Raw genomic sequence first — 64,303 nt, 5'->3', positions numbered from 1 at the left:
CAGCTCCAGCCCCTGCAAATGGCATTTTCAGCGTTTTTAGCACTCGCAGCACAGCCACCCTGCCAGGGCACAGCTGTGACCTCAATCCTCCCAGATCTCTCGCTCCTGGTGCTCTCGGCACCAGGGAAATACAGCAGGCTAAAAGCTACAGGGTTTTTCACACACCACAGTAGAAACAGTTACCGAGTTATATTTGTCAGAGTCACAGTAGTTGATGCATATTTGCTATTCACAGACTGCAGAATGTTGCCAATAACCTCACTGTGGGACTGACGACACGGATACATGCATTCAGGTGAGACCATTAGAGGATGTCTATACTGTAGTAAGCACATTCATTTTGTTAAACACCTTCCAGTAAAATCGATTCCTTTAAATTTGTAATTAAAACTTTTTTTTTTTTTTTTTTTTTTCTCCACGATTACGCACAAGAGAACCTGTAAACAGTTTGACATTACACTTATGTACAAGTGAACCACGTTGGAAAGTCGAGAGGTAATTCAGTGGGTGCCACTTAATCTACACCATTGTGCAACAGGCTGACTCAGCGAAGTCATCAGTGCGGAATGAGGTCTGGAGACGGGACGAGAGCGGGGGCAGCGCAGCCCCGGGACCCCCGGGACCCCCCGGGCTGCAAATATTGCACGGGCAGCACCTCAGACCCGCCCGGGGCCGGGACAGCCCGAGGGGACCGGGACTGGGGACATGCCCGCACCTGGAGCCCCTCCCTGCCTCACCTGCAGCCCCACCTGCAGCCCCACCTGCAGCCCCTGCCCCTCCCTGCCTCACCTGCAGCCCCTCCCTGCCCCACCCTGCCTCACCTGCAGCCCCTGCCCCTCCCCTGCCTCACCTGCAGCCCCTCCCTGCCTCACCTGCAGCCCCACCCCTGCCTCACCTGCAGCCCCTGCTCCCCCCCTGCCTCACCTGCAGCCCCTCCCTGCCCCACCCCTGCCTCACCTGCAGCCCCTCCCTGCCTCACCTGCAGCCCCTGCCCCTCCCCTGCCTCACCTGCAGCCCCTCCCTGCCTCACCCCTGCCTCACCTGCAGCCCCTGCCCCTCCCCTGCCTCACCTGCAGCCCCTCCCTGCCCCCCCCTGCCTCACCTGCAGCCCCTCCCTGCCTCACCTGCAGCCCCACCCCTGCCTCACCTGCAGCCCCTGCTCCCCCCCTGCCTGACCTGCAGCCCCTCCCTGCCCCACCCCTGCCTCCCCTCGCTCTTTGCCCTGTGGAACTCTGGATTCCTGTTTGTTAACAGGATTCAGCTTCAGCATTGCTCTAGTTTAAAATCTGCAATCTCCTATTTAGAAACGGATTGTTTTAGCTAAAGTGACACCAATGCCAAGAAAAAATAAGAATGTCTTTTTATAATATAAATAATTTAAAAGTGCTTTTGCATTTTTTTTACTTTTTTTTTTTTTTTTATTCTTTTACTATTAATCTACAAAAGCCCCTTGGGGCATAAACTATCCATAAGACAGGACAGTGATTCTGTACCATGATACACATGGGGCCTTGTGCATAAAGTGCTCTGAGAGTCACCTTGGGCTGGGGGGGGGCAGGGCTGAGGGGCTCGGGCAGGACGTGGCCACAATAAACCCCAGCCCTGTGCAGCTCCCAGCCCACAGAAAAAATGAAATTAGTGAATGGGCTGAGCCCAAATCCCACCCAGAGCTCTGTGTGGGGTGTGCAGGGACAGAGCCAAACCCTGGGAGGGACCCTGTCTGTGTGTCCATGGCAGTGACCCTGTCTGTGTGTCCATGACAGTGACCCTGTCTGTGTGTCCCTGTGACAGTGACCCTGTCTGTGTGTCCCTGTGACAGTGACCCTGTCTGTGTGTCCATGACAGTGATCCTGTCTGTGTGTCCATGGCAGTGACCCGTCTGTGTGTCCCTGTGACAGTGACCCTGTCTGTGGTGCCATGTGACATTGACCCTGTCTGTGTGTCCATGGCAGTGACCCTGTCTGGTGTCCCTGTGACAGTGACCCGGTCTGTGGTTCCCTGTGACAGTGACCCTGTCTGTGTGTCCAATGACAGTGATCCTGTCTGTGTGGCCATGGCACTGACCTGTCTGTGTGTCCATGTGACAGTGACCCTGTCTGTGTGTCCATGGCAGTGACCCTGTCTGTGTGTCCCTGTGACAGGTGATCCTGTCTGTGTGTCCCTGTGACAGTGACCCTGTCTGTGTGTCCATGGCAGTGACCCTGTCTGTGTGTCCATGGCAGTGACCCCTGTCTGTGTGTCCCTGTGACAGTGACCCTGTCTGTGTGTCCGTGTGACAGTGACCCGTCTGTGTGTCCATGGAAGTGCACCCCTGTCCTGTGTGTCCCTGTGACAGTGACCCTGTCTGTGTGTCCATGTGACAGTGACCCTGTCGGTGTGTCCATGTGGCAGTGACCCTGTCTGTGTGTCCATGTGACAGTGACCCTGTCCGGTGTGTCCATGGCAGTGGACCCTGTCTGTGTGTCCATGACAGTGACCCTGTCTGGTGTTCCCTGTGACAGTGACCCTGTCTGTGTTCCATGGCAGTGACCCTGTCTGTGTGTCCCATGTGACGTGACCCTGTCTGTGTGTCCATGTGACAGTGATCCTGTCTGTGTGTCCATGGCAGTGACCCTGTCTGTGTGTCCATGTGACAGTGACCCTGTCTGTGTGTCCATGGCAGTGACCCTGTCTGTGTGTCCCTGTGACAGTGACCCTGTCTGTGTGTCCATGTCCAGCCCAGGTGTCCCAGACAGTCTCCATTGCACTTTCCTTTCTGCCCAGCCCTGGCCACGTCCCCCTGCCCAGGTGGGCCTGGCTCTGCAGGGTGTCCTGCCCTGGGACAGGGACAGGTGGCCATGGAGGTGCCACCTCCTGCGGAGAGGGAGCAGGCTTGCCAGGACCTGCCAGGTGAGCCTGAACAGGTGAGTCTGAACAGGTGAGTCTGTCCCCATCAGTGCAGAATTCACAGCCCCAGGTGATTCTGTCCAGGTGAGTCTGTCCCCCTGTGTGTCCCCCAGGTGAGTCTGTACAGGTGAGTCTGTCCAGGTGAGTCTGTCCCCATGTGTGTCCCCCAGGTGAGTCTGTCCCCCAGTGTGTCCCAGTTGTGCATCTCTGTTCTGGCACTGGAGCTGGGAGGGGTCTCTCTCCAGGTGACTCTCCTGCCCTGTGCAGGTGCTGCAGGTTTGGCTGCTCCTTCCTGCCCCACACCTGAGCCAGGGGCTGCCATGGGCAGCCTGTGCCAGGGAGGGGCCCCAAGGCTGCAGGGTGCTGCAGAGAGCACGAGACAGGAGAGAAGGGCAGCTCTGGGCAGGGCTGCTGACCCCTCTGAGAGCCCCCAGCTCCTCTGAGAGCCCCCAGCCCCTCTGGGAGCCCCCAGCTCCTCTGAGCAGCCCCCAGCCCCTTTGGGAGCCCCCAGCCCCTCTGGGCAGCCCCCAGCCCCTCTGGGAGCCCCCAGCCCCTCTGGGCAGCCCCCAGTCCCTCTGGGCAGCCCCCAGCCCCTCTGGGAGCCCCCAGCCCCTCTGGGAGCCCCCAGCCCAGCACAGAGCACTGTGAAGCAGCTGCCCTGAACCCCCAGAGGTGCAGCAGGAGCCCCACAAACACAGGCAGGAGCCCATGCCTGGCACTGCCTGTGGTTACTGAGGTTTTAGACCCCCATTCCTGTAGCTCTGGGGAGCAATAACCATTCCATCTCAGGCTGGGGACACGAAGGCCACATAAATCAAGCCCACTTGGGCACATTTCATTTGGTCTAATGTCTGCCCAGTTATTAATCATGGAGCAGCCCTGGCAGTCCCTGGGAACACACGGACAGACACACAGACACACACACAGACACACAGACACACACACACAGTGCTGGAAATGCAGATATCTGTTCCCCAGCTCTTGCTTGGTGCCAGAGCAAGTGAGCAGCAGTCCCAGATGCAGGAAATGTTGAGAAGGGAGAGAAAAATGCAATAAACTAACCATGAAATAACTAAGCAGGGCCAAATCTGTGGAGCTGGCACCAAACATTGATTTCTGTGGCCTTTTGAGCCTGGGGGTAGAGGGTGGCACAAGAATTCCAGTGGGAGGGAATGTCCTGAGCCCTGAGCTGGCTCTAAAGCACAATCCCAGCAGGGCTGAGTGTCTTACTGAGCCTTTCCCAGGCAGAGCCTCCTGTGGCACCAACAGAGGGAACAGCTCTGCCAGGGACAGCTCCCCCTGCACCCACAGCACCCAGAGTGACCCCAGAGTGACCCCAGAGCGACCCCAGAGCGACCCCAGAGCGACCCCAGAGTGACCCCAGAGTGACCCCAGAGTGACCCCAGAGCGACCCCAGAGTGACCCCAGAGTGACCCTGGCACTGCCCTGCTCCTCCAGCAGAGCCCCAGCTGGGCTGGGGGTGGTTTCTGGGGCACAGTGCCCAGCACTTGTGGCACACACACCTGGCACCTGCAGCCCCCCCAGAGAAGCCAGAGCATCCCTGCAGCCCTGGGAGCAGCAGTCCTTCAAGCCACGGACACAGAGAGCCTGGGGAAGCACAGGAGCTGCAGGGGACACCGAGGGACAGGAGCATCCCCGACAAACAGAGAAATTCCTGCTGGCAGCACAACCACAGGGGCAGCCTGCTCTGCACTGGGACACTCACAGTGCCCCAGGAGGGGAAGGGCTGGCAGGGGAGCAGGAGGGGCACAGGGAGATGGATTTCTACTGCTCAGCCCTCAAAGGCCTGGAGAGGAAACGGGACACCCACAGACTAAAAAAATTGCTCTTTTCTGAGAAAGTGCAGTTATAAGGAGAGAGCCAGAAAATCTTTAAGCAATATATATTGATATATATATACATATATATATATACACAGAGATATATATACACACATATATATATGCACATATATAAATACACATGCTTAAACTGCTGGGGCAGAGCTGGGGCTTTGTGCTGTGCTCCTCCCTGCGAGCAGGAGGCAGGGGCACAGACCCTGCCATCCCCCTGCCTGCTCCAGGCCACACTAATGTCCCTCGGGGTGACCCGGCCGCGCCCTTAAGGTTTTCAGCTTGTGTAAGACTCCAAGTTTACAAACAAAAGCGTTTGTCATTGTGCTTCCAGGACTGCAAAAATCTCCTTCCCCTAGGACTAGAAACGTTAAGGTGAAAGAGGCAAGTTAGGCAGTACTAGAGATGGATTTTGGTTCTGGTGCCCTAGCCGATAGCCGTGGTGGGGAATTGCCGCGGTGTCTGGGCGCGGCTCCAGTTTACCAGGTGTGCTCTCCCCACGAAAACCTACAGGTGGTACTTGCGCAGCAGCTCCGACTGCCAGGGGTGCTTCCTCTCGGGAAACCCTCTCCGGGATTTTGATCTGAGGAAATCCTGGATGCATTTCTCCAGCTCCTCCTCCACGGAGAGCTTCTCCTTGGCCGCCTTCTTCTTGCAGGCGTTGGACTCCCGGGAGCCGGAGGTGAGGGTCCGCAGCAGGTCGCTCTTCCTGCGGCTCTCGGCGTGTTGCAGCAGCTGCAGCGGCCCCTTCCTGGCCCGGTCCAGCGTCTGGATGTGCGGCTGCCGGCTGACGGGCCCGCAGATGACGGGTCTCCCTGCGGGAGCTGGCCTCCGACTGGCTGTCGCAGCTGGACGTGGACAGCTCGTTGCAGGAGGTGCCGCTCTCGCCCTCCTTGGCGCCCTTGCCGTCCTTGCAGCAGCACTCGCAGTGCGACGGGGACCAGCGGGACGGCTCGCCTGCGGGCACGGACAGGGGTTAGGGCGGCTGGGACCCCCGGGCTGCTGAGACCCCCCCCGGGCAGCTGAGACCCCCGGGGTGCTGAGACCCCCCCGGGGTGCTGAGACCCCCCCCGGGCAGCTGAGACACCCCCGGGCAGCTGGGACCCCCCGGGCAGCTGGGACCCCCCCGGGCAGCTGGGACCCCCGGGCAGCTGGGACCCCCCGGGCTGCTGAGACCCCCGGGCTGCTGGGACCCCCACCCCCGGGCTGCTGAGACCCCCCCGGGCAGCTGGGACCCCCCCGGGCTGCTGAGACCCCCCGGGCTGCTGGGACCCCCGGGCAGCTGAGACACCCCCCCCTGGCTGCTGAGACCCCCGGGCTGCTGAGACCCCCGGGGTGCTGGGACCCCCCCCATGGCTGCTGAGACCCCCGGGGTGCTGGGACCCCCACATGGCTGCTGAGACCCCCCCCTGGGCTGCTGAGACCCCCGGGGTGCTGAGACCCCAGCTCCCCCCGGGCTGCCAACACTGCCAGAGCTGCCAGAATTACCAGAATTGACAGAATTGGCAGAACTGCCAGAATTACCAGAACGGCCAACATTGCCAGCCTTGGCAGCACTGCCAGCATTTCCAGCATTGCCAGCATTGCCAGCATTTCCAGCCTTTCCCCCACCCTGGTGGGCATCACCCCCAGCACCCCATTCCCTCCCCACGCCCTGGGCTGGCACAGCCCCAGCAGAGGCAGTGGGGACACGGTCCAGTGGCAGCTGCTGATCCTGCAGGGCTGAGCTTTGTGCTGCACTGAGCCCTGCCCAGCCCAGCAATGCATGACCGAGGGCAGAGCTGGCACATGGTGGGCACATGGGTGAGCACAGCCTGTCCCCAGTGTCCCCAGTGTCCCCAGCCAGGCTGGGGGTCCATCCCAGGGGCTGCAGGGGGGCAGAGAACAGGGCTGGGCTGAGCTGGTTGGAGCTGTGGGGCCACTGTGGAACTTCCTCTCACCGTGGGCTGAGGTGACTTTTTGCTGCTCTGCCCCTGCTCCAGACCCCACTGAAAAATGGGGAAAAGGAAAGAAAAGGAGAACTAGACCCTGTGCCAATTCAGAGCCCCTGAGCCCCAGGACAGGGCTGGGAGCCCTGGCAGAGCCCCTGCCTGGCACTGCTCTGCTCTCCTGGGCCCCCATCCTTCCCCACAGTGCGCAGCATTTACAGGAACAGGCAGAAAAACAGAGGTCAGGAAACCTCCTCATCTCCTCCTTCCTCTTCCTTGTCAATGGTGAAGGAGTCTCTCAGTCTGGGAGTGCAGGGCTCCTCTCATTTACAGACTCACTTCAAAGCTGCCCTGTGTCTGCTCTGGGAACAGTCAATAATGGCTAAATTGAAATTTTTATCAATTTCTAGCCTTGCACAAAGGCAGTGTGAGCAGTGACACCCTGCCCCAGTGCCCTGAGAGCACTGCCAGCAGCTGTGTGGGCTCCAGCTCCTCACCCACAGCCCTGCAGGGCTCTGCTGGCACCATCAGGGGAGCTCTGCACATGTGTGACCCAGGCTGTTTGGGGCTGGAGGGATGGGAATCCCTGCATCCCATCCCCTGCATGGAGGGACACCATGAGGCTGCTCGGGGCTCCCCAGGGATGGGGCAGGCACATCTCCAAGGGCTGGGGGGAAGGAAGGGGCTGAGCCCAGTGGAGCTGGGCCAGAGGGACCCACCAGCTACAGCAAGGATTTCATTAGCACAAAACAAGGCTTTCACAAGCCAATTAAAACCCATTAGATGCTAATTTCACTTAATGAATATTCACCAACAACGGGTACAGCAGGAAACAGAGAGGACTTTGCCCTGAATGAAGAGTTTGTGGGAGCCCAGGGCTGGTGTCAGAGGCACAGGTGGGAGCTGGGCTGGGGTCAGCAGGGATCAGCAGGGACCCCTGTGTCCATTGCTGGGGTCAGCAGGGACCCCTGTGCCAGGGCAGGGGTCAGCAGGGACCCCTGTGCCAGGGCAGGGGTCAGCAGGGACCCCTGTGCCAGGGCTGGGGTCAGCAGGATCCCTGTGTCCAGGGCTGGGGTCAGCAGGGATCCCTGTGCCCATTGCTGGGGTCAGCAGTGATCCCTGTGCCAGGGCTGGGGTCAGCAGGGACGCCTGTGCCCATTGCTGGGGTCAGCAGGATCCCTGTGCCCATTGCTGGGGTCAGCAGGATCCCTGCGCCCATTGCTGGGGTCAGCAGGGACCCCTGTGCCCATTGCTGGGGTCAGCAGGATCCCTGCACCCATTGCTGGGGTCAGCAGGGACCCCTGTGCCCATTGCTGGGGTCAGCAGGATCCCTGCACCCATTGCTGGGGTCAGCAGGGACCCCTGTGCCCATTGCTGGGGTCAGCAGGATCCCTGTGCCAGGGCAGGGGTCAGCAGGATCCCTGTGTCCATTGCTGGGGTCAGCAGGATCCCTGCGCCCATTGCTGGGGTCAGCAGGATCCCTGCGCCCATTGCTGGGGTCAGCAGGGACCCCTGTGCCCATTGCTGGGGTCAGCAGGATCCCTGCACCCATTGCTGGGGTCAGCAGGATCCCTGTGCCAGGGCAGGGGTCAGCAGGATCCCTGTGCCAGGGCTGGGATCAGCAGGATCCCTGTGCCAGGGCTGGGGTCAGCAGGATCCCTGTGTCCATTGCTGGGGTCAGCAGGATCCCTGCGCCCATTGCTGGGGTCAGCAGGGACCCCTGTGCCCATTGCTGGGGTCAGCAGGATCCCTGCACCCATTGCTGGGGTCAGCAGGGACCCCTGTGCCCATTGCTGGGGTCAGCAGGATCCCTGTGCCAGGGCAGGGGTCAGCAGGATCCCTGTGCCAGGGCTGGGGTCAGCAGGATCCCTGTGCCAGGGCTGGGGTCAGCAGTGATCCCTGTGCCCATTGCTGGGGTCAGCAGGATCCCCGTGCCAGGACTAAGCTTGGCACAGCTGCAGCACCCCACATCTGTCCCCACATCTGTCCCCACAGGGGAGCAAAGGGATCAAAGCAGCATTTCTGTGGTGCTGGGGAAGCACCTGCAGCAGCAGCAGCACCCCCAGGGCTGGGCAAGGGGGGCTGGCTTAACACAGCACTCATTAATTAATGTCTAAATGCTTTGAGATTCTTAGATAAAAGTGGCTAATTAATTCTGGCCTGGCTTTCCTGCTTCCCCCCCTGATCTCAGCACATTTCTCTCCCAGTGCCCTAATTATAATAATTATTATTAGAAGCTTCTGAAGCGGCAGCAGAGCTTCTGATGTATAATTGACACAATCCAGCAGCCACCCAGCTTCCCCCTCTCCTCTCCTCTCCCTCCTCCAGGCTGCAGGGAGGGAATGGGAACCCCTGAGCAGGAGACAGATGCTGTGAGAAAACTGGGGAGGGGCTGGGGCAGGAACCTGGGCTGGCCAAGGCAGGGAAGGATTTCATGGTGGGAGAGGGCACAGGGCCCCTCCCCAGGCCAGAATTGCCATTTCCCTGCTGAGGTTTGGGTGCCAGCCCAGCTGTGGGGGCTGTCCCTGCCCTCTCACTGGGGCGCTGGCAGGGGACAGCTGGTGCCTCTTTGGGATATTTGCTGTGTCCAGACACTCCTGGGTGCCTGGAACAACCTCCCAGCCTGGCACCACCACTGGAGCCATTCTCCTCCTCAATCCACTCCATTTCTCTCATCCTCTCACCTTTTATTCCTCCCCCTGCTCCTCCTGCTCTGGGGTTTGTTGCTGTTTGATTTGTTTCTGTTTTATGCCCCTTTTCTCCTCCCTGTCCCATGATTTTCACCTCTCCTCTGGGTTTTGCTGCCTCCTCCTCCCTTTCTGTGCTGGCAGCAGCTGCTCCCTGTTCGGGCTCTCAATAATCACTGGGCACAGGGGCTCAAAATGTTTCTAAAACCATGAGAATTGTACACAATAGATTCAGGGGGTGGAAAGAAACTTGGTTCTGGCAGGGCTGGGAAAGGGAACAAGGAAAGCTGAGGGACAGAGATAATTCCAGCACTGAGGGGCTCTGGGGTCAGTCCTGGCAGCAGCACCAACACCCCGGGGTTTATTTGCTTTTGGGATCAAGAATCTGCAGTGAAATTTCAGTGAGAGACAAACCTGGGAAGATTTGGCAGCAACAGCATTGGTTTGAACCCTCCCATATGTTCAAAGGCAGCAGGGAGTGGGGGAGAGGAGGGAACTGGGGAAAAAGGGGGATCTGGGGAAAAAGGAAACCAAGGAAGGAGGGGAACAGGCAGACCCTGTGGCTGTCCCAGCCCCTTTAGGAAGCTCACACCATTTTTTATCCTTCTGGGGGCAGCTGGGGACACCTGAGTGCTGCCATCTGATTGTAATTCAATTGAAATTTAAATTAAAATTTAACATTTCTGGTTCAAAGTGTTTGCAGTTTAAATATTCTGAACCTGCCGAGCCAATCCAAAGCCCAGCACTGTTTCCTGGTCTGTCTTGTTTGTGCACAGTGATTTTCAGAAGGCCCCAGCAGCACACACTCCCATCAGGAGCACATGAGCACATTGCCACTTCAGCAGCACTCCTGCAGCCTTCCCTAAAACACTTGGTTCTGGAAGAGAACTTCTGTGAGAGCATCACATTTGTTGGAGAATAAAAATAAGTTCCCCAAATGGTGGGGAAAAAGAGACCTGGTGTTAAAATACCAGAAGGCACATTAAATGAGCCAAAATATTGATACAGGGATCTTCTCAGAGTAGCGTGTGCTGAGGGAGGGGCAGGCTGTGTGTGAGCAGCAGGAGCTGGGGGGGGCTCTGCTGTGGCTGGGGGTGTCAGAGCTCAGAGACCACAGACAGACACACGGACAGACCCAGACAGACACACGGACAGACCCACAGAGAGACCCACGGACAGACCCACGGACAGACCCACGGACAGACCCAGACAGACCCACGGACAGACCCACGGACAGACACACGGACAGACACACGGACAGACCCACAGACAGACCCACAGACAGACCCCAGACAGACCCTAGACAGACCCACGGACAGACCCACGGACAGACCCAGAGAGACCCACAGACAGACACACGGACAGACACACGGACAGACCCACAGAGAGACCCTAGACAGACCCACGGACAGATCCAGACAGACCCACGGACAGACACACGGACAGACCCATGGACAGACCCATGGACAGACCCACGGACAGACCCACGGACAGACCCACGGACAGACCCCAGACAGACACACAGAGAGACCCACGGACAGACCCACATACAGACCCCAGACAGACCCACGGACAGACCCACGGACAGACCCACGGACAGACCCACGGACAGACCCCAGACAGACACACAGACAGACCCAGACAGACCCACAGACCCACAGACAGACCCACGGACAGACCCACGGACAGACCCACGGACAGACCCACAGACAGACACACGGACAGACCCAGACAGACCCCCAGACAGACCCCAGACAGGGTAACTAAACTGCAGCAGAAACAGGACTTTGGGACAGCAAATTAAAGTGATTATGCAGAAGTTGATTTATTATCTCCTTTTTAGCTCTAATTATACATTCTAAGGCCCCTGTCCATGCAATCACCCATTTTTTGATTGGTGTTTTATGCTGCTCACTGCCTTGCATGAGCTTTTAGGTACAATGATTGAAAGCTGTCTAGAACTTTACTGCCCACCTTTATTTTGTTTCTTTTTTTTTTAATTTTTTTTTTTTTTTTAATTTGGTATTTTGTTTTTTTAGTTTTTTTCCTCTCAATTAAGTGAGATTTATGTTTTAGTGGCTTTGAAGGGTCTTACCAAGCTGTAGAAAAACACCTAAAAATGGCTCATTTTGTGCACTTGTTATAAACACTGGTTTAAATAAGAAATATACAGAAAAACAGCTAAGTGTGTGAAGAAACAGCAAAATAGGCAGGAAAACAAATATGGAGAAAACCAGCTCAATAGAATTTGGGTGGTGCACACAATACAGAGCAAGGCTCAGACGTGGCACTGTGACCCAAACCTGTTCAGTTTCCTGCACTAAACCCCTTTGATCTGGATGACCAGAAAACACAAAATCCCTCCCTGGCCCAGCTCTGGCATTGAAATTCAACTTTGGGATTGCTCCAGGAGCTTTGCCCGGTGCAGGAGGGCAGGGGCAGCCCAGGGATGGAGACACAGCCCTGGGAATTCCCCCTGCTGCCTGGGACCCCCACCCACACCACCCAGCCCCACCCTAGCTCTCTAATTAGCAAAGGGTTAATTGCTCTGCTTCTCCACGGCGGGTGGGAAACTGCTGGAGATGGTTGTGGTAATGGGGCAGCCAGAATTCCTGAGTTTTTGGAAATTAGAGCTCATGAACTCAAAAATGCTCTGGAGATCCGGAGCTCTCCTGTCAGCCTGTGTTGTTCCAATTAATTGCAATCAATGGCTAATTGAGAGCTATTTTAAGACTTGTCATTACTCTGAACATAATGGAGAATAAATTGCAGGTTCCCCTTTAGCCCCACCAGAAATGACATCTGTGCAGAGGGGAGCAGAGCAGCTCTGGCTCCTGCCCTCCCCTGAGCTGCAGGAGGGGAGAGGGGCTGGGGGCTCAGGGGCAGCCGGTGTCACTCTGTCCCTCCCTGCCCCTGTCCCTCATTGTCATTGTCACTGTCCCTGCCCCTCTCTGCCCCTCCCTGTCCCTCTCAGCAGCTCCAGCAGTGCTCAGAGGAAATCCCAGGCTGGGACTCACCAGCTCTAAACCAGGAGCTCTGCTAGCAGCCACTGAGGGGGTTTAATCCAGCTCTGCTGTCTTCCCATCACATTTTATCCTGGATGCACTTGGAGCAAACCCAGCTTTCCTTTTAAAGAACCAACTTTCACTTTTTCCTCCCGATGATTGAACCCACCTGCTCTCACCTGCACTGTATTTCTGAATTGTGTCCTTGGCTGCTGGTGGCCTCTGAGTGCCCCCACCCCATGGAGAGACTCGCCCCTCTCACCTCTCCTTTGTTCTGCTCCTGCACTCGCTCCAGTTTCTTCCCTCTCATCTCTTACTCTCAGTATCAAGTGATTTGCTATTCTTGGACTATCCTCCCCTTGTCCCTTTGTCTGTGCTCCAGTGCTGTTCCCAAAAGTCACCCTTTCCCAGGAGCTGTTCCCAGGGGCTCCTTGCCAGCCCCCCCGGACTCTGCAGCCCCATTCTCCTTCTCCTCAGGGTTACCAACCCCCCAAAGTCTCTGCTTCCCTTCCCTTCCGCCATGCAGGGGCTTACAATGCTATCAATCAATAATTAAGCTGTATAACAGGGCTATCAATCAATAATTAAGTTTTATAGCAAGCAGCCAGCTGCTTCAGCACACAGCTGTAGTGACTCTGTTGAGAAAGGGTGGTGGGGGGAGATTCTCTGAACTGGACGCAAATATTGCTAAAGGGGAGTGAGTGCAGGGATGGAGGGGGTCCCCAGGGAGAGGGGATGTGCTGGCAGCCCCAGGAGGGGTCCCCAAGGAGAGGGGATGTTCTGGCGTCCCCAGGGAGAGGGGATGTGCTGGCAGCCCCTTCACCTGCCAGGTGAAGCTGCCAGGTGAGCACAGCAGCTGTGCCAGGGGTAGCCAGGGCTGGCAGGAGCCTCTCCCATTTGGAGGGGCCACAGGCACTGGAGGAGCCCCTGTGCCACTCCTGCAGAGTGAGTTTATTGTTTCTGCTGCCCTGGGCTGGCACTGCAGGAGCAGCTGCTCAGCCTGGCACGGGGACATGGTGAATGTCCCCATCACAGAGGGACACAGAGCGTGGCTGCTGCACCTGGGCTGGGCACAGGGACCAGCAGAGCATCCAGAACAGCTCTGCTGAGACTCCCAGCTGAAAGAGATCCTTGTGAAAACAATTACTTTGGAAATTACTTCCCCTTTCCTGCTGAAAGCCATCAGTGATCTCCTAATTAGCAGCGGCTGTGAGGGGAGCATCAGCCCCTTCCCCAGGCACAAGGGGAGGTGGCCCAGGGTGCCCAGGGAGGCTCAGGTCACATTGCCAGGGAGAATTCCTTTACTGAAGGGCTGGTTAAGCATTGGAACAGGCAGATGGTGCAGTCCCCACCCCTGGCAGTGTCCCCAGCCAGGCTGGACAGGGCTTGGGGCAGTGGGAGGTGTCCCTGCCATGGCAGGCTGGGAACAGGCTGATATTGAAGCACCTTTCCAACCCAAACCTGCTGGGATTCTGGGTTCTACAGCAGTGGCACAGGGCATCCAGCCCGTTTGTTTGTTTATTTATCCCTGGGGTGGCAGTGTCCCTGTCCCTGTCCCTGCCAGAGCAGCAGGAGGGGCTCAGGCACACATCAGCCCTGCAGTGCTGCTGGTTCTGATCCTCTGTGCCCCAGCTCTGTGCCACTCCCCTGGGACTGTCAGGGATCCCTTTCCATTGGGGCAGATGCTCAGGTTTATGAGCTATTTAAGACACCCTCTCTGGAAGTTTTCTTATTTTTTCCTGTCTGAACCTCATAAACTGGGCTTCTGCTCTACAGAGATAAATTTGATTTATGTGAGAAACATTCCCAGGCACAGTGGGCTTTGCCTTAAACCCCATATCTCGCTGCTCAGTGGTGCTGGGGCTTAGCTTGGTTTATTTTCTATCCTCTAAGTGGTGAATTGAACTTTCAGAAATGAATGGTTTGGTTTATCTGATTTAGCATCTTGAGCAAAGCACTTTTGCATCAAATGAACTCAGGCATGGGAGACCCTCCAGACCCTGCTTCACTCCAAACATTTCCAGCACTGCTTTCAAGGCCAATTAAGTTACCCATGCCTGGGCAATCCCAAGTGCTCTGGGATCAGAAGCTTTTCCCTTCTGGGGAGGGGGTGAGGAAGGTCTGGAGGGTCCCTGAGCTCCTGCAGCATCACCCAAAACCACCCAGGTTCTGCTTCTGCAGGGCCTGAGAAGAGCAAAGGCAGAATCCAGCCCAGCTCAGGGGCCCATTGCTGAATTCTGGGTTCACAGAGGGATGTGGGAGGGGATGGGCAGTTCCAGAAGGTGGGACAGGACACTGGGCAATGGCAGGGACATGAGGGCACAGTGCCCATGCTCTGGGCACAGCTGGGCAGACAAAACCTGCCTGGGAAGGGAGGGCAGGCACTGGGGGGCTGGGGGGGCTGTGGGGGATGTGGGATTCAACCAAACAGCAGCAGCTGCATACCCTGCACACCCTGGGCAGGGGCTCCTACTGGTCCTGACAGGTTTTCCCTAATGAGCCCAAGGATCATTGGATTTTTTGTGAGATGAGCACACTGCATTGGTTTGGGGAAAATAAACTGGTTTGGGTTAACTAATCTGCAGCTCTGCCCTGCAGTTCCAGAAGAAAATATTCTTTTTTTCCTGCCAAATCTAACAGATCATTTGATATTTTCTTTATTATTTTGTTAAGGGAGGATGCAAGAAGTCTGGGGAGATATTAGAGGTTTCTATCAAACTTCTCCATAGGAAAGCAGAAAATCTGAACAATTGTGAGTCCAGTCCCTCTGTAAATGAATAAAGAAATAAATACATAAATACCCACCTGTATTCCCAGCAGGGCTTTGAGCATCACAGTGTGCTCTGAGCCAGAGCAGTGGAAGGAGTTTTCCACTGTAACGTGGGAACTCACCAAACATGGAAAATTGGACTGAGTGTGCTCTGACCTAGAAGAAATGCTGAAAGTGCAAGTCAGCTCAGTCCCAGCTATGCACAGATGTGATCCTGATCCCTCTGGAAAGGATGGGAGTGTTTCTGCTCCCTGGCAGAGCCCAGGGGCTGCAGCTCTGCTCTCACTCCCACTCTGCCATCAGAAACAGCTTTGGGCAGGGGGGGATTGCCAGGGATGGGGCAGCTCAGTGCACCAGGAACCAGAGCCCAGGCAGTTCCACCTGTCCTGACAGACAGACAGACCCAGCAGGACACAGGGACTGCCTTGCTGGGGAAGGGGAGGAGAGCCCAGCAGCCTGAAACCCTCCTGAGCCCAGCCCAGCCCCAAGGAAAGGGCCTGGAGCTGCTTTTGGGTCATTTCTGGGCTGACACAGGGAGCAGCTGCTCAGGTCTCACCTCTTGCTGCATTTCAGCCTGGCCTGATGAAAACAAAGGTTCCTGTGCTGAGGAAAGATCAATCCCCCTGTAGATGTGACCTGCTGGCCAAGAGGCTCCTGTGTGTTTTATGGCCATTATTTATTGTCCAGCTGTCAGCTGGAGCTCTCAGAGCCAGGCTGGGCCTGGGGGAGCCCTGGGGTGCAGGGGGGGAATGCTGAGCAAGGTTCAGCCCCTGCTGCACGTGTCTGCACAAACCAGCCAAAAACTCATTTAGTGGCTGTTTTGCTGCCCAGTTCTTTCTGCAGGTTTTGCTTTTTGCTCACACTCTTCTTTCACATGCTGGTTTTGTATTTCTTAGCTCAGAGCAGTGTTTACAACAGGTGCACTCTAGGGGTCTGTAACGATCTCTGAGGGTCTCTGAAGGTCTGTAGGGGTCTGTAACAGTCTGTAGGGATCTGTAACTGTGTGTAAGGGTCTGTCAGGGTCTGTAACAGTTTCTAACAGTCTGTAACTGTGTGTAAGGGTCTGTAACAGTCTCTAAGGGTCTGTCAGGGTCTGTAACAGTCTGTAACAGTCTGTAACTGTGTGTAAGGGTCTGTAAGGGTCTGTAACAGTCTCTAAGGGTCTGTAAGTGTCTGTAACAGTCTCTAAGGGTCTGTAGGGATCTGTAACTGTGTAAGGTGTGCTGGATCAGCCCTGAACGTGGGTAACCCCCAGCCAAGGCTCTGTCCCACTGCCATCCCAGCCCAGAGCTGCAGTTGTGGTGTCACAGTGACAGCTCAGTTCCCACCCTGCCAGGATGGACTCACCCACTCTGGGGGGTTTCCCCTGCATGGGAAGGGACAGAGGAGTTAAATCAGCACTGGCACTGACTGGGGCACAGGCTCTGAGCTCCTCCTCAGCCTGGGCTGCCCCTGCTCCCAGCACAGCAGCTGCCAGGGGTGCCAGGGGTGCCAAAGGGTGCTCAGGTTATGCCAGGGGGTGCCAGGGGTGCCAGGAGTGCCCAGGACCCTGCCACCCCCCAGGACAGGCCAGGACACTGCCCCACCTTGGGTCCAGCCCCACTGCCCCTTCCCACAGGAGTTTGGGTGGGGAAAGTGTCACAAAGCCCAGAGCAGCACAGCCAGAGCCTCATTCACACATTAAGCCCTTTTATATCTCTCTTGCTGCATGCAAGGGCCATAAACCCAGCAGCAAAGTGATTTACTTGTGTTCCAAGGCCCCTTTACAGAGACAAAATGATTTATGGGGCCCCTGTGCACATGACCAAGAGGCCCTTAATATTTAACAGCTGTAAAAACCCTGCACAGGGCTGAGCATTAGCCAGGCCTCCAAACAGATTAAGGTAACTCTGCATACACTGAGCCTGGTCAAATATTAATCATTGAATAATTTATCCTGAGAATTTATTTTGTTTTAAATCATCCTGCAGATGAATTTGCCCGCTGCAGTGCAAATCCATATTTATGATATGGTTATTGGTCTAATGTATGTTTTCTGCTGTCCTCCTTTCAGGGTGTCCATAACAAAAGCCAAATCCATCCCTGGGAAAGGAAGGGCCAGCCCAGCAGAAGTTTTCTGTGCAGGGAGCTCTGGGAATGAGCATTGCAGCCTCTTGAAATATTGATGGTGTGACTGGGACGGTTATGAAAGCACTGGGGGGGCACTGGGGGGGCACTGGGAGGGCACTGGGAGGGATGGGAGAGCCCCAGCAGGTGCAGAGGGGATGTCCCCATGTCAGCTCTCCACAGCCATCCTCCCAGGACACCTGGAGCAGATCCAGCCCTGCCAGCAGCACTGAGGGTGTGTTAAACACAGAGCCCCAGGGCCACTGAGCCCCCCAGAGCCCCCAGACCCAGCTGTGCCCATCCCCAGCCTGTCCCCAGCCAGGGTACTCAGTGCCACCTCCGGGGAGGGCACTGCCCCAAACCAAGGATCTGCTGTGACATTCACCTGGCCCAGGTGAGCTCTCTGAGCCAGGCCTGGGCATGCTGCACTCCCACTCCTGACAGTGACACCCTCTTTTCCCCACTTGCATCATTCCCATTTTCCCTTTTCTCCTCACATTTCCTCTCCAGAGCTGCCTTTTCTCTCTGCTGCTCCTTCCCCAGAGGGGCAGCAGGGGCTGGGAGCTTTCCCTGCAGTCAGAACCAAACCTGAGCTGGAGCACGGGGCATGCAGGCAGGGAGGCAAGGAGGCAACTATGGTGTTTTTAACAAACATTTCTGGGGGGAAATATAAATTGCTTTCAGTCTTGAAATCTCTTTTTTTTTTTTTTTTTTTTTTTTTTTTTTTTTGGCCAAGCCTGCCTGTGTTAAAAATGATGGATAGTCTTATCTCTGCACAATCTCCTGGCTGTGCTGGGAAAATGACCCAGTGCCACTGGCAGGCTCCAGAGTGAGGGCTGCCAGTGCTCAGCATCCTATTTGTCCTGCAAAGTGGGACCCAGGGGAGCTGCAGCTTAGGCATCCCTGAGCTCCAGAGAGAGATTTTTATCCTAAATGAGAACAAGGCAGGCAGACACTGAGGCTACAAGTGCTTGGTGTGAGCATCCACCTCACCAGCAGCCTGCAGCATCTCCCTGGCCCAGCCTGGCCCCCACCAGGGGCTGGGGGCAGGACCCCAGGGGGGGCTGGGGGCTCTCTGGGGGCTGCTGCTGCTGCTCCCCGTGCCCCAGCACGCCAGGGTGGGCAGCACAGGGTGGCAGGACAGGGTGGTAGGACAGGGTGGGCAGCACAGGGTGGCTGAGCAGGGTGGGCAGCACAGGGTGGCAGCACAGGGTGGGCAGCACAGGGTGGGCAGGACAGGGTGGCCAGGACAGGGTGGCAGGACAGGGTGGGCAGGACAGGGTGGGCAGCACAGGGTGGGCAGCACAGGGTGGGCAGCACAGGGTGGCCAGGACAGGGTGGCAGGACAGGGTGGGCAGGACAGGGTGGGCAGCACAGGGTGGGCAGCACAGGGTGGCCAGGACAGGGTGGTAGGACAGGGTGGGCAGCACAGGGTGGGCAGCACAGGGCGCCCACTGCCCACAGATCCTCCCTGGGTGCCAGGGCTGCTCCTGCAGTGCCAGCCCGTGCCAGCACTGCTGTGCCACCCAGAGCCACAGGGAACAGCCCAGAGCAGCTGCTGAATGGCTTTGATCTGTGCTCTGGTGAGAGCCACGGAGAGAAATTATATTCGTGCTTTCAAAAGAGGGAAGAAGAAAAAAAAGGCTTTATTTTGATGTTTTAGTATTTGCTTCCCAGCAATATGTGCTTAAAGGGAACTATGGTAATTTATCTTTCCAATTCCTGCTTTCTACAGCTGAAAAAAAAACAGGAATAGCTCCTGTACATTTGCATTTCATTTTTAGCTCAAGCGCCTCGCCGAGGATTCAGCCCAACGAGTCAGCGCCGCTTGCAGCAAGAGCAGCTCAAGGAAACAAAACCTCCAGGGATGTGAGAAACACAGGCACTAAAACCGGGATCTGCTCCCCCTCGGGAGAGGCAGCGGCACCCGGAGCGGATTCGGAGTTTGCTGAACTCCTCCCACCAGCTCTGCCGGTTCCGGGTGTCCCCAAAGGGGCAGAGCCCCTCTGCAGAGCCAAATCCAGCCTGAGACCCGAGCCCACCCTCCCCACGGCACAGGGGGGACAGAAACACCCCCACGGTCCCAGAGCATCCCTGGGACAGGGCACAGGGGGACAGAAACACCTCCATGGTCCCAGAGCATCCCTGGGACAGGGCACAGGGGGGACAGAAACACCCCCACGGTCCCAGAGCATCCCTGGGACAGGGCACAGGGGGGACAGAAACACCTCCATGGTCCCAGGGCATCCCTGTCCCCTGTCCATGGAAAAGGGGGACAGAAACACCTCCACGGTCCCAGAGCATCCCTGTCCATGGCACAGGGGGGACAGAAACACCCCCACGGTCCCAGAGCATCCCTGTCCATGGCACGGGGGGGGTCAGAGGTTTCTGCTTGCTCAGCCTGAGCCGATGGAATCCTTCATTGCTGGCACAGCAGGGCACAGAGCAGCAGGAACCCTCTGCAAGGTGCCCATTGCCCCCGGCTGCTCCCACCCGCCCCGCTGCCTCTGCTCGCTCTCCTTTCGCTCCCGAGCTCGGCCCGTCACCCCGGATTATCGCTGATTGCGTTTGAAAGAGGGAGGAAAAGCTGCTCCCGGAACACGCCCGCGGCCGGGGCGCGTCAGCCGGGGCAGCTCCGGGCTCTGCGCTGCTGCTTTCGGTCAGGGCGGCTCAGAAACGCCGTGAGAGACAGCGCGGCCAGCGAGGCTGCTCCAGCCCCATCCCTGCCCCATCCCTGCTCCATCCTCTGCTCCATCCCTGCTCCATCCTCTGCTCCATCCCTGCTCCATCCTCTGCTCCATCCCTGCTCCATCCTCTGTTCCATCCCTGCCCCATTCCTGTTCCATCCCTGCTCCATCCCTGCTCCATCCTCTGTTCCATCCCTGCTCCATTCCTGTTCCATCCCTGCTCCATTCCTGTTCCATCCCTGCTCCATTCCTGTTCCATCCCTGCTCCATTCCTGTTCCATCATCTGTTCCATCCCTGCTCCATTCCTGTTCCATCCCTGCTCCATCCCTGCTCCATCCTCTGTTCCATCCCTGCCCCATTCCTGTTCCATCCCTGCTCCATCCCTGCTCCATCCTCTGTTCCATCCCTGCTCCATTCCTGTTCCATCCCTGCTCCATTCCTGTTCCATCCCTGCCCCATTCCTGTTCCATCCCTGCCCCATTCCTGTTCCATCCCTGCTCCATTCCTGTTCCATCCCTGCCCCATTCCTGTTCCATCCCTGCTCCATTCCTGTTCCATCCCTGCTCCATTCCTGTTCCATCCCTGCTCCATTCCTGTTCCATCCCTGCTCCATTCCTGTTCCATCCCTGCTCCATTCCTGTTCCATCATCTGTTCCATCCCTGCCCCATTCCTGCTCCATTCCTGCTCCATTCCTGTTCCATCCCTGCCCCATTCCTGTTCCATCCCTGCTCCATTCCTGTTCCATCATCTGTTCCATCCCTGCTCCATTCCTGTTCCATCCCTGCTCCATTCCTGCTCCATCATCTGTTCCATCCCTGCCCCATTCCTGCTCCATTCCTGCTCCATTCCTGTTCCATCCCTGCCCCATTCCTGTTCCATCCCAGCCCCATCCCTGCCCCATTCCTGCTCCATCCCAGCTCCATTCCTGTTCCATCCTCTGCTCCATCCCAGCTCCATCCCAGCTCCATCCTCTGTTCGATCCCAGCTCCATCCCTGCTCCATCCCTGCTCCATCCCAGCTCAGCCCAGCCCTGAGCAAAGTGCTCACGCTTTTCTTGCTTTCACTGCAAACCCTCACTCTCCCAAGAACTCATCAATTTTACATTGCTGTACAACATCACATCCAAGCACATCCCAGAGGTGCCTGGGAAGGCTCATGGCATTTCCAGGTAATCAGGAATCAGGTGATGCAGGAGCTGAGTGTCAGCATCACCCCAAATCACCCTCCTGCAGGTGGAATTCTGCCATTTCCTGAGCAGAAAGGTAAAACAACCCAAGCATCTCATTTCACTAAAAAAAGCTTCATAGAAAAAATAGATCTGTCTTCCTTGGAAGCAGGGTGGTTGTTTCTCTGGAGCAACATGAGGTAAGTGACACAAATAGCTATGAATGATTCTTTTCTGAGAGCACCTGTGTGGCCGTTTTTATCTGAGACAGGAGCAGCAGCAGCCTCAGACACGGAGTATTTTTGGTGAAATATCTCAGGAGCACTCTGAGCTAGAAATGACTCCAGCAGCTCCCCTCTAGCAACAGATTGCTCTCTAATTCACAGAATGCAAATGCAGATGCTGCTCCTGGCTCTGCACCAAATTAGTGCACAACACATTTGTTTCTAGAGGAGCAGCGTTTAATACAGCAGGAATGAAAGGGAAACAATACCTGGCATCACCTGGGTTTGTTATTTCTGCATGTGGCACCTCAGAGATCCTAAACTGACAGCAAGCACCAGCCCTGGGGACTCCTCATTAGTACCTGTCCCGGCACTGATGGACAGGAGAAGCTGTAATGAGGATTTCCAGGGGAAATTTTCCATCCTGGGGCTCTTTGTAGGGTGGGGTCACCCAGCACAGGCCCAGCCCAGCTCCTGTGGCTCAGCTCCAGGCAAAATGGTGAAGTTAAAAATCTTCCCAGAGCCAGGGATCCAGAGGCTCCCACACCCTGAGCTCTTGGGTGGACCCAGTTTCCAAGGCCAGGCTCACCTCAGGGCAGCTCTAACATCTCCCCTGTGAAAGGAGCACAATCTCCCCAGGATCCATCCACAGCCCCACAGCCCTGTCCCTGTGAAACCCCCTGGAAAAGCAGGGATTGCCAACTGCTCACACAAATTGCTCCTTAGCAGAGGCATCAATGCCATCAGAGCATGATACAATTACTCAAAGAACAATTTTCTGTGCCAGAGCCAGTATTTTACACCTGCCCAGTGTCTGCAGTCAGGGCTGAAGTGTCAGTGAGCACTGCTGTGACACTGGCCCCTCCCTGGGGCTTTTCCTGCTGAGCTGTGATCAGCAGGACAGCAGCCCTGGCAGCACTCACCTGCTGCAACAGGCACCTTCTGCATATTGAATATTTAATAACCACAGGAACAGGTGTGTACAGGGCTTGCAGAGCTTCTGCAGTGCTGAAGGTTGGGACTCTTTGGTGCCTGAGTTCACCAAATCCACCAGACTGTTCTGGGGCCTTGAGCGCCATCCCATAACCCTGGGGACTGGATGCACCCACTGCAGGTGACAGTGACAGCCCTGGCCTGGGGCTGTGCTGGCAGCTCAGTCCCCCCACAGCTCTCCTCACCCTCCCATTACTGCTGGTTAATCACAAACACGATCTCCAGATTTGGGTTGTTTATCAGATTTCTATACACAGTGACCTTATTCACCCAGGCAGGATGGGGGGCACCAGGGAGCAAACACTTGGTGAGTATTAGCTGAACTTTAAATGTTATTCCTGGCAAAAATGTCAGCTTGAAAATCAGTTAAGCCCCATGGAAGCGGATTTGAGTGGAGAAGAATTGGTTCCTTTGTGGGGAAGTCAATGAAGTTAAACCCATTCCAGAGCTGCTAACCCCACCCTGAGCAGCAGCAAATGCTCTGAGCTCCCCTCGGCAGGAACACTGTCCTTGTTCAAACACAGTGCTGGAGCAGCTCCTGAGCCTCTGGCCTGGCAGGGATCCCACCCTCTGCTCTGACCCAAACTGGGCTGGGGGTGCTGTTCCTAATCCTGACAGGGATCCCACCCTCTGCTCTGACCCAAACTGGGCTGGGGGTTCCTAATCCTGACAGGGATCCCACCCTCTGCTCTGACCCAAACTGGGCTGGGGGTGCTGTTCCTAATCCTGGCAGGGATCCCACCCTCTGCTCTGACCCAAACTGGGCTGGGGGTGCTGTTCCTAATCCTGACAGGGATTCCACCCTCTGCTCTGACCCAAACTGGGCTGGGGGTTCCTAATCCTGGCAGGGATCCCACCCTCTGCTCTGACCCAAACTGGGCTGGGGGTTCCTAATCCTGGCAGGGATCCCACCCTCTGCTCTGACCCAAACTGGGCTGGGGGTGCCTGTTCTCACCAGCTGCACTCAGAGTGCTCCTGGCTGTGATCATTGATAATTTCCCTCTGTGATCATTGATAATTCATCACTGGGTGCTCCAGCCCTGCCCTGAGCAAACTCTGCCTGCAGGAATCCTCCTCCTGTCCAGTCTAAACCTCCCTGGGCAACTCGAGCACATTCCCCCCTCCCTTTGTCCAGCAGCCCCTTTTAAACCAAAGTGTGGGGTCTGAGTCAGGAGCCTGAGCTGCAGGAGTCTCTTCCTGGCAGCCAGGGTTCTGTGAGGAAAGAGTCTGACAAAACTACTTTTTGTCACTAATTAAATCTAACTAAAGCTCCCAGTTTTTATTGCCCCCGAGGTCTCCCACACAAGTAATTCCTGCCAGTTTTGTGAGCCCAAATTGCAAACACTGACAAGTGATTTAGGAGGACGTGGTGAATTCTCCTGCTCCTGATGAGCCCTGCACAGCCTGAGAGGAGGCACCAAGGCAGAGAAACCTCTGCAGGTGCTGGCCAGGCCTTCCCACACAGATGGAGCAGAAACTGAGGCTGAAAAACACCAGCACAGCTCAAACCCAGAACAGCTCAAACCCAGAACAAACCCAGCAGAAACCCAACACAAACCCAGTACAACCCCAAACCCAGCACTGCTCAAACCCAAACCCAGCAGAAACCCAAATCCAAACCCAGCACAGCTCAAACCCAAACCCAGCACTGCTTAAACCCAGAAAAAACCCAGCAGAAACCCAACACAAACCCAGCACAAACCCAAACCCAGCGCAGCTCAAACCCAAACCCAGTGCAGCTCAAACCCAAACCCAGCACTGCTCAAACCCAGAAAAAACCCAGCAGAAACCCAAATCCAAACCCAGCTCAAACCCAAACCCAGCACAGCTCAAACCCAGAACAAACCCAGCAGAAACCCAACACAAACCCAGCACAAACCCAAACCCAGCACAAACCCAAACCCAGCACAGCTCAAACCCAGAGCAAACCCAAACCCAGCACTGCTCAAACCCAAACCCAGCAGAAACCCAAATCCAAACCCAGCACAGCTCAAACCCAAACCCAGCGCAGCTCAAACCCAAACCCAGCACTGCTCAAACCCAGAAAAAACCCAGCAGAAACCCAACACAAACCCAGCACAAACCCAAACCCAGCACAAACCCAAACCCAGCACAAACCCAAACCCAGCACAAACCCAAACCCAGCGCAGCTCAAACCCAAACCCAGCACTGCTCAAACCCAGAAAAAACCCAGCAGAAACCCAAATCCAAACCCAGCTCAAACCCAAACCCAGCACAGCTCAAACCCAGAACAAACCCAGCAGAAACCCAACACAAACCCAGCACAAACCCAAACCCAGCACAAACCCAAACCCAGCACAGCTCAAACCCAGAACAAACCCAAACCCAGCTCAAACCCAGCACAAACCCAGCCCCTCTCCAGCTCCTGAGCCCCACTGCCCCTCTGCTGTCAATGGACATACTGCTCCATAAATATTTAATTACAGGCAGCTAATGAAAACACTGAAGTTAATCAAAACCTCAAGGTAACGTGCACAAACCCAGCAAGGGACCTTTTTACATGGAAATGAAAAAATGAGACAGCAAATACTCTGGGCAAAAGTTTTAACTAAATTCATTCAGGTTAATTAAATCCTTTCCAAATCATTATTTGTTTCCTGTTTGTCACAGAACATATCAAAGCTCATCCCCCCACCACAGCCTTGACTCCTGTCTCAGAGCTGAGGCTTCCCAAGCTCCTCAAAAATGCAGGAGAGAGTTGAAGTGTCACCCTCATATCTCCCTCAGAAGCTGGAACACCAATCTCAGCTTAAAAGAAAAGAGCAAAACTCAGAAGGACAAGGTGCAGAAGTAGAAAATTAAAGTTCAGTGAGAGGCTGGGGCAGTTTTCTAGGGAATCTCCCTCCCCACAGGCTGCCAGGGCTGGACAGGAGTGGCAGCAATGACAGGGAGTGACTGCAGCCCCCCAGCACAGCCCCTCTCCTGGGGCAGCTCTCACTGGGGTTTGTTGTGGAGCCACTTGTGCAAATGCTGCTTTCCTGCTCCCCAGCCCTCCCCATCCCAAAATTCTCTCAGCAGCAGCAGCCTCGGGCTCTGCTCCCCACCCCTGTCACTGCAGCCCTGCTCACATGTTCCTCTTTGTGGTGAAAAGGCAAATAAAGAGGAGTCAGCAGATGCAGACCAGCCCTCCATCCTCTCTGCTTCCCTGTAAAGAGATTTTCACCCTCTGAACAGGCAGGTGCCCATAAAATGGCAGCACTGAAAGGCTGCTGGAAATCAGGGGAAATAAAAGTGGAGATGTGCAGGGAATGTCTGCACAGGCAGAACTGCAGCTCCAGAGCCCCTGCTCGGGGCCAGGTGAGTCAGGCTGTGAGCTCAGGGAGGGACAGGCACGGGGCAGAGCCCATGGGGGGCACAGCTCCAGTGCCCAACAACAATCCTCCCAGGGGAAATCCCTCCTGGTGTCCAACAACTCCACAAAGGCCAGACAGAACATCCCTGCCCAGCTCAGCATCAGCCCTGTCCTGCTCACTGCTCCCAGCACTGGAGATTCCTGCAGCTGGACACAGCTGGACCCCCTGTCCCAGAGCAGGAGTGAGGAGCTGCAGCTCCTGTTCCAGCCACAGGGAACACAGGAATTCTGTAATTGGAAGGTGCCTGGGAGTTGTCAGTGCCATCAACAGAAAGGCAATTACTGTTTGAAAATTAATCTAGTTTTTTTTTGTAACCCTATTGTTATTCCCTTTCTAATGTCAGAATAAGCAAAACAGGAGATTACCTGGTGTGCTCTCCCTCGAGGGAGAATGCAGTTAAAATGGAAATGAGCACCAGGCTGGCAGCAGCTGCTGCTGCCCAGCACAGGATCCCAGAGCAGCTCCCTGGGCAGGCTGAGCCTGCATCCCTCCCTCTGCTGCTCCTTCCCAGCACAGCTGCACCCCTGCACCCCTCCACAACCCCACGGAACACTGGCCCTGTCCCCCTCACCTCGCTGCTCTGCACTGCCCTGTTTTCTCCGAGGTCATTAAAGCCGGCAGAGTGTCTCACCTGTGCCATTTCCCTTTTTCCCTCCCACCCCGGGCTCCCAGTCCCAGTCCTGGGCACCCCGGGCTGCTGGAGCCTGTCCTGGCTCTGTGTGCCACGGGAGGGGAGGCAGCCCAGCCTCCCCTCCAGCACAGGGCTCAGACAGCTCCTCTCCCCGAAACTGCACATCCTGACACCAAATCCCTCCTGAAATCCATCATCCCACAGCTTCCCCAGCTTTCTGTGCAGTTCTCAAACTGCCTTGTTTGTCTTTGCTTCTCATTCGTTTCTGCGTAATTTCATCCCTCAACACATCTTTAATTAACAGTTCTGTGCTGATGACTCACAGACGCATCTTCCAGCTCCTGACACCTCTCCTTCAGCTCGAGCCCCAAATGCAGGCACCTCCCAGCCCTGGGGAGGGCTGTCCTGCCCCCTCTCTCTCCAGATTCCCCACACATTTCTCTCCATCGCTGGTGTCAGGATCCTGATCACACAAATAACTCAGTGCTGGGCTTTGGCATCATCCTCAGCTGGGCTGGGCTGGCTGCACCCGCCCTCTGCCAGTTCTTTGGCCCGAGGATTGAAGAAGTGTTTCCTGGAAAACAAAACCCCATCTCCACAATTATTAAATTCTTCTCTTTGGCTGCTCCCTCTTCCTGCCACTCACAGCCTGCCAGGAGTTCCTGGGCATGGTCACAGCCCCAGGTGTCACCTCAGAGTCCTCCTGCAAACTCCATCTCTGCCTCCTCCTCCTCCTCACCACAACTGCTTCAGCCCCTTCCTCTCTGCTGCAATGGGATGAGCACAGAACCCCAGGATGGTTTGGGTCAGAAGGAACCTCAGCGCTCGTCCGGTTCCAGCCCCGGCACGGCTCATCCCGGCAGCCACAGCAGTGACTGTGCTCAGGGAGCTCCAGAGCCCCCATCCCAGCAGCAGCAGCCCCGGCAGCCCCAGAGCTGCTCCGGGACCATCAGCCAAGCCAGCCCACAGTTCTGGCTGTCACCATCGCACGGAGCAGTGGAGAGAACTCGCAGGCTCCAAGGCAACTCATGACTCAAAAAATCCTGTGGGGGTGGTGGGGGTGGCTTGAATTCACACTGATGCCATGCAAGGAAAAGAAAAACTAAACTTTGGCTCCTTTTGCGAATCATACAGTTGGGGACTAGCATCCAAAACCAAACAGAATAAAAAATCCTGTTCCTGGTGCAGCAGAGGAGGCTGCCACAGGATGAAGAGATGCCAGAAAACACAGGAGGAGATGAAAAGCTGCACTGGCTGGCTGAGGAGACTGGGAAGGAGAAGCAAGGAAAACTGAGAACGGCAAAAGGGAATCATGAATGATGCCTGTTTCTTGTAAAAACAAATTAAAAAAAAAATCCATCACTTCCAGCCCATAGAGATTTTGGCCTCGGTGCTGTAAACAGGCTCGGGAACGCAGCAGATGCCTCTCCCCGCACCGCCCCCCGGCAGGAACCTGCAGCCCCCCGGGAGCAGCACTGCCAGCAGCAAAGGACGGGAGAACAGATTGCCTGGTGCAGCCCTCACCTTTCCCCACGACGGGAACAATCAGGGACATTGGATTGTCGGAGGGAGAGAGCCGTTAACGATGTGTTGATGAACACAAAGTTAATTTTCCGATACATTTCCTACAAACTGTTTCTTTAGGAATTCTCCTCGGGGCCCAGAAAGCAGCTTGAAAGAGCTATGTTAAATATTGACTGCTGCTCCGGGATCATTAAGGAGAATGTGTTTGGGTTGTGTTTTCCAGGGCAGTTTCTGTCGGGAGGAAGGCGGCAGGAGGGGGGAGCCGGGCACAGTGCGGTCCGTGCTGCGCTTTTCCTCCCCCAGAAATCTCCAGCACTGCCCAAGGACAGCGGTTTCCTAAGCTGGGTCAAGCAGAGAGTGGAAATTCAATAGGAAAATGGAAATATCTCTCACTGCACCGCGGGGGAAAGCGAGAACAGGGCAAGGGGAGGGGGAGCGGGCACGTGGAGAGGTGACTTTGGGACAAAGAGGTCACAGGGGGAGGAAGGGAAATGAGGAACCAGCAGGGAATGCGGCAGGCAGCACCGGGAGATGCTCGGGGCACACGGGAAATGCTCGGGGCACACAGGGGGATGCTCAGGGCACACCGGGGGATGCTCAGAGCACACCGGGAAATGCTCGGGGCACACAGGGGGATGCTCAGGGCACACAGGGGTTGCTCAGAGCACACGGGGGAGGCTCGGGGCACACCGGGGGATGCTCAGGGCACACCGGGGGATGCTCGGGGCACACCGGGGGATGCTCGGGGCACACAGGGAGATGCTCGGGGCACACAGGGAGATGCTCAGAGCACACCGAGGGATGCTCAGGGCACACCGGGGGATGCTCAGAGCACACAGAGGGATGCTCAGGGCACACCGGGGGATGCTCGGGGCACACCGGGGGATGCTCGGGGCACACAGGGAGATGCTCGGGGCACACGGGGGATGCTCAGAGCACACCGGGGGATGCTCAGAGCACACCGGGGGAGGCTCAGGGCACACCGGGGGATGCTCAGGGCACACAGGGAGATGCTCAGAGCACACCGGGAGATGCTCAGAGCACACAGGGAGATGCTCAGAGCACACAGGGAGATGCTCGGGGCACACAGGGAGATGCTCAGGGCACACGGGAGATGCTCAGAGCACACAGGGAGATGCTCAGAGCACACCGAGGGATGCTCGGGGCACACAGGGAGATGCTCAGAGCACACCGAGGGATGCTCGGGGCACACGGGGGGATGCTCGGGGCACACAGGGAGATGCTCAGAGCACACAGGGAGATGCTCGGGGCACACAGGGAGATGCTCAGAGCACACAGGGAGATGCTCGGGGCACACAGGGAGATGCTCAGGGCACACGGGAGATGCTCAGAGCACACAGGGAGATGCTCAGAGCACACCGAGGGATGCTCGGGGCACACCGGGAGATGCTCAGGGCACACCGGGAGGTGCTCGGGGCACACAGGGAGATGCTCAGAACACACCGGGGTATGCTCGGGGCACACTGAGCGATGCTCGGGGCACACTGAGGGATGCTCAGAGCACACTGAGGGATGCTCGGAGCACACTGAGGGATGCTCGGGGCACACAGGAGATGCTCGGGGCACACAGGGAGATGCTCAGGGAATCCCTGCGGGGCAGCACGGCGGGCACACCCGCAGTGGAAATGCTCCGAGAGCTGTCAGAGAGCAGCACGAGAGGCACCTCTGCCAGAGATGCTCACCGGGAGGGTGAGGAGCCGCGCTCGGAGCCGCAGAGAGCGGCTGTGGCCGGGCACAGCCCCGGTCCCCAGCAGGGTGCAGTGGCCGAGCCCCGGCAGCGCCTGCGCCCCCAAAACGGGGCTCTCTCCTCCCGGGGGCCGCTGCACATCCCCAGCACCCAAACCCGCGCCTGAGCTGGCAGAGATGTGGGGCTGAGCAGGGAGCGAGCAGAGCTGGGGCGCTGGGGTGGGACGCGTCCCACGGGGCGAGGGCTCTTGGCATTTCTGCCCCCTGAGCGGAAAGCGCAGCTTGGCAGCAAAGCCCACGGACAAAGCGCTCAGCAATAACGCGCTTTGCCAGCCTGATCTGCACCGCGGGCTGCAGCGGGAGCATTGTGCTGCGGGATTCTGATTTTCCGGGCTTCTCATCCCATCACAGGAGCGCATTCGGGGATTTCAGCGCTCGGGCGGCTCCTGCTCGCTCGGGCGGGGCCGGTCCCGGATCTCTGCGGGATGCGGGGCACGGGGCCCTGGGGACACCGGCACGGGGGGACCGTCCCCAGACCCCCAAACCTCGGCCAGCCCCGCCAGGGGGACGGGGGGCAGCAATTCTGCCTGGCTGCTTCCCGAGGGAGCAGAAACCCCGAGTGGGGACGGAACCAGCCCGGCTCAGCCCCCAGGATCGGAGGAGCCCCAGGAGCACCCGCAGCCCCTCCTGGATCTGCCTCCCCAGCCCTCCTCCTCCTCCCCCGGGCAGAGCAGGGCACTGTGGAAACTCGGGGGGAATTCTGGATTCCTCTGCTCGCTCTGCGACCTCCCGCAGGCCCAGGGAGGGCTGGTCCCCATCCCTGGAGTCCCTGCAGGTGGCACTCAGAGCTCTGGGCTGGGGACAGCCTGGCCCCGACGGGCTGCGAGGGATTTTCCAACCTCAGCGAATCTTCCCCTTTTCCCCAAGGCCCCCATCCACTCACATATCAAATTCATTTGCATTCACAGTTCGTGACCTGATCTTCAATTTTCCCCAGCACTGAAATATTTGCAGTCAAGAGTGGGGCAGAGACAAGGAACCCACGGACATCACCAGCTGAAACATTTCCCATTCTTTCCATTTTTGAAATGGTGATGAATCCCAGCTACACCCTGTCCTGGTACATCACTCACATCTACTTGGGTGTGACATTTATTTTCATGTAATAAATGGTATGTGGAGGAGAGGGAACAACCAGATCCATTTTGTACTTTGGATTCCATTTTACTTAGAAGATTAACTAAAACCACTATGAGTCCTCTTTAAAACAGTCATACTTTTAAAAATGGAAAAATTCTCACTTTTTTCCTTTAAAATTAAAATTCACTGATGATACACACTCAGCAGTGAAACAGCTTAATTTTGCTCATCATCATCAAGAAGCTTTTGAGTGACAGAGCCAAGTTAAAAAGCCCTGATTAGCACATGAAATGACAGAAAAGATCCAAACAAAAGCAGAGCTTCAGATCCCTCCAACACCCCAAATAAATGAAATGTCGGTGTTGGCAAAGCTTGTTTGTGGGATCTCCAATTCATGAGTGAAAAGAATCCCCTTTTCTCCTGGAGAAGCCCCAGATGTGGCTGCACACCAGGCAGTGAGAGCAGTGACCCTGCAGTGTCCCCTGTCCCCTCAAGGTGACCGTGTAAATGATTCCAGCACCAGCCTGGGAGCCACCAGGGCTGCTCCCCCCCCCGGGCACATCACCCCGCATTGCTGGAGCACCCCAACACCAAATGAGACACGGTATTTTCAGACTGAACAGTCCCATCCCAAAAGGAAGGTCTGGGAGGAGCAGGGGAAAGCCCAGCACAGAAATGTTTCCCGAGGTGTGGGCAGTGCTCTCAGCCCCTCTGCAGCAGAGCTGCCCTGGCACAGCTCTGCCCACCCACCCAAATGAGAGCCTGAGCCAAAACAGCCCAGACAGTTCAGGAGGGACTGGGAAAGCACCTTGGCTCCTCTTCAGAGCAGCTCCCAGCCCTGCACAGAAAAGCAAAGGCTTCATCCAGATTTAAAGACATTTAAGGGCTGTTGTTGCTAATGGATTATCACACTTTAAAATAAAGCAGATCTGATGTGCTCAACTGAGCTGCCTCCCCTGACAGCCTGAGCTTTCAGGACTGGCCTCAGCCCATGCCCACTAAAACTCCATCACATAATTACCAGCACTTTGGCTGGGGGTAGAGCTTTAACCTCAGACTGCATCATTTGAAGGAGAATTCAAAGGCCAGCTATGGCTTCTTACTTATGAAGGGGATTTTAATGGCCTGTGCTGCTCCTCACACACTCCCATCTGTCTGCTGGGCATTGATGAGCCCACACCTGCACAGGTAGGGCTCTGCCTTGGCTCCTCTGGGGGATTTGCCCTTTGTGACACCCAGACTGTGCCCAGAGAGGAGCTGGCTCCCTCAGGGAGGCTTCACTGGAGATGCCAGCTGGGCTTTGGCATGGCAGCAGTGCAGACCCAGCCTGGAGCTGCCCCAGGGACAGCTCTGTGACATCCCTGTGACAGCAGGGCTCAGTGCCCCTCCCCAGGGCAGCCCCACACAGAGCTGCTGAAGGGTCACAGCTTTCCTGGAGACATACACTGTGGTCCCACTTCAATCCAGCATGTGGATCAAGCAATTGTTTGGATTTTAATATTGAGTCTACGTTTCACTGATTTGCATTTAAATGTGTTGTCAGAGAACTTGCAGAACTCTTTAATAAGAAGGCCGATTTGCATTTTAATGTGCACTTAAAGAATTTGAAGAAGTCTTTTCATGTGAGCTGTGTTATCTGAGGAACGTTCACACTGGAGGGGGAATGAGAGACACAAGTACAAGTCCAACAAAACTGCTTCTGTGAGACAGCCCAGCCTTGTTAGACTCGGGTCTAACATCTGTCTCCCTGCAGCTGTGGTTTAAGGGAGCCCTGGATGGCTGAGGAGCAGCTCAGGGGCTGAGCCCCCCCTGCCCAGGGCTCTGGGGGGGCTCTGCAGGGCTCAGCTGGAGCCCTGTAACCCAGTAAGGCTGGAAGATCATCCTTTGATAAATGACAGAATATTCTGAGCTCACAGTGACCCACAGGTCCAGCCCTTGGGTGGCCCACACAGGGATGGAACCCCCAGCCCTGGCACTGTGCTCTGCCCAGCTGGGCCAATGCCAGGGCTAAATGTTCACATAGAAAATCGATATAAACACACTGAGATATGTCCAGCCACCCTCCTGCAGAGCTCTGAGCAGCCCCCAGGGCAATGCAGAGTTTAAAAACTGCAATTAGCCAAGGGGAGACATATGCAGGGAGGCAGCACAATAATCAGAGCAAAGCAAAGTGGGTACTTGAGAGTTTCCATTCCATAACACATAATTGGCACATAAGTGAGAGTGTTTGTTTGTTTACTCAGAGCAGGGTCACCTACTGCTGTCACTGCACAAAGCTGTCACGGGCTTCTCATGGAATGGGCTGCTGCTGCTTAAGCCAATTATTTTCTCACCAGAGATCAGAGCATCAATAAAAACCGACAAATAAAGCAGTTCTGATCAGCTGAAATATTGGTTTGGTGGGGGTTTTGTGGCATTTTTACTGCAATAAACAAACCCAGTGTCACATCCACATGGCACTGCCAGTTCCTGGGCTGCTCCTGAGCCTGGCCTGAGCTTTGTCCCCATGCAGCTGCCCACAGTGACAGAGCAGCTTCGTGTCACCAGCAGCTTCAAAGCCAAGGAGACCTTCCCTTGTGGAAATCAGAGCAGCTCTGGTGGCTGGGCACAGTGACACAGGAGATGTTTGCACGTTGTTCTCAGGGTGTGCAACACACTCCAAGCCAGACTTCAGCTGTGGAGGCTGAAAACCTGATAAATCTCTCACTGAAATGATTTTAGCCCCAGTGGTGAATGGGCTCAGCAATGCTGGTCCTGCTGCCACAGACAGGTTCATCCCTTTTTCCTCAGCTCCAAGGGCCCTGAGCCAGGGCTCCTCACGTGGACTCAGCTCCTCTGGGGACAGATGGGACGTGTCCCTGTCCTGCAGGGAGAGCCTGCTCTGTCTGAGCCTCTATCCAGGTGGACATGTTCAGAACAGCTCAGCAAAGATGTGACTGCTGTACATCCCAACAGCTTTTGGCAAACGGTGTCACTCTGCATTTATCAGGTGGGTGAGTCTGCAGTGGCTGTCCCAGAGCTGGCACAGAGCAGGACAGAGCTGGCAGTGCCAGCCCAGCCACTGAGAGTGGGGCACTGAACACAGGGCAGGGCACTGAGCACAGCCAGAGCAGGGGACACACACCCAGAGAGCAGGGGACAGACACCCAGAGAGCAGGGGACAGACACACAGAGCAGGGGACAGACACACAGAGAGCAGGGGACACACACCCAGAGAGCAGGGGACAGACACACAGAGCAGGGGACAGACACACAGAGAGCAGGGGACAGACACCCAGAGAGCAGGGGACAGACACACAGAGCAGGGGACAGACACACAGAGCAGGGGACAGACACACAGAGAGCAGGGGACACACACACAGAGCAGGGGACAGACACACACCCAGAGAGCAGGGGACAGACACACAGAGCAGGGGACAGACACACAGAGCAGGGGACAGACACACAGAGAGCAGGGGACAGACACCCAGAGCAGGGGACAGACACACAGAGAGCAGGGGACAGACACCCAGAGCAGGGGACAGACACACACCCAGAGCAGGGGACACACACCCAGAGCAGGGGACAGACACTCAGAGCAGGGGACAGACACACAGAGCAGGGGACACACACACAGAGAGCAGGGGACAGACACACAGAGAGCAGGGGACAGACACACACCCAGAGCAGGGGACACACACCCAGAGCAGGGGACAGACACTCAGAGCAGGGGACACACACCCAGAGCAGGGGACACACACACAGAGCAGGGGATGCACAGCCCAGACCCCCCTGTCTGCATCTCCAGCAGGGAGGGGAAGTTTTGGGGAGCTGCAGCCCCAACTCCCTCACAGCCCTGCTGGAGTGCAGGGACAGAGCAGGGACAGCACAGGGACAGCACAGGGACAGCACAGGGACAGTGCAGGGACACACAGGGACAGCACAGGGACAGCACAGGGACAGCACAGGGACAGTGCAGGGACAGAGCAGGGACAGAGCAGGGACAGAGCAGGGACAGCACAGGGACACACAGGGACAGTGCAGGGACAGTGCAGGGACAGAGCAGGGACAGAGCAGGGACAGCACAGGGACAGTGCAGGGACAGAGCAGGGACAGTGCAGGGACACACAGGGACACACAGGGACAGTGCAGGGACAGCACAGGGACAGCACAGGGACAGTGCAGGGACAGTGCAGGGACAGAGCAGGGACAGAGCAGGGACAGCACAGGGACACACAGGGACAGTGCAGGGACAGTGCAGGGACAGAGCAGGGACAGAGCAGGGACAGCACAGGGACAGCACAGGGACAGTGCAGGGACAGTGCAGGGACAGTGCAGGGACAGCACAGGGACAGAGCAGGGACAGCACAGGGACAGCACAGGGACAGTGCAGGGACAGTGCAGGGACAGAGCAGGGACAGAGCAGGGGCACACAGGGACACTGCAGGGACAGCACAGGGACAGCACAGGGACACACAGGGACAGCACAGGGACAGTGCAGGGACAGTGGGCACACCCCTCCAGCCCCAGGACAGGGCACAGGCCGAGCCCCCTTCTCTGAAAGGCTCTTGGAGCATCCCCTGGATCCTCCCCCTGCCCCGGGGTGTGGCACACAGGGATCACCAGGGGCTGGCCCTGCCACTGCTCACAGCAGCACTGACAATGCCAGCCAAGGCCTTACACAAACCCTGTTCAAAGGAAATACAGTTTCCCCCACAAAACATTCTTTAAGGTTTATCTTAATCTCTTCTTTTCAGTCACTGCATCCCTTGGGAATAAGCACATTAAACCACTGATGATCTGTACAAGCAAGGAAAGGCATTACAGTGCCATTATCAATACAAACCAATTTAAATTCCTCCCAATATTTGAGGAAGAGCTACAGCACAGTTGCAAACAAAATCTCTGATCACTTTTTCAAACAATATTTAATCTGTCCTATAGACATTGTCTGTAAAAGCTGCATCTGCAAACAAAAAATAGTATGGGACTGAGGCTGTCACTCCAGCTGAGCAAACACTTCCCTGCCTCTGATATTCCACTTATTATTCCATTTACTTGACTCACCAAAACACACTGATGATTATTCCTTGCAGTGGCAGGGTCAGATGGAGGAAATTTGGGCACAGGAAATTCTCCCTGGCCCCAAGGTGATGGCCCATGTCACCAAGCAGCACAGGGGACACCTGGAACTCAGTCCTGGTTCCTTTTGGAGATGTATGGCACTGATTTCAGACCTGGTTTGATTCCAAGGCGTGGAGGTGGAGGAGACAGAGATGGAGCTGATGGAGATGGAGATGCAGAGATGTGTGGGAGAGTGAGTGGGACAAGAATCCCACGGCAGGGCTGGGAGCGGGCAGGAGGGTGGGGTGTGTGCAGGGGGAAGGTGGGAATTGTTTGGGAGGGTGGAGCCCCGCCCTGCCCCGCCCCAAACTGCCACACCCTGCCCCAAACTGCCCCAAACTGCCACACCCTGCCCCAAACTGCCACACCCTGCCCAAAACTGCCCCACCCTGCCCTGCCCTGCCCCGCCCCAAACTGCCCCACCCTGCCCCAAACTGCCCCAAACTGCCACACCCTGCCCCAAACTGCCCCACCCTGCCCCACCCTGCCCCACCCTGCCCCACCCTGCCCCAAACTGCCCCAAACTGCCACACCCTGCCCAAAACTGCCCCACCCCGCCCTGCCCTGCCCTGCCCCAAACTGCCCTACCCTGCCCCAAACTGCCACACCCTGCCCCAAACTGCCCCAAACTGCCACACCCTGCCCCAAACTGACCCAAACTGCCCCAAACTGCCACACCCTGCCCCAAACTGCCACACCCTGCCCAAAACTGCCCCAAACTGCCACACCCTGCCCCAAACTGCCCCACCCTGCCCCAAACTGCCCCAAACTGCCACACCCTGCCCCAAACTGCCCCAAACTGCCCCAAACTGCCACACCCTGCCCCAAACTGCCACACCCTGCCCCACCCTGCCCCACCCTGCCCCACCCTGCCCCAAACTGGCCCAAACTGCCCAGCCCAGCAGGGACAGAGGCACAGCACAGCCCAGGGGGCTGGAATGGAGCTCCTGGCTCCTCCCTGGCACTTCCAGGCTGGAAAATGCACACAGGTGCTTTGTGCCAAACACAGGGGCCCTGGCATGACAATTAGTGCCGTGTGCTGGGTGTAAAATATTCAGGTGGACATCAATAATTTGTAGCAGTACATGTATTTTCTTCCTATAAAAAATTGAACAAGCTTATAAATTATGACAAAAATACAACCCTGTGTTTCATGAAGAGTTAGGTAATCATATCTTTACTGGTGCAGGAGGGGGTTGACCTGGGTTTGTTCCAGTGCAACCAGGAGCAGAAACCTGCCCTGCCATCCTCACTGCCCCAGATGTGCATCCCTGCCATCCTCTCCCCCAGATGTGCAGCCCTGCCATCCTCACTGCCCCAGATGTGCAGCCCTGCCATCCCCACCCCCAGATGTGCAGCCCTGCCATCCTCACTGCCCCAGATGTGCAGCCCTGCCATCCCCACCCCCAGATGTGCAGCCCTGCCATCCTCACTGCCCCAGATGTGCAGCCCTGCCATCCTCACTGCCCCAGATGTGCAGCCCTGCCTCGGGTTGCAGTCAGGACAGGGCTGGGAGCCAGAGCTGCTCCCCATGAGCCTGCAGCACCCACCTGCCCCAGGCACAGGGACAATTTTACCAGAGGAGCTTGGGCTGAGCACATGGGAACAGTAAATAAAACACAGAGAGAAATTAGAATTAGGGAGAAACTGAGCTATTTCAGCCTGTCATTCCATGGAAAAGAGATTCTGAGACTTATATGAGTGCACAACACAAACACACCCAGGGAAAGATGACAAGCAGAGCAGGAACAACAATAGTCAGAGAGTAATTTGTTCTTAACCTGTACAAAACAAAAATAACTGGTGAACAAGTTCACTCCTCGGACCATCTGCATCTCACAAGCATCAGTTGAAATCCTGACACCATCTGTTCCATTGGAATTTTAACGCCTCACCAACATGCCAGCTCCCAATCCTGCAGCAGGGCCAGCAGCCCCCTCACCCAGCAGCTTCACTGGGAGGGGAACCTGGAGCCACCCAGGGCAAAAAACCAGGGGCTTCTCCTGCCCAGGGTGAGGGAAGAACCCCCAGAGCACCAGCAGCACCCTGGGAGCCCCCACAGCCCTGCTGGACATCTGAACAGCAGAATATGAACAGAAAAATCCTCTGGGTTCTCATGGAATATAATTTGTGCTCCACAGCAGCACCCAATTGCCACCCTGCAGAGTCAGCAGGGTGTGGGACCTTCCAGAGGGGGATCAGCCCTTCCAAAGGGGGATCAGCCCTTCCAAAGGGGGGATCAGCCCTTCCAAAGGGGGATCAGCCCTTCCAAAGGGGGGGATCAGCCCTTCCAGAGGGGGATCAGCCCTTCCAAAGGGGGGGATCAGCCCTTCCAGAGGGGGATTAGCCCTTCCAGATGAGGATCAGCCTTTCCAGAAGGAAATCAGCCTTGTGGAATCAAGTATAAGTTTGGATTCAATGGCAAAAAAGTGTCTAGGAAAGCCTACTTTGCTAAATTAGCCCAGCAAGATTTATCCCATCTTTTAATTAATCATTACTAGAGAGGTTGTTGAAAGACTTTGCATATTTTTTATTGGTCCTAGTGGGAAGAAATCCATTTTAAAATGGAAATTAATATAATATCTGCATGGCCTTCTTCAGTGATTCCTTTTGCTTAGCAATATTGTAGAGTTACAAACCATACATCATGTCCTGTGCTGCTCAGAATCAATTTCTTGACTGAGGAAAACCAGCAATGTGCTCCCTCACCACTGCAGGATATCAAGTGAATGAAGCTGAGGGAGGGAAGAAAGGCAGAGCACAACCAAGCAAGTAAATCTTACAGACACAGCCCATACCCATTTTTTCCTGATCAATGGAACTATGTAGGCATGTTCACAAAATTTAATTAAGTTCTGTTCCCTAAAAAATCCATGTGCAATGTTTTCCTGCAATTATTTATTTACTGTCTGCCATGTAGTTTTTAGCTTTCCTCGGGAGAACGTTGGATTTTGCTGCATTTCCATCACACAGGCTGCTCCCCAGGCCCTGGGGAGGGCTGCCTGCCCTCACTGCCTGGGCTTGGGTGCCTTGCACAGAAAATCTGGGGATGATTTCAGATTTCAGCCTCATGGGGTCACAGGTGGCTTGGGCTGGAGGGGCCCTTAAAGCCCCCCAGTGCCAGCCCTGCAGTGCTGGGTCACCCCAAAGCTCCTCTGCTCCAGGCTGGAGTCCTGGTGCTGTTTGTGCCACAGCCCTGGGCTAAAGCTGCAAAAGCTGCAAAAGCTGCAAAAGCTGAGCTCAGCTGGAGCCCAGGCTGTGGGGGGCTGTGGGATTCTATGGGATGCTGTGGGATGCTGTGGGATCAGGGATGCTGTGGGATGCTGTGGGATTCTATGGGATGCTGTGGGATGCTGTGGGATCAGGGATGCTGTGGGATGCTGTGGGATGCTGTGGGATGCTGTGGGATGCTGTGGGATTCTATGGGATGCTGTGGGATTCTATGGGATGCTGTGGGATGCTGTGGGATGCTGTGGGATCCAGGGCTCCTGTGGGATCAGGGATGCTGTGGGATTCTATGGGATGCTGTGGGATGTTGTGGGATTCTATGGGATTCTATGGATGCTGTGGGATCAGGGATGCTGTGGGGTCAGGGATGCTGTGGGATGCTGTGGGATCAGGGATGCTGTGGGGTCAGGGATGCTGTGGGATGCTGTGGGATTCTATGGGATACTGTGGGATGCTGTGGGATCAGGGATGCTGTGGGATGCTGTGGGATTCTATGGGATGCTGTGGGATGCTGTGGGGTCAGGGATGCTGTGGGATGCTGTGGGATTCTATGGGATGCTGTGGGATGCTGTGGGATTCTATGGGATGCTGTGGGATGCTGTGGGATTCTATGGGATGCTGTGGGATGCTGTGGGGCCAGGGATGCTGTGGGATGCTGTGGGATTCTATGGGATGCTGAGGGATGCTGTGGGATGCTGTGGGATCGAGGATGCTGTGGGATCAGGGATGCTGTGGGATTCTATGGGATGCTGTGGGATGCTGTGGGGTCAGGGATGCTGTGGGATGCTGTGGGATGCTATGGGATGCTGTGGGATTCTATGGGATGCTGTGGGATGCTGTGGGATGCTGTGGGATGCTGTGGGATGCTGTGGGATTCTATGGGATGCTGTGGGATGCTGTGGGGTGCTGTGGGATCCAGGGCTCCTTCCTGCTCACAGCCAGGCTTGCTGTGACCCCAAGGCTGCTCCTGTGGATCCCATGGATCTGCCTGGGCCGGGCACAGCACCCAGCAGCGTTCCCAGGGCTGGGAGCAGAGCAGCCTCAGGCAGCCCTGGTGCCCGGGTTCAGCTGCTGGGGCAGATCTGCCACCCTCCCCCAGTGCCACCTGCCTGCTGCAGCTGCCAGGGACTCGTGGGCTGCTGCAGGGGAGGGATGCAATTATTGACACTTGCAGATGGATCAGCTCCAGGCCCTCCAGCTCCAGCACTGCAAAGATTGTCTGGGTTCTTAAACCAGAAAACTTGTATAAAATGAACAACTGATGTTTCCTAGGTGAATTCAAGTCTTTTAGAGATTTAGACGTGGAAATAAGATGGAGCAGGGTTTGATCCTCCCCACCAGTGACCTCCACCAGATTGGAACCTGGGCTCTCCCCAGCACTGGAGACGTCACTGACTTGTGAAAACTCTTCCCACAGACCAAACTGAAAGGAACTTTTCAATCCCTCTGCACAAAATGGCACCTCTTGACTTCTGCCTTCACCTACAGGGCTCTAAAGCAGCAGATTCTTTAATCAAGTCTTTACCAGCGAAAGCATTTTTATCAGCATCCTTATTTAACTCTCCTTTGTCTCTGGAAGGGAAGGTTTCCATGCAGCCCCTGCTCTGAGGGAAGGGGATGATTTAATCCTCATGTAATACAAGTGCATTGACTTGAGAGAATGGAGGGTTTGTTCTCCTGAATGCTCACAAATTAATGAAATCAAGAATACCTGGGAACTGCTCTTCTCCCAGCTGGAAAGGTTTCACATCCTGGTAATTGTGGCTCTGCCAGGGAGAGTGAAGCCACCCCTGGGCTGGGTTAAACAGAGCCCCAGGGAACTTCTCAGGGTCTGGCACTAAACCTGTCTGAGGGGCTGCGGCTGAGAAAAACCATGTGCAGGGCTGGCAGAGGGGTGAGAGAGCCTGGGGGGAAAGAGGAGCAGGGCAGTGCCTGTCCCTGTGCTGGGGCAGCTCCATTGAGCTGGGCAGGGGCTGCAGAATCCCTGAGGGAGCTGGAGAGGGGCTCAGGAGGAGAAAAGGAGGCTCAGGGGGAATTTCTGGCTCTGCACAATCCCTGACAGGAGGGGACAGCCAGGGAGGGGCTCTGCTCCAGGGAACAGGGATGGGAGGAGAGGGAATGGCTCAGGCTGGGCAGGGCAGGCTCAGGGACAGCAGCAGGAATTTCCCCATGGAAAGGGAGCTCAGGGATTGGAAGTGCCCAGGGAGGGTTGGATCCCATCCCTGGAGTGCCCAAGGAAGGGCTGGAGGTGGCACTGGGTGCTCTGGGCTGGGGACAGGGTGAGGATCGGGCACAGCTGGGACTTTTGGGCTTTTCCAGCCCCACTGATGCCACGTGTCACAGCCAAACCCCTGAGGCAGAAGGAACTCGACTTGCAAGGAGTTTTCAGCAGCGTTTCTGTGACAGGGACCCCCCAGGGAAGCCCAGCTGCAGCTCAGCAAAGCACATTCAGTATTTCCCTGAGCCACAAGCAGGGGTTTGCCAAGGAGCCTCTCCAGCCAGGCAGCAGCAGGGGCAGGCACAGGGCACAGCTGCACAACAGCTGGGCCAGCCCTGCCCTGCCCTGGGGAGCTGCTCAGCTCTGCTGGGCTCAGCTCTGCTGGGCTCAGCTCTGCTCCTGCCACCACCCCCCCAGCTCCTCAGAGCTGCTCCTCTGCCTGCAAGCACAGCACCAACAAGAAAGGGCATCCATAATAGAATAAATGGCATTATTTATGCATAAAGATTATGTTACCACTGACCACCACTGGACCATTAATTCAGAAACAGAATTCCCTCTGCAGTTCCACAGGAGGTCATTTATTTTCCCCACAATTATGCTGCAACATCAAACCACAGGAAAAAGCACCAGGCAGCCTCTGGAGGCCCAGTTCCCTGCACTGACTGATGGTCAGGACAGAAAACCAAAGAAAACTGGAGCCAGCATACTTTTAGAACAAGCAGCAACTCCTCCAATTCCTCACTATTGATTTTGGCACGTTAGAACAAGGGGGTTTGAGATTTTCAGTGTTTCCCTGTGCTCTCCTGCCACACCACAGCACACTGAGCACCATGAGAGAAAATTCCCTTCCAGCTGTCTCTGGAAGCCCCATCGCGGGTCCTGCTGGTGGATTTGGTGCAAGTGCTGACCCAAAAATCCCCTTTTATAGAACCATCAAGGGGCAGGTTTGCAATAAGCCATTTTCACCTCCCTGCCCTGGGATCATCTCAGATCCTTCATGGGAGCAGGGCTGGACCTGCCCCAGCAGTGCAAGCTCAGAGCTGGGAGAAATCCAGGGACATTCCCTCTGCAGGAGCACAAACACCTTCCCAAGCTCTCTGCTGGTGTGGTCTTTCCTCACTCAAGCTTTGCTCAGAGCTTTTGGCTTTGAAAATATTCAAAGTGCAAAATTCAGTCAAAATCAGCATGTTCCACCGGGTTCTATTTCAGCCTGATTTAATTCTGCTGTAAAAATACACTCTGATTCAGTTTGATGGAAATTCAATCTGAACTCCTGAAATGAGTCTCCTCCAAAATATGCAGAGAGGTGTTTTTTGGGTTTTTTTTTTTTTTCTCTAAACTTGACTTTGAGGCCTCCTGAAGGCAGGAGGGCAGTGCTGGGTCTGTTCCCTGCTCAGACCCAGGCTGGGAGTGTCCCCCAGGTGCTCAGGAACCTTCCCCCAAGCTCAGCATCCTTCTGCTCCTTGGAATGTGGAGTTTGGGAGTTTGCTCACTTCCCAGCAGCACAGCAGGATTTCCAGCATGGCCACAGCTCTCCCCACTTTGATTCTGTAGAGGAATGTTTCAGCTGCCCTAACAGCTAATCAATGAGCTCCTGGAAATCATTAATCACTTCCTAAGGAGGTCCAGAGACAGTGCAGGGAAATCTGTAACACAAGTGATGCATGAGCAGCTCCTGGGTGGGGAGGACATGAGGGACAGTCCATGGAGGGGGGTCACAGGGGTCAATTTACACCGAATTTACATTTCACCACAGCTTGCACCAGCTGCTGGAATGCACAACAATCAGAATTCTCCCTCTCCTCCAAGCACTATCACACAGCTGGCTCAGCAAACTGCTCTGGGAAAAGTGAGGAAAGGAGCCCACCCAGGCTCTGCTGGGCAAGTCTCTATTTCACTTCCTCAGCCCTGTACAGGGACAAAGCCAAGGGACAAGGACTCCAAGGAACATTCACTCCATGGAGCCATGGCCTGGTTTGGGTTGGAAGTAAAAAAATTGGTAAAAATTCCCTCTCCAAAGTCCAGAGGTGCTGGGAAGGCTCAGCCAGGTCCATGAGCTGGGACAGCAGCAGGACCTGCAGTGAGCCAGGAAAGGACACGTGGGACACAAAGGACATGAGGGACACAAGGGACACGAGGGACACGAGGGACACAAGCAGATTACACCTCAGTGACAGTTGAAGTGATTTCACCAAGCCTAAAGCACCTTAATCTATTTTCTTCCTTCACTAAAAATACAATTTTGAGCAAGGAAGCTCAGAGAAAAAAGGTTTCTTCCTTCTGTGTGCAAAGATGTAATTTAGATTTTGCTTTGTGTCTCCATATTTATTGTACGTTAGCCTTGAACTTGAAAAGCCGAAAAGAAAAAAAAAAAAAAAAAAGGAGAAACTGAGAAAATATTGTGGTTACAAAATTAAACAAATCCAGGATGGCTGGGTAGGAAAATCCCAACGTGCTGCAAGGAAGTGTTTGTCTGTGTGCACAATATGTTGCTGGTATTTATTGAATGGCAAACCTGGGGCTGTGTTTTCTTATTTACACCCCTTCTCTCTTTCTGGGTCTGCTCTCACAGCAGGCCCTGGGAGCTGAGGGAGCTGCAGGAGGGGCAGGGCAGGGTGACAGTGACAGTGCCAGCAGGGCTGTGCCAGCCTGGGCACTCCCTGGCACTCAGCACACACCTGCTCCAGCCCAGCAAACCTGCCCAGCTGGGGCACCTGTCCTGGCACACACCACAGCAGGGCTGCACTTACAAACACATGGAATTTCCCCCTCCCTGTTTTGGTTTGTTAATTTTATTACACTTAATTTTTCTTTGAGGTAGGATTTAGGAGCAAAAATAAGGTAGGTTTAAATCTTGAAAGGGTATAAAGAATTTATTAATAACATAGAGAAAATAAGAAATTCAGAATAGGATTTTTAGATTGCTCTTTCTCCTCATCCAAAAGCAGCACACCCCCTAAATGCCAGCTGTCCTTGGTTAATGCTTGAGTCATTATGGTCTTTTTCTGGATCACAGAGCAGCAGCAGCAGCACTGCAAGTGCCTGCAGCCCCTCCCTGCTGGCCCTGTGGCAGTGCTGGTGGCTGGGCTGGGCTGGGCTGGGTCATCTCAGGCACAAAGCCCTGCCCTGCCTCCCCCAGACTCACAGAGGGACAGGGGACAGGGGACAGGAGGACAGGGGGTCAAGGGGACAGCAGGACAGGGGGTCAAGGGGACAGCAGGACAGGGGGACAGGGGACAGGAGGACAGGGGAACAGGGGGACAGGGGGACAGGGGGACAGGGGGACAGGAGGACAGGGGGAGAGGGGGACAGGGGGACAGGGGGACAGGGGGACAGGAGGACAAGGGGACAGGGGGACAGGGGGACAGGGGACAGGAGGACAGGGGGTCAAGGGGACAGCAGGACAGGGGGACAGGGGACAGGAGGACAGGGGAACAGGGGGACAGGGGGACAGGGGGACAGGGGGACAGGGGGACAGGAGGACAGGGGGAGAGGGGGACAGGGGGACAGGGGGACAGGGGGACAGGGGGATAAGGGGACAGTAGGCAGTGGCTACGGGCAGGGAGAGCCCTCACTGTTCCTCAGCATCACTCCATAGCTTGTTCCAAGTCCAACCAACTCTCCCACCAAGTTTTGCTTTCCCTGCTCACTCAGCAGCAGATCCTCGGCCTGATCTGACAATCACATCTGACATTACTGGTTTCCAATAAATGGCAGCATTTCTCTTCTATGGAGTAACTCCAATCAACAGCTCTGCTGGTGTTTCAGGCTGCCCTGACCAACTGGGAGAGCAGAAGCTCAGAGCAGGGTCCTTGAGCCACGAGCAGGCTGGCAGGGCTGGCTGGCTGCAGCCCCAGCACCTGCAGGGGATCACCCTGCTGAGAGTTTGCCTTGGCAAGAGGGGCCAGAGGCATCCATGATGGCAATAATTACCTGGGAACAGAAACATCTCCTGCCAGCGGGGAGGAATCTTGCATTATTCATTGGATTAAACTTCATTTTGCTCGCTTTGGGGTCATTTTGATCTTCACTGATTTCAAACCAGCCAGCAGCAGCTCGTGGATCATGTGGCAGTTCTGGTTTAAAGAGGGCTGGGTGATGTTCCTCTCCCACATCCTGCCCGTTTGACAGCACAGCTGTGGGTGTCACTGTGCAGGACTGCTCTGTTTTGTGAGTCAAATTGCTGCCACACAATGAATTTCTGAGTCAGTGGTAGCACATCAGAATGGGATCCTTTAGCTCAGCCACACATGCACAGTGACAGGCCCCAGCTGGCTGCAGCAATCCCAAATGGATGCTCTTGTAAAACAGGCACCAGGATTATCCCAGGGAATCAATGGACAGGCACCAGGGAATAGCACTGACATTTCTCCTTCCTGCTGCTCATCCCCTCCCCTGTGCCACCCCACAGGAGCTGTGTGCCACAGGACTGCTCAGGGCTGGCTCTACAGCCCATCCCAGCCTGTCCCCAAGCCCTGCTGTGCATTTGGGGCTGGCTGTGTGTGTCCCTGCTGTGCCATTTGAGGCTGGCTGTGTGTGTCCCTGCTGTTCCCAAGCCCTGCTGTACATTTTGGGCTGGCTGTGTGTGTCCCTGCTGTCCCCAAGCCCTGCTGTACATTTTGGGCTGGCTGTGTGTCCCTGCTGTGCATTTGGGGCTGGCTGTGTGTCCCTGCTGTACATTTTGGGCTGGCTCTGTGTCCCTACTGTGCATTTGGGGCTGGCTCTGTGTCCCTGCTGTGCATTTGGGGCTGGCTCTGTGTCCCTGCTGTCCCCAAGCCCTGCTGTGCATTTGGGGCTGGCTGTGTGTGTCCCTGCTGTGCATTTGGGGCTGGCTCTGTGTGTCCCTGCTGTCCCCAAGCCCTGCTGTGCATTTGGGGCTGGCTGTGTGTCCCTGCTGTGCATTTGGGGCTGGCTCTGTGTCCCTGCTGTACATCTGGGGCTGCCTGTGTGTCCCCAGCCCTGGCTGGGCTCTGCTCAGCAATCCCCGGGTGCTGTTCCAGGCTCACCCCCAGGGCTCCTTTGGCACTGACCCCTCCCCACCCAGCAGCCCCACCCCGGGGGAGACAGGCTGTGCAATATTGATGGGGCAGGGCTCAGCAGCACACGCTGTACCTGTGAGAGCTGCTCAGCTCACACCCCCTCCTCTCCATCTCAGCCACTTCCAGATGGATTTGCACATGAAAAATGTTCTTTATCTTGTGCCAGCCACAGGCATTTACCTTCCCAGTGGAATTTGCAGTACACAATGTATTGGGTGTATTGAAGCCCCATTCCTCCCTGTATTCTTCCTTCTTTGGAGCTAATCATCCTTTTCCAGCCAGGGAGATTTCCTCCAGCAGGAGTTCCTGAGCAGCCCGGCAAGGACCAGCTCTGCCTCTGCCTCCCCAGCTGTGTGAGACACCTCCCTGGTTCAGGCCCATTAACCTGCTCACAGCAGCCTGATGGATTAATGCTTACATAGACACAGTTGGCAGCATCTAAATAAATAATTATGGCAAAGCAGCTGCAGAGGAGATGCCACGTTCCACTGCAAAGCCAGATGTCAATTTTATCTGTCCTCAAAGTTTCAGATAAAACAGCTTTGGGGCAGTTGGAATGAAATAATTTCAGGAGATTTGGAGGGGGAATTCCTTTGTTCCAGGTGCATTCTGGAGCTGCTGTCAGGTGCATCAGCTGCAGCCAGCCCTGAGTGTGGGGCCAGGGGAGATCTGCAGCCAGAACTCCATGGCAGGAGCAGCACCTGGCAGGACTCAGGCTGGGACAAGAAAGGCTCATGTGGCACCACAGCCACGGCTTTGGATTCTACCTGGGGAGGGACCCTCCGAAAAATCCACCTCTGGAACTGTGTCAGTGTCAGAACCCCACAAAACCCATCAGAGCCAAATCCAAAGCCTCTGAATTGGACAGGAATCTTTCCAGGGACTTCATTGGGATTTAACTGAGAAGAGATTTTGTGGCCTGCTATAGAGTTTCATTCACCAAAGTTTCTATGATACCTGCCCTCTTGGGCCCCTCCCTGGCTGTAGGGATGTGGCAGCAGTGAGCAATCCTTGAAGGTAAAAATTTGAGAAATATGAAAATCAGGAGTCTGTGTTTTTTAATTGAGGGAAAACTTGGGTTCATCCTCTCTTCAATTAGCAGAGACCATTGTGCCTATAAAGAACTTGTCTTTTTCCTTATTTTAGATATAAATGCCATTACAATTTGTTCTAATCCATTCCTTTACCTACATTAATTCTCCTCCTAGAACTTGTACAAGGCTCTGTAATTTCATGCAGAAGCTTCTTAATGACACAAATCATCCATCCCTGTTGGAATATAAGCGGATCCGTGACCTTAGAACTGTTTTGCTATGAAATCCAGCTAGAAAACTAATTTTAAGTAAATCTACAGATGTCAAAAACCCAGATGGCTTTTCAGGATGCTAACTTAAGCTTCATTGCATAAGCAGATTAGGGTTGCCTGTTGAGCCCCACACAAGAGTAGATGGTGCTGAATCCACGGAATTACACCCAAACTCTTCACTTCCTGATGCATCTCCCATGGAAAACTTTTGTCAGCTCCCCACGCTGGAGCCTGCTCACTGTGAGCACCACACCCAGGGCAGCAGCTTGGTGTTATCCCTCCGTCTCTCTGTCCTTCTGTCCCTCTGTCCCCAGGCCACCAGCAGCTGGCTGTGCTGATGGATGGAGCAATCGTTCCATCCTTCACGCCCCACGGAGCCCCACGACCCTTTCCGAGGTTTTGGCACAGCAGCTGTGGAGTGATTTCCTGATCCAGACTCCCAGGACCCGGATTACCCGGTGTTACCATGGGTAACCAGGCCGTACCTGGCCATCACTCGCAGTTAACGAGCCCTGGAGCGCCGGCGGCTCGGAGCAGCGGGGCGATGTGACTGCGGGGAGCAGGGCACACACTTCTGCAGAGGACACTGCTCCTCTCTTGTGTAACAGGGCCCCTCTCTGCCCTGAGCCCTCATTCCAGAGCACAGCAGCTGCCTGCGAGAGGCCCCGCTGAAACGCGGCCAGAGGGATGGAATTGTGCTTCCCCTCCCTGCGTGGAAGCGTGTCAGGGCTGCTGACAGATGGCTCGGCCGCCTGCGCCTGCTGATTATCGAGCCGCTATTACCTTTGCAAAGTGAATCCCAGGGGAGGTTTTCTGTGATGAATTCCCCAGGGTTTGCACCCTCGGTTTGCATCCCGCACGTCCCGGGGAGCGGGCGAGGCGCTGGGGTGCCGATGTACAGAGCCAGAGGCGGCGCGTCCTGCGGGCACGGCGCTTTCGGCAGTCTGTGCTGCCACCTAGCCCGGCCCGGCCCGCCAGCCCAGCCCGGCCCAGCTCTCACACAAACTCAGAACCCGGCCCAGCTCTCACACAAACTCAGAACCCGGCCCAGCTCTCACAGGAGCGTGTCCCCAGCTCAGAACCCAGCCCAGCTCTCACAGGAGCGTGTCCCCAGCTCAGAACCCAGCCCAGCTCTCACATAAACTCGGAGCCCGGCCCAGCTCTCACAGGAGCGTGTCCCCAGCTCAGAACCCAGCCCAGCTCTCACAGGAGCGTGCCCCCAGCTCAGAACCCAGCCCAGCTCTCACAGGAACCTGTCCCCAGCTCGGAGCCCAGCCCAGCTCTCACAGGAACCTGTCCCCAGCTCGGAGCCCGGCCCAGCTCTCACAGGAACCTCTCCCCAGCTCGGAGCCCGGCCCAGCTCTCACAGGAGCGTGTCCCCAGCTCAGAACCCAGCCCAGCTCTCACAGGAACCTGTCCCCAGCTCGGAGCCCGGCCCAGCTCTCACAGGAGCGTGTCCCCAGCTCAGAACCCAGCCCAGCTCTCACAGGAACCTGTCCCCAGCTCGGAGCCCGGCCCAGCTCTCACAGGAACCTGTCCCCAGCTCGGAGCCCGGCCCAGCTCTCACAGGAGCGTGTTCCCAGCTCAGAGCCCAGCCCAGCTCTCACAGGAGCGTGCCCCCAGCTCAAAGCCCAGCCCAGCTCTCACAGGAGCGTGTTCCCAGCTCAGAGTCCAGCCCAGCTCTCACAGGAGCGTGTTCCCAGCTCAGAGCCCGGCCCAGCCCGCTCGGTCACGGCAGCAGCCGCAGCTCGGGGCTCCGCTGCCCCCACGCCGCTCGTACTCACGGTAGAAGACGTATTCGGTGTAGCTGGACCAGACCTTGTCGTCCGTGTACTGGTTGACGAAGGAAGCCGTCACCGAGGAGTTACAGGCCACCATGTGGAATCCACACTCGGACAACATGTCAAAAGCCCTCTCCAGGTGCTTGAACTTGAGATAAAACCTGGAGGTGTACCTTTCTGGAGCCCTGTCCGGGTCTCTGCTTTCATTCAAACTTTCTCCAAAAACCTCTTTGACCAAAGAAATCCTTCCACAAACCAAAATCCTTGGGACCCTCCTGAATTTGGCGTCTGCTTGGCTCTCCCTGCCGATGGTGCAGGAGCCGCGGTAGCCGATGGTGATGAATCCCCACTTGCGGTCTGGCGGCAGGAGCGAGGGTGGGCATATTCTCGTGTCGCTGCCCTGGGACACCTCTTCGTAGTCGCTGTGGCAATAATCGTCGGGGCTTTGCTTGCTGTCGTCGGGAGTCAGGAGCTTGACCAAGTCCGGGAGCTGGAAGTACTCAGCCTCCCTCTTGAGCCTTCCCTTCTCTGGGAAGTGATCGGGCAGAACCACTTGCTTGTCCCTGAGATAGTCCAGAATGTAGCGGAAAAGGAAACCATCTCTGTCGATGAAGAATCTTCCCTTGGAGTCCTTGGCCAGATCGTTGGCTGTGTCTCTCTTTGGGGTGAACATTTTCCAGAGCAGGGAATGGGGGGTGCCAACCAAGGTGGAGTGGCGAGTGAAGTAAACCTGGCCGCCCACGTTGAGCTCCACCACCTCGGGGAAGGAGTGCAGCCCCGTGCCCTGCTCCCGAGCAGGAAGGTAAGTCCTGCAGTTACCACTAAGAGCCATTGTAGTTTAAACTGGAAATCGGCAGCGTGGAGAAGCAGGACTATCAATCACATCAGAGGGAAGAATAAGGCTCCCAACATTAAGGAGTAACAAAGGGGCAAGGAGAAGTGAGAAAATAAAAATAGCCAAAAGGATTGTTGGATTTTTTTAAAAGAAAAATCTGAATTGTCCATGAGTGACAGTGTGGCAGAAGTGGTTTATACACTGAGCCACGGAGGCTGGAGACTGGAGAGCAATCACCTCATGTCATGCAATCACATCATCAGATCTTCCAACAAAGCCATCAAAATCAAGGTCAAGCCAAGCCTATGGTCATTCCCAGGTCTGTGAAAAGGGAAACAAAACAAGGCACGAATTACTCTTCTAAGCATCAGAGCTGCTGCAACAGAGAAAAGTGGAGCAGTTTGTAGAGCCAAGCTAATCTGCTAAATAGGTCTCTCTTTTTTTGGCAAGTTCTACGCTTCTATTTCACAAGTATTCATCAATGAAAGGGCTACATACGACTCCACTGTTTTAAAAGAAACTGTGTACTTTATCTTTAAAGAAACATCTAAATTAGACATGCACACGAGGGAACAAGGAGTCTTACCTTGATTACAATTAATGCACAGCTCTTGTAAAGAAAACCGAAATGTCAAGACACTCAGAACACACATACAGGCACACAGGGTCCGGGTAGTGTGAATCCGATCCCAGCAAGGGACAGCAAAGGCAAGAGAAGTGCTCTTAGCAGCATCCACGGAGGTCTCAAGTGTTAAACCGAGTCACAGGGAAGTTAACCGTGGAGGGTGACGAGGAAACCAGTACATACAGCACGGTGCAGGAAAATAAATAAATAAATAAATACACAGATAGATAATAAATAAAATAATTCCCGAGTGGATGCGCTGGGCTGGGGGAGCGGGAGGGCTCATGGGGAGCGTCCGCCGGCCCCGATGACTTGCAGAAAGCCCGCAGCCTGCGCTAGGCACCGCCGGGCTCCGCTGGCTCCCCCATGGCCCCAGGGAGCGCGGGCACCGCGGGCCGCCCCGCCGCGCTCTGCGCTCCGCGCTCCGCCCCGCCGCGCTCCGCGCTCCGCTCAGCGGCGCGGGGCCGGCAGCGCGGGCGGCGATACCGATTGCATCATCTTAAAGGAGTCGGGCCGGGATGGGCGCCCGTGTCCCGCCTCGGGCACCGGGCAGCGCCGCGGGCGGGCACGGCCGGGCACCGCCGGGCACTGCCGGACACCGGCACAGCTGGGCACAGCCGGACACCGGCAAAGCTGGGCACAGCCGGACACGGGCACAGCTGGGTACAGCCGGACACCGGCAAAGCTGGGCACAGCCGGACACCGGCAAAGCTGGGCACAGCCGGACACGGGCACAGCTGGGCATAGCTGGACAGTGACACAGCTGGGCACCGCCGGGCACTGCCGAACACCGGCACAGCTGGGCACAGCCGGACACGGGCACAGCTGGGCACAGCCGGACACTGGCACAGCTGGGCACTGCCGGGCACTGCCGGACACCGGCACAGCTGGGCACAGCTGGGCACCGCCGGGCACTGCCGGACACCGGCACAGCTGGGCACAGCCGGACAGTGACACAGCTGGGTACAGGCGGGCACTGCTGGACACCGGCACATCTGGGCACAGCCGGGCACTGGTACAGCCAGACAGGGGCACAGCCGGGCACTGCCGGACACCGGCACAGCTGGGCACAGCCGCACACGGGCACGGCCAGACACGGGCACAGCCGGGCACAGCCGGACACTGGCACAGCTGGGTACAGCTGGACACTGGCACAGCCAGACACGGGCACTGCTGGACACTGGCACAGCTGGACACTGGCACAGCTGGGTACAGCTGGACACTGGCACAGCAGGGCACAGCACAGCAGGACACGAGCACCGGCGCACACGGAGAGCTCCGGGCAGCGCGGCAGCACCGCGGACAGCGGCAGCACCGCGGACAGCGGCAGCACCGCGGACAGCGCCGGTCGCCGCCTCTCCGGCTCCGCGGCCCGGGCAGCGCTGCCGCCCTCTGCCCGCTGTTCACCGCCAGCTGCCCACTGCCCGCTGCCCGCTGCTCACCCCCTCTGCTCACCCCCCTCTGCCCACCCCCCTCTGCCCAGTGCCCTCTGCCCACCGCCCGCTCTCCCTCCCGCCCCGTCCCCAGCCCGATCCCAACGTGCCTGTCCCGGCTCCGCGGGTTTCTCCCGGGTCTCGCTCCCGCCGCCGCCGCTCCTCATCTCCCCGGAGCCGGCAGGGAGGCGGAGGAGGAGGGCCCGGGGGCGGCTCCGGCGGTGCGGAGGACCCGCTCTACTTGTGGGTCTGTAACGGGGGGAGCCGCGGGCGGGCCGGCACCGCCACCTCGTGTCCGTCCCCGCCGCTCGGCACCGAGAGCGGAGCCGGGATCCCGCCGGCGCCCCAAACCCAGCGGAGGAGCCGCGGGAGCGGGGCAGCACAGCCTGTGCCAGCTCACACCTCCTCTGGGCAAAAATACTCTACTCGGGATGATAAACATGAGTAAAGAAAGCCTTTTACTCAAAGGTTGAGCAAAAGCTTTAGAGTGAAGTGTCTGTGATAGAGTCACCATGCAGGGTAGATTTTGCTCACTGCACTCACGCTCACAGATTCACGGAATATTCTGAGCTGGAAGGGTCAAGGATCACAGAGTCCAACACAGCCACACGGGGATCGAATCCACAACCTAGGTGTATTAGCACCATGCTCTGCAGCTGAGGCTGCACGTACTTCAGCGAGATTGTTCTGAAAACATGGCCACAATTTAAAACAAAATAGCCAAAAAGAATAATTTTCAAGGCTAAGACAGAAAATCATTATTTGTGTACCTACAGACTTTACAAATTAAATCTGAGAGCTGAGTTAATCAAAGCCTTGATTTTTTCCTTAATTCCTTTATTCTGAAGCAACTGCCACACTCATGAACAGAGTCTGTCTCTCACTTCAGGATCCTTCTTTTCAAACCAGCAGAATCTGGGTGTGCTGGCTGTGCCTCAGAGAAAAGCCCAAGTCCTGTGTCCTGCCCTTGTGGCTCTGCAGAGCAGCTGAAGCAGGGCAGGTCAAGTGCTCCATAACCCTGCTCAGAGGATTTAAAGGTGGGCTGTGAGATCATGGTCACTTACATGTCTTCATTACTTTTTGAAGAGGCTGGTGCAGGCGGTGCAGGCAGGATTGAACATGTGCAGCTGCCTCTGGGAGCGACAGTGCTGCCCCTGCTCAAAGCAGGCAGAATTGCATCAGCCTTTGCAAATGTTTCAGTTGTCCATGCTGGCTGCCAGGCTGCAATCTAATTAAACTCCATTTCCATATTGGCAGGTGCCCAGTAAGGACTGACGGTGCTCAAAGCAGCACGGGAGCGTTTGTGGTGTCCCCGTGACAAGAGCCAAAGGGGAGGCTGGGGTGGAGCCCAGCCCTCTGCTCTGGGGGCCAGGACACCCCCCGAGGGAGTGCAGGTGCTCAGGGAGCAGGGACAGAGCTCTCCACACACACCTGGGACTCCTGACAAGCTCTGCCAGCAGCAGGCACGGATTCCGTGTGATTAGCCAGTACAGACAGCTCCAAGCTCGGAGTCTTTTTGAAACATCATCATCAGAATTGCCCTTTGAAAAGAACAAAAACCTTAGAATTTTAATCACAACAGCTTTAGAAATGCATCTGCACTTTTCAAATAATAATGAAAGCAATTCAGCACCTGCTTTTATTTCTTTACACGGGACATTCCAATCATTTCACTGTAACACAATTTCCTTTGATGAAATGACTTCAGTAGTAAAAGCATCACGTAATGCTCCAGCTAAATACAAGCCATGGGCCAAATCCATCAAAATGCAGCCTGAGAGAGTGAAATTTAAAATCTGGGCCAAATGCATGGTGACCTAAATGGAAAATATGTGTCAGGACCACACCAAGGAGCAGCTACAGTTCTGATGGAAAAGCAGCATCCATCAAAGGGAGGAGAATGAAGCACTTCTCACTTCTGACAGATGCTTTCATAACCTTCAGCACAGGCAAGCAAAAATTAACCCTGAGCTTAAAGTGTATGTTCCAAAAGTCCCAGCATAGCTGTGCTGAAAGCCAGCCCATGAATGCTGTGACATCATTCACAGGTCTGAGGTCATTCCTTATGACAAAGTGCTAAATTGGCATTTCAGGAACTCAGGGAACAAGTGACTTTATGGAATTTGGTGGGTGTTAGAAATAGGTGTCTGGCAAGCAGCAGCAATGAGTGCTAGAAAGGAAGAGCAGCATTACCTGTGCTGCAATAGCAGTGTGTGTGTGTGTGTGTGTGTTGTGTGTGTGTGTGTGTGTGCATCACCTCCCTCTCCAGAGGAAACACACAGGCTGGAAATTCCAATCAAGTCACCCACACATAGTGAGAAACGTGGAAGTTGTTTATCAGCAGCAACACAGGAGCTTTCAGGTGCTTGGAGAAGGAGCAATTGAGGGTAGCAGAAAACAAAGTAGTAATTCTGAGGAAAAAATATATTCAAGGTGGATTTCGGACAGAGGATTCCACCTAAAAAGCCACATGAGAACTTTCATCGCTCTGTGTGATCGTTACACACAATAGTTAAAGCAAGAAAGGAAGAAAGAACAGCACTTCCAGTTCCAGGCTTGCACTTTGATTCAGGACACCTTCAAGGAGGCAGCCAAGGATCCTTCAGGCCCGTTGCCTGCAGCACTGTGAGCTGCTCAGCAGGCTGGTGAGGAGGCTGAGCCCAGGGCAGCACTCAGGGCAGCGAGGGGAGGGCAGAGCCGGGGGTGCTGCCATGGCAGGGGTAAGGGAATGTCTGACTGGCCTGGCAGGAGGGCACTGCTTTCCAGAGGGACAGAAACTCTGTCCTGCTCTGGTGCTCGCAGACAGGGCTGGGAACCCAGCCCAGCAAAGAACAGAGCCTGGGACAGGCAGCCCCAGACTCCTGCAGCTCCCCCTAACCAGACACCTCTCCAGCAGCAGCCACCGAGCTCCCTGCAAGGGAAGCCAGGCAAGCAGCGAAACTGAGCTAAATCAGAGATTATCCCCTGATCCAGCAGTGGGAATTACACCCAGGGAAATTCTCATCTGCTCAAATCCAGCCCCACGTGTGAATGGAAAGCCCTAACAAATCTTTCACTTAGAAGAAAAAGCGTAAAGCAACACTAAATGGCTGAGTGTCCCTGAGAAAGGATCTTCCAGCAAAGAGCCTGAGTGCCACGAAGGCGACTTTATTCACACAGTAAAGCATTACACAGATTTGCCCTTGATCTTTTATTCATAACTCCAGTGCAGAATGTGTTTTCATCCCAAACTAGCAAAGGGGGAGAGCAGCTCTCCAGCTGCTCAGGATGCGAGCACAGGCTCGGAGCAAGGCTGCAATGGAGCCTTTTGCCATCGTGTGCCACAGAGAGGGCTCACAGCTCCTGCACAGGGCCTTGGCTCCTCCTGAGAACCCACAGCACAGGGGCTGAGCCTCCAACAGCTGACAGTGTTCCAGTGATCTCCATACAGCCACTGCACATCAGAGAACATTCTGGAGAATAATTGATATACGAGTGCTGACAACTCCTTTGGAATTCCGTGGCCACTCTTCAACAAAGCAATCTGCTACACAAACAGCTCTGACCTGCAGAGAGGCCTCATGGACACATCAGCAGCCAAGGACTAAACCCAAACAAATTCATTTTCAGACTCCCCTCTGCGAGGTGCTTCCTTCCTCCCTTTAAAGTTCTGCCATAACAAGGCCCATTTCAGCATCTTCCTCCTCTGCCTTTCCTCATCCTCCCATTCCTCCAAAGTTCTTTAAGTATTACTTTTATTCTCTTTTTATTCTTTTTATTCTCCCTGGAGCCATCTGGACTGTGGATGGGTTGAGTTTTAAGGTGCTTTCCACCCCAAAGCCATGTGGGATCCTGGCACTGTGCCCCAGCCCCCGGTGCAGCTGCAGTTTGGTGCTTTGCAGGCTGCAGCCCTTCCCAAACATCAGCAAGGAGCAGCTGCAGTGTGTGCCCTCCCCTGGAAGCCACAGGCAGAGCCAGAGCACCCTGCAGGGCTGGGAATCCATCCCACGCACGATTCCCTGCAGCTGAGATGGGAGAGCTCAGCAACGAGAGCTCGACCTAAGTCAGGAAATCCTGATAATCTAAACAAACCCAAAGAGATTTCTCAGCAATGAGCGTTCCCCAGCAGATCCCGATTCCCCAGCCCCGTGCTGGGGCTCCCAGCTCCCAGCTCAGCCAGGGGCCAGCAGTGCAGCCTGCACACTGTGCATGCCTTGCATGAACGCTGGCACCTGCTCAGCCTTCAAACACTGACTCTGCTGGAGTGTAAATTCGCAGGAAGCAGCTCAGGGCACAGGGACTGACCTCTGTCCTGCCAGGCTGTAATTCTCAGCTGTTGCTCCGTTCAGCTCTGCAAAGTGACACATCTCGGACCCTGGGCTCTGCACGTCAAAGCTTTGCAGGCTTGGAACAGGGCTGGGATTTAAATACAGCCATTTCACCAGAAGAATATTACATACACCAGTTTGTCACAAAATGACTGGGACTGTGTCCTGAGCCAAAATAATTAAAAGAAAGAAAGGAGAAACACACGCATACATAAACAGGGCTGCAGGATCTCCTGCTGGGCTCCAGGAGGCTGCAGAGAGCAGGGCACACCATGCAGGGATGGAAATGGGTTCTGGTGTAGTTCTGAACCTCATCACGCCCCTTCAGCGAGGTGTAGAACAGGAGAAAGCAGCAATCCTGACTCGGTCATTCGGGAGTTTCAGCTACAATTCCTCAGTCGGGGTTTCCCTCAAAACCCAAAGCAAAGCATGGTCGCTCCTCCCTGTGCTCAGCTCTGGACATGAGAGAGTAAATAAAATCAAATTCTAGCTAACAGGCTTCTAAAGGCTGCTAAAATCCTTTTCCCCAGTCCTGGGGTAAGCAGTGAGTGACACTAAAAGCTTCTCCACATGAGCAGTGCCAGTCATGTTTCCCTCAATTCCCCAGCTAATTCTGCAGCTAATTTGCAGGGGCGGGCCGACAGCCGGGACATAAGAACCACAAGAAGATTCCCAGCTCTAGCTAAGCTTTCGTGTGGCCGCAGGGAAATATTTACTGTGGATGTGTGGAAGGAATGAACGGGCTGCACTGGAGCCACACCGACACCGTGTGGCTAAAGCGGGACTCGAGGGAGAGACGGGCCGAGAGAGGGAAGGGAAGGAAGGGAATGAGGGAATAGATTGAGGGACGGGGTGAGGAGGGGCTGAGGGAGAAACTGAGGGACAGGCTGAGGGGAGGGAAGAGCTGAGGAGGAGCCGGGGATGAGGGAGGGAAGGGACTGAGGGGGGAGTGACGGAGGAGCCGGAGCCGGGGATGAGAGAGGGAAGGGACTGAGGGGGGAGTGAAGGAGGAGCCGGAGCCGGAGCCGGAGCCGGGGATGAGAGAGGGAAGGGACTGAGGGGGGAGTGAAGGAGGAGCCGGAGCCGGGGATGAGGGAGGGAAGGGACTGAGGGGGGAGTGAAGGAGGAGCTGGAGCCGGGGCCGGACTGAGGGAGGGAAGGGACTGAGGAGGGAGTGAAGGAGGAGCCGGAGCCGGGGCCGGACTGAGGGAGGGAAGGGACTGAGGAGGGAGTGAAGGAGGAGCCGGAGCCGGGGATGAGGGAGGGAAGGGACTGAGGGGGGAGTGAAGGAGGAGCCGGAGCCGGAGCCGGGGATGGACTGAGGGAGGGAAGGGACTGAGGAGGGAGTGAAGGAGGAGCCGGAGCCGGGGCTGGACTGAGGGAGGGAAGGGACTGAGGAGGGAGTGAAGGAGGAGCCGGAGCCGGAGCCGGGGATGAGGAAGGGACTGAGGCGGGGCTGAGGGAGGCGCCGGGGCCGCCCCGTCCAGCCCCGCGCATGCGCGCAGCGGCGCGCGCTGTCCCGGAAGTGGAGGCGCGGCCGTGACACGTCGCAGGGGCCGCGGCGGCGGGAGCGGGGCCGGGCCGGGGCCGCAGGTGGGGCCGGGCCGGGAGCGGGAGCGGGAACCGGGCCGGGAGCGGGGTTATGGGAGGGAGCGGGAACCGGGCCGGGAGCGGGGTCATGGGAGGGAGCGGGGTTATGGGAGGGAGCGGGATCCCGCGGCACACTCGGCCCGGGGAACGGGGGAAGGGCCGGGCCGGGCCCCGGCGGGGCCGAGCGGCCGCGGGACAGCGGCAGAGCCGCCCCGGGAGCGCTGCGGACCCGCTCGCTGCTCTCTCGCGCAGGGGGCCATGTCCGGGTTCGACGGCTTCAACACCGACTTCTTCCAGACCAGTTACAGCATCGAGGACCAGGCGCAGCCCTACGACTACAGCAGGCAGCCGTACAGCAAGTAACGCGTGCGGACAGCCCGGTCCGGGCCCCTCCATGGCAGGGACACCTCGCACTGCCCCGGGCCCGCCTGGCCGGGGACACTGCAGCCAGCCAGGGACAATGCCATGCCACTGCCCCGTCTGTCCCTGCCCCCTGGCAGTGGGAGACATTCCCGTGCCCTGCCCCTCCAGGCCCTTGTTCAAAGTCCCTCTCCGGCTCTGGCTTTCCTTAGGGCACTTCTGGGCCATCTGTGTCTCCAGGAAAGCTTTGGCACCCCAGCCAGCTGCTGGCTTCTGGAAATGCTGGTTGCTCTGTGTGATGGAGAGCTGAACTCTCTGTAAATGGAGATCTGGAGGAATTTTGTGTTGAATTCTCTGCCTGGTGGATTTCAGAGCAAGTGTTAGAAGATCAGTGCCATTTGTGACCTGAACAGGGTCACAGGGGCTGGACTCTGCTAACACCAGGAGTTCTCCATTTTTCTCCTTTCTGTTTCCATAGTTCAAGATTTTGGAATTGTTTATGGAAATCTCTGTGGTTAGACACGGGTTGGATTAATGGCAAGAATACCTGAAGAGTTTGTTCAGGGCAGAGGGTGGCTTTGCTTGGGGGTTTTGTGGGCAATCTATGGGACCATAAGGCAGAAGGGAGGGTTTGCTGTGGTGCCCTGCAGGGGTGTTTCAGCACAGCTCTGGCTGTGCCCTGAGGTGGTTGTGCTTTGCAGGCACTATGGAGGCTATGAGTACCCCCAGCAGGCTGGCTTTGTGCCCCCTGACATGATGCAGCAGCCACAGCCCTACACAGGGCAGATCTACCAGCCCACCCAGGGCTACACTCCAGCCTCTGCACAGTCTTTTTATGGAAGCAACTTTGAGGATGAGCCTCCACTACTAGAAGGTAAAACTTTGCTGTGGCCTTAATCCAGAACTCCTCCTAGTTTGGGGATGAGTTGGTAGCAGTGTGGATTCCCTGCTGCTGGCAGTGCTCAGTCTGTTTGAAATTCTCATTGATTTTTTTTTTAACCTATATTTTGGCATGTGAAATCCCTGTTCCTGTTTGAACTTCTGCAGTTGGAAGTTTGTGCTTTCTTGCTTCACACCAACTGATTAAATCAGTTCAGTGAGAGACCTGACTTTGTGATAAAACACTTAATATTGCTCTTGTTGCAAATAATAGTTGTAACTGTCCACTTTGTGAAATTAGTGGCTGCAGGTCCTTTGAGTTGTTCTTGGTTAGAACAGGAATGTTTCATTGCTCACAAGGAATGCCAAACACTGCAGAAATGCCTGTGTGGAGTACAGCCTGTGCACAGTGCCAGGCTGGATATTTACCTAAGTGTGGCTTGCTGGGATCAGTTTCCAGCTTACTTCTGTTATTTTTCAGTTTCTGTAATTATTCACAACTGAATAAACCTCACTGTTACTGGATGGAGAGACAGGCATCTGTCACTGTCCCCAGGCATGGTACCTTCCACCTCCTTTATTTACAGCTGTAAAACAGGATCAGGGAGCTGGGCTGAAGGGAGCTCTGTGAACCCAAACTCTGTGCTTGGGTCCTTCAGAAACCACCTGGGCACTTCCCAGCACCTGCAATGTGTGGAGGAGCAGGAGGGAGGAGGGGAGGGCTCAGCTCCCTGTGCCCATCCCAGATCTGGGAGGTGGAGGAGGGAAGACAAAGAGTGGAGCAAGTGGAGCAGCCAGGAAGGGCAGAAATGAACTCCATGCTCTGTTCACTTGCAGAATTGGGGATCAATTTTGACCACATCTGGCAGAAAACACTAACGGTGCTGCACCCCCTGAAGGTGGCTGATGGCAACATCATGAACGAGACAGACCTGGCTGGGCCCATGGTGTTCTGCCTGGCCTTTGGGGCCACGCTGCTGCTGGTGAGCCACTGGGGCTGCTGGGCTGGGAGGGGCTGGGAGGGGCTGCAGGAGGGGCTGCAGGAGGGGCTGGGCTGGGCTGGGAGGGGCTGGGCTGGGAGGGGCTGCAGGAGGGGCTGCAGGAGGGGCTGGGCTGGGCTGGGCTGGGCTGGGAGGGGCTGCAGGAGGGGCTGCAGGAGGGGCTGGGCTGGGCTGCAGGAGGGGCTGCAGGAGGGGCTGGGAGGGGCTGGGCTGGGCTGGGAGGGGCTGCAGGAGGGGCTGCAGGAGGGGCTGGGAGGGGCTGCAGGAGGGGCTGCAGGAGGGGCTGCAGGAGGGGCTGGGAGGGGCTGCAGGAGGGGCTGCAGGAGGGGCTGGGAGGGGCTGCAGGAGGGGCTGCAGGAGGGGCTGCAGGAGGGGCTGCAGGAGGGGCTGGGCTGGACTGGGAGGGGCTGCAGGAGGGGCTGGGCTGGGCTGGGAGGGGCTGGGCTGGGCTGGGCTGGGAGGGGCTGCAGGAGGGGCTGCAGGAGGGGCTGGGAGGGGCTGCAGGAGGGGCTGCAGGAGGGGCTGCAGAACCTGCAGGTCACTCTGGGGACAGAGCCCAGGACAGCTCATCCTTCTCATGGGGTGGCAGGGGACCCCCAGGGACCATCACAGGACAGAAACTGGTGTGTGAGTGGGACAGGCACTGGGCTCTCACTGGTGGGATTGCAAACCTGCTTTCACCCTGTTTGCATTCCCACTGGGCCTGGCCCTGCTGCAGCATGGTCAGTTTTTAACTGAGCTTAGCTGGAGTCAGCCTGTGCTTTAATGGCTCATGGCTGTCAGTGATGAGATGACAGCAAACAGTGTTCCTTGGCATTGAAAGCTTCAGGATTTTAATCTGTCACAGCTTTAAGTGCTTCAGGCACTGCTTTTCATTTCTGCCTCAAATTTCACTTTGCTGTGACAGTTAAAACACACTTTGGTACCAAGGGGACTTCAAGCCTACTTTAATAAGTAACTTTTATTTATGGAAAGTAGGCCAGTCAAATTAATGAATGTCTTTGTAATAGATATGTGTGAATTTTATTTTCCTAAAAGTCTATTTCTCCTGTGTGCTTTAAAAAAGAAATCCAAGGAATGTGTGAAAGGAAATGGGCTGAGCCTGGCACAGAGGTCACAGCATGATTGTTTCCTCTGCTGCTTGGGAAGGAGGAGAGCTGGGTCTGAGCACATCCAGTTTGGAAGCTGTTGGAGGGGGACAACAGCTCAGCCTCAGCTCTTCCTGGGATTTTGAAAATAATCTTCCTTGTGCCATAACTTCATTCATTCTACCACAAATTAAAGGACTTCAGCTCTGGGTTTGTCAAGAAGTTCCTGAATTAGAGTTTTGTTGTCTTTACACACCAGTTCTGTAAAGATCATTAGTGCAAGTGACCAATCAGCATGAGAAGTCCTTGATTAAACCCTAAACAGCTCCTGGGCTGAGATCAGAGAGCAATCAGATCAGAACCTGTTCATTAACATCCACAGTCAGGAGGAATTCCAGGCTCCAGGAGTATGAGATGTCCTGGGACTCTGGGGGGAAACACTCCCTGTGGGGTGGGAGTGAGGGAGCTGGGGCTGGGGGACAATGCCTGTGCCCACCCTGCTGTGTGCCAGGGTGGGAAAACCTGCTCCCTGTGCTGGTCCCATTGTCCCGTGCTGGTCCCATTGTCCCGTGCTGGTCCCATTGTCCTGTGCTGGTTCCATCATCCTGCCCCATCCCCCCTGCCCCATCCCTGCTGTCCCCTGCCCCCTCCCTGCCCATCCCTGCTGTCCCCTGCCCCCTCCCTGCTGTCCCCTGCCCCATCCCTGCTGTCCCCTGCCCCCTCCCTGCCCCCCAGCCCCTGACAGGCTGTGTCCCCAGGCTGGCAAGCTGCAGTTTGGGTACGTGTACGGGATCAGCGCCATCGGCTGCCTGGCCATGTTCTGCCTGCTCAACCTGATGAGTGTCACAGGCGTGTCCTTCGGCTGCGTGGCCAGCGTGCTGGGCTACTGCCTGCTGCCCATGATCCTGCTCTCCTCCTCTGCCATCCTCTTCTCCCTGCAGTAAGTGTGTCCTGCTCACTGGGGATCCCTGACAGCAGCTCCCTGCCCTGCTGGAGTGTGTGGAACTCGGCTGGGGCAGGGATGAATTACTGATGGCTTCGTGGGGAAAGGGGGGTGAGCCCTGCCTTCACCTCTGAGCAATGAACAGCTTTTGTTCATAGACTCTGAGAGCAATCTCAGGTTTGCTTTCAGCCAGCTCTGAATCTGGCAGGTCCCAGCACCTGTAATTATTAGTGAAGATGCAAATTAGGATTTTACAAGTACAAGAAAATGAGGATGATTTCTCTTGGCTCTGTGAATTTAGGGACTGAAAAGAAACAGCTTGGCACAGTTCTTTTTCTCACTGCTTTGAAATTCCATATGCACAGAGTTAATTTTAAGGGGGTTTTCTATTATCATAATTGACTGATACTGTTCTAAAATTCTAGAATTCCAGAATAGTTTAGGTTGGAAAAGCTCACCCAGATCCACCCCCTTCTGACTGCCCCAAGTGTCCCAGCCTGGCCTTGGGGTCCAGGGGCAGCCACAGCTCTGGGCACCCTGTGCTTTCCCAGTGCTTTTAGTGGGAATATCTCATTGCATGCCAAAAGCTGAAATCCATCCCAGCACCTGCACAAGCTGCTGGGTGAGTCCAGCAGGGGATGCACTCAGGGCTCACAGGAATTCTCTTCTCTCTGCCTTTCCAGAGGGGTGATGGGGATCATTCTCACAGCTGGAATTATTGGCTGGTGCAGCTTTTCTGCTTCCAAGATCTTTATCTCTGCCTTAGCCATGGAGGGCCAGCAGCTGCTGGTGGCCTATCCCTGTGCCCTGCTCTACGGAGTCTTCGCCCTCATCTCCATCTTCTGAACTGACTCTGGGGGCTCCAGGGGGCCACGAGGAAAATCCCAGCTTGGAACATGGACTTGGACCAGAAACAGCTGCAAACAACCATCTCCTGTTGCTATCATGAAACTCAGACCTGTTTGAATCACCTGGAACAACAGGAAGTGTCTGCTGTTCACTTTTTTAGGACTTGGAATACTGTTTTCAATGACATGGGCAGTCCAGAGCTTTAATATGTGTTCATGCTTATCAAGTTCTGTGATTTCTTTCCCATTCCTAGATCTTTAGGAAAAGTAACTTTCGGTTGTTTATTGAGGGTTGTGATTTTTGTTCGTTTGCTTTTGTTTTGTGGGGGAGGGAGAAGGGTTGCAGTCAGAAATTGGCAGCTTTCTATCCAAAATAGTTAAAGGAGCTGCTGTGGATCTGGGGGCTCTAGATAAACCTGCAGGAAAGAGAAACCTGTTTCCTGACCCCTCTCACCAAAAATGCACAAATGAACAAAAGTAATTAGAGTATTTCCTGTATTTTAACCAATATCCTCCTAAGCTCTCCAGTCTCAATTTTTTTTTTGTTCATTTACTGTGAGAGTATTTCAGGATTTAAGATACTTAAATTATGAAGTAGAAAACAGATGCTTAAAAGTGAAAGGGATGTGTAATTCTGTCACACTTGAAACATGACCCTTGGGGTGTCTGTAGCTTTCTGTTAACTGGGATTTCTGAAGGATGTGGGCAGAGGTTCCTTCCCTCCTGTGCACATTCTGTGGATGAAGAGGAATCTCTCTCACAGCACTTCCAAGGAAAACACCATTTGGAAAACGTTATGCTTGTCAGTATTGTAGTTATTGTAAAGTAATTTAAGGCATATTGATTAAATTTTCCTTGAATTTTGAAAAAGGTGTTTGATTTTTCCTAATCTTTAGTTTTGATGTTCACTTACTAAAATAGAAACTTTGATGTTGGAGCAAAATCACGTTTAGAATTGAATTAATTGGGTGGATTTGGTGTTTGCTTCAGTGAGTGAAGAGCAGGAGGGAGCCCCAGTGCTGTGCCTGTGCAGA

At 55.6% G+C, this 64,303-nt stretch overlaps 2 protein-coding genes across 2 annotated transcripts; one reads left to right on the top strand and one right to left on the bottom strand.

The window, feature by feature from the left end:
• Positions 1–5,246: 5,246 nt before the first annotated feature.
• On the bottom strand, positions 5,247–51,127 carry KCTD16 (potassium channel tetramerization domain containing 16; the record flags this gene model as incomplete). Its single annotated transcript, XM_079319906.1, is given in 4 exon segments — positions 5,247–5,546; positions 5,548–5,696; positions 49,364–50,516; positions 50,782–51,127. Coding segments are annotated over 3 exon segments (1,278 nt in total). The 5' UTR covers positions 50,193–50,516; positions 50,782–51,127.
• Positions 51,128–58,027: 6,900 nt separating this feature from the next.
• Positions 58,028–64,139, top strand: YIPF5 (Yip1 domain family member 5). The gene is made up of 6 exons (XM_079320064.1): positions 58,028–58,154; positions 58,405–58,509; positions 59,212–59,384; positions 60,227–60,372; positions 62,237–62,418; positions 63,105–64,139. The coding sequence occupies exons 2-6, from the start codon at positions 58,409–58,411 to the stop codon at positions 63,265–63,267; spliced, it is 765 nt and encodes a 254-aa protein (XP_079176190.1). The 5' UTR covers positions 58,028–58,154; positions 58,405–58,408; the 3' UTR covers positions 63,268–64,139.
• The last annotated feature ends 164 nt before the right edge of the window (positions 64,140–64,303 follow it).

This window comes from Erithacus rubecula (genome assembly GCF_903797595.1).
Source record: "Erithacus rubecula genome assembly, chromosome: 16".
NCBI classification, from domain to species: domain Eukaryota; kingdom Metazoa; phylum Chordata; class Aves; order Passeriformes; family Muscicapidae; genus Erithacus; species Erithacus rubecula.
Note: the sequence above shows the minus strand (reverse complement) of the source record. Positions and strands in the feature narration are given on the sequence as shown.

Excerpts from the sequence above, each read along its gene's own strand:
- YIPF5 (XM_079320064.1), top strand. The coding sequence starts at position 58,409 with ATGTCCGGGTTCGACGGCTTCAACACCGACTTCTTCCAGACCAGTTAC. Across the intron at positions 60,373-62,236 it reads TTGGGGCCACGCTGCTGCTG|GCTGGCAAGCTGCAGTTTGG; the intron begins GTGAGCCACTGG and ends CTGTGTCCCCAG. Across the intron at positions 62,419-63,104 it reads GCCATCCTCTTCTCCCTGCA|AGGGGTGATGGGGATCATTC; the intron begins GTAAGTGTGTCC and ends CTGCCTTTCCAG.